The 72,089-nt window shown below is 37.8% G+C and overlaps 1 protein-coding gene across 1 annotated transcript; it reads left to right on the forward strand.

Moving 5' to 3' along the window:
• Positions 1-1,151: 1,151 nt before the first annotated feature.
• Positions 1,152-37,521, forward strand: LOC139709523 (retinoic acid receptor alpha-like). The gene is made up of 10 exons (XM_071621483.1): positions 1,152-1,164; positions 1,761-1,918; positions 6,141-6,282; positions 17,818-18,041; positions 28,101-28,283; positions 31,985-32,234; positions 33,834-33,949; positions 35,469-35,662; positions 36,389-36,429; positions 37,163-37,521. Exons 1-10 carry the CDS (start codon positions 1,152-1,154, stop codon positions 37,420-37,422), a joined length of 1,581 nt encoding a protein of 526 aa, XP_071477584.1. The 3' UTR covers positions 37,423-37,521.
• The last annotated feature ends 34,568 nt before the right edge of the window (positions 37,522-72,089 follow it).

Consider the following 72,089-nt stretch of genomic DNA (forward strand, 5'->3'; position numbering starts at 1 on the left):
TTTGTTGTTGTTGTTGTTGTTGTTTGCTTAATTTTCATTATGTGACAACAGGAAAAGATTCTCCTGAGTTATGTCAATGGGATGAGCCCACAGCAGCTACTTTATGTCTCTTATACCTATTAGAGAGCTGCTAGCTTTAATATATCTTTATCATTAGTAAGCCCTTTGAGCCCTGCTCAAGCCCTTTGTTGTTCATGGAGAGTCATTTCACTTGTAGATTTTTTCAAAAGCCTTTTAATTTCTAAATGTTCTCCTTTTTTTTACCATTTGCAATACGAATAGAAACGTACATCAATCCCTTTTCTCTCATATTTGCAATATTAACAGATTTCTTTCTGATTTCATGCACATTTATTTGGATGGCTTTAAACCAATTCATTGTAGTGTTTTTTGATATGTAATTACACATAGAATGAAAGGTGCCAATTTGAGGGTGAAAACATACTTTCTGTAGCAAAATCTTCCTTCAGTCCATGTGAGAAGTGTATGTGTGCAAATGTATTTGAACTAGTAATCTATCAAAGGCATTTGTTGTTTACTTAATTTCATGTTCTTTGAGTGCATATTGGCACCAAAACCCCTGTACAGTATGTAACCCCCCCCCCCTCAAAAAAATGATTTAATAATAAATAAATATTAAATAAATAAAATTAGAAATAAAAAATAAATAAAATAAAATAAGAATAAATCAATTTTCGCATTGATACCTCCCAATATAATTAAGCAATCTGAATGCATTTCAGGGTCTTAAAATATAACATCTTAGCTATATTTTGCAGAAAACTCATTGGTAGTGTTGCAAATGCTTTTTAACTCTTTACGTGCCATGTTGGAAACCCCCTGTGTGCCACATTATTCTGAGACATCAACGTAGTCATGCTCTGAAAAAAACATTACATTTTTCAAATCTACAATGTTAATTCTGTAGATTTCTGTTAAGCTGGACATGTAATGAGGAAAATTGTAGAGGAAATGCCAAGCTTTACTTTGATGAAAATTGTATGACAAATCTATGATTGTTTTCCTTTGAAATGACCAGTAGCTACATTACTGTAAAGACATGACCTTTGCACACAAAACAGTGAAAGAAACTTAGAATTTACTTGCAAATCTATTAGGGAACACCTCTTGATGGTCAATCACCACATAAAATGCAAGCTACATGTGAGACGAACAGAAGCGCGAGGAAAGCTTTCATTGTACTGCAGCATTTGGCGATTTATCGATCGGTTTTTGCAGGTTTGTGGGTTTGTGAGCAGAATATGCTAAGTTGGCACTGAGTCGGACATGTGAACGTGGCACATAAAGGGTTAAAGGGTGTGTACAGTTCTGGTCGAGGTGAGGATTTTAGCTTTTAACGTTTTGCGAGATATTCAGAAACCACTCTATGAGATGTCAAAGAGCATGCAATTCAAAGGGGTACCAAAAGTTTATTTGATGAAAATTGGTTTTGAAATGGCTGAGATATCCAAAAACAAGGTGAAACAAAGAGATCCTAATAAAAGGCGTGGCCTGTAGTCTTTTATTATTATCATCACTCTTTTGGATATCTCAGCGATTTGAAAACCAATTTTCATCAAATTAATGTTGAATCCTTCTTAAAATTGCATGCTCTTTCATATTTCATATGAGGGTTCTCATTATCTCACTTAGGAATGTAAAAAAGCATGAATCCCCACCTCAACCAGTACTGTGCAGCCCCTTTATACTCCCTGGCACAGAAGGGGTTAATCAGGTGTGACTTTGTACTTTTGATCCAGATGAGGGGTGCATCGACAGCTTCACCAATCCCACTGGCTCCCAGGAAGAGCAGGAGAGCTCTGACAAGGTGGTGGACAACTTGTGCCTGCCCTGTAAGGTGTGTGGGGACAAGTCTTCGGGGTTCCACTATGGCGTCATGGCTTGTGAAGGGTGTAAGGTATTTATCTATGTCTTCAAAAATGCTATATTTACTATGTTTTTGATTTGATATATTTATTCTCTGTATGGCATCATTTACAATTCCTTTTTTAGTAAATATAACCAAACATAATGCTAGTGTATATTTGTGACCCGCGACAACGGTTTCAGGCAAAAGTCGCAAGAGCAAATTCCCTCCTAGGCGGGGTACAAACATTTTGAACACTATTTTTGTCGATTTAGGGTTTTTGCAGAAATCGAATCTGGGGATGTTTTCTACATCTGCACTAAATTTCACAGCATAACACTAAGTTTTTCCTACCGAAAATGGAATTTCAAAACGCCCTATGTTGGATCGCACTCGTCAGTTTCGATCTTCTTTCAAATTTTCAAAATTCTCAACCTGAAACCGTTGTCGCCGGTCACATATGATACTATGTAGCTAGTTTCTCCAATTTCAACAGTTTTCATTACACACACATCTGTGACATAATTACAATACATGTGTTATGAATGTCCATACAGAATGGTTGCCATTAATAAGCTATTTATATGCTTGACCCTTTGGCAGCCAATGGTGCAATACATTCATGCAATGAAAGAAGGGGAGGTCCAACATGATGCTTGTGTAAAACTTGTAAATAATATAAGTTGTATATGTCTTTTGCAAGAAAGGTATAAATACTATTTTTTCCTTCATCTTCCAAGAGAAAATTTGCCTTCTCAGTCCTCAGATTACTGCAAATGCCGTTTACAAGGTTGGCATGCTTGTTATTTTGCCAAACTCTTTCATCAGCATACAGTATTCCCTTCAAATATATAAACGTTGATGTAAAGTTTTATAACAAGCCCACTTTAACCCGTTGAGGACGAGTCCGGAGTATACTCGGGCAGGTGTCTATGGGAAATGTGTTTTGTAGCACAATCAGTCCGTCCTCCATTGGTTAAGTGTAGCAATGTGCCTCAGTCCAATAGGAAGGCCATGGTGACACAAGGGATTATAGGGATCAGTTAATCTAGCTATCTAATTGATAGTAGTCCCTAGATATCAATGCTAATTGGTGAAGAATGCTTTATAGCAGGTATTTCAATTAGTGAACAACACACAAAGAGTTTAATGCCCTTGTCAACATCAAATCCAAGTTGACTTTATAGATGAATGGCTGAAAACTACTGTAGAATACAATCGGTGGCGGATTCAGAAGGGGGCGCAACTCGTGCATGCCCCCCTTTGTTTTTCGCTAAAAACAAAAGAAATTGAAAAATGAAATGAAACCCAGAAGTGGCACCAGAAATATTAGTTATGCCCCCCTTTCCAGAATTCCTGGATCTGCCCCTGACAATATATTCGCGGCATGAAAATTTCGCGAATTGGAGCCGATGGCCTTTCTCGCAGCATGAAAATTTCATGAATTGCCACTTGCATCCAATGTACATTGTATGTTGTGTAGGCAAGAACTTTTGCGTGCATTTTAATTTAGCGAATGTTGCCGCTCGCGAAATTCGTGAAATTAAAATGCACACGAACATTCCTCATTTTACAGTACATGAGAACAGTGCTGGAAATTACCTTGGAATAAAACATCAAATAAAAATACTGTGGAATTGTGTGTGCTGTGAAGTTTCATGTGGTTTCACCAGAAGATTATCTGTTCACAAACTAGTGATAGCAGTGATGCTATTGCCTCACAACTCTTCCATTGGTTTGTACATTAAATATTTAGATGACTGAGTTATTTTTGCTCAAGGATCCAGCAACAGCGGCCCATTTTTCTCTTTAAGTAATCAGTATAAATGATGCACAGGTCTGAGTGCATCTGAAAGAATTGTCTGTATGAGGCAACGATAATGGAAAGTTTAACCACAAGGCGTAGCCAAGTGGGTGTAGACTAGATTCCATAGTTACTGCATGCCCACTTTTATTACTGATGTGCAAAATGGCATGTGCATCGTCTGTTTTATATGATGATGGATCTTTTTTTTTCGGAAATCCATTTGATATGGGAGCATCCAGTATATCGAGCTATTCATCCAGGAATGACTGGGTGCATAATCCTGGATGTGTTTTAGCTAGTCAAAAGTCATCTCTCTATTAAATACTGAGTGTCCGAATGCTTTGCTTAGGGAGCAAACTCTTTCTACATGTGTGTGATAACTTGTTCACAGTTTGCTGTCATCAGTAAGGCAATGTGCAACTAGTAAAAATCAATGCACAATTGACCAATGAGTTTGCAGAATTTCTAGAACCTATTTCAGAATTTTGTTCTGCAATTCTTCAAATGATTAGGAATGAAGGGTTCAACTTGTTCTTTTTTTATTTCAAGTCAAGAAATAAAGTCTAGAAATTTCTGTGAAAGTCATTGGAAGACTTGAGATGATAATATCACCACATCTGCCATTTCCTACGAGTGTAATTATTACAAATGTCACTAATTTTGTGGAGACACATGACACAATTCCATTTTAACTGTCTTTATAATGTCCACACCATGAAAAAACATTTAAAATTTGTCCTGTTTGAATCGACTCTGTTTGCTCTGTCTTGCCTGTGCACTATCCAAAGCCAACTTCAGTAGTGGAGTTTTCCTTTGTAATCACCAAAAGCTATCAGTTTAATCACCTGCAGTCGTCTTCTGAAGATATGACATCACTTTTTGGCACTTGTTGGCACTTGTTTATAATGGGTTAAGATTCAAGGTACTTGCATAGGGTGCATGATTTGCTGTGAGTTAGGTTTTTAAAGGCATAATTTACAAAAACCCAGCATTAGTGCTTCAACATACATTAATGTAGTTCTAAAATGTGAGTTATTTATAGAAACAACCATTGAATGTAAAAAATTTGAACCAGTATAATCGATGTTAAGTATTGTTAAATATACAAAATGTGAACAATAGTTATGATAAAAATGTTTCCAGACTAAATTGTCTACAGTTATGGTTTAATGAGAAAAATAGTATATATCTCCTTATGTTTTAGGCTATATTACAAAAAACTTTATATGGTAGGATGTTTTGTGATACAACTGACCTACTAATTATATGCATCAAAAGTGATATCTTGAATGTTTTTTAAATCGCTGTGCCCAAAGGTAAACATGACCTTTAAGGTGTTCATAATGCAGATCTTTATCTGGTCAGGCACTTGGCTTAAACTTGGCAAGTTTGTTTGTTTTTTGTTTTGTTTTTTCAAAAGTATTCATACCTAATATCCCCCACTTGGCCCTAACAATGTGTCAATCCAACAGAAAAAGCCAGGGCGATGCTTACGGGATGAAATTGATTTGGCAATTTGTGTGTATTGACAGTTTGTGTCTGCACTAGTTGGGGAAGAAAACACACGAGCAGGTGCCACCATTGGTCTGTATTAAAGTCACAGGAGCTGTGAAGCCATAAAGTGATTGGCTGAAACATTACAGAACCACTCGTGTGTACATGGCACGTGATGTATTCATGGTGTGCTTTTTGTGATCGCTGACTTAAAGCCAGAAAAAAGATTGTGCAAAAGATTGTACTGTTTTGTTGTTGTGGAGATTTTTGTTAGTCTGTAAAGACTGCAAAGTTCAGTTTTAATCAGTAAATTGTTAGGATCTGAATTGCAAAAGATTTAGTACACCCCAAAACTTGACTCTCTTGAATATATTGCACTGCAAAGTTTTGCAGCATTTGTTAGATATTCAGTCTTGCAGTGCAGTGTTGCACCTATCAGCAAAACTTACATGGCTTGGTAAAGGTGTAATGTATAGGAGCTGCCCATGAATCCTTACACTCAGGAGACATTGTTTTTTTGCCAAGCAGAAATAATGAATTAATAATTAAATGCAATAGATATGAATGAAGAGATAGAAACAAAATAAAGTTGTATATGATACAATCTATCAAGGGTGTGTGAAGCCTGCCTGATTGTAAAGGAACAATAAAAAGGATGTCCCAAATGTATCTTTAATTTTTTCTACTCTCAAGATTAAATACTATTTAGTTTCACTGCCACTTGAGAACTCCTGTGGTGCAAGTTTTGTTGTTGTTTTTTTCCCTCCCTTGTATCGCATACCTTAGGTAAATCTAAATTTCCCTTGTGGTTGTAGGTTTCAACTAGATATTTGTGGAATTCAATCTCAGTATAAAAGACTGAGATGATTTCTACCCCCTAAAAAGAAAGAAAGAAAAGAATACATCTTTCTCCAAGGAATTCCATATCTTGCATATCTTTCACTATGTTCTTACACTCTCACCTTCCTCCAGGGCTTCTTCAGAAGGAGTATTCAAAAGAAGATGGAATACAAATGCCACTTCACCGGAAATTGTCCGATCGAGAGGGTGAACCGCAATCGGTGCCAGCACTGTCGTTTCAGGAAATGCCTGGCGGTCGGAATGTCCAAGGAATGTGAGTGTCGTTCGTGAACACGACATCGATTCCCTGGGTGCTCATGACCGGGTTTTCACACCCATCCTCATTCCTCATCATTATATCTTTTCGTATCGTGTTATTTGTGATGTACATTGTGTCTATGAGGATAAAATCACTTGGGAGGATGTGTTGTCTTCTACGAATTTGAAATGTATTTCCTTGCAGTACAGGGAGACTTTATTTTGAAATACAAACAGAGTAGCAAAACAATTAAGGTTACATCTTTAATTTCTAATCACAATTTCTAGATATTAGAGTAATCAGAATCAATTAAAATTGATTTCTCAGTGAATGTTAACGTGATTGATACGCTTGATCAATGTAACTAACTTTGGTGCATGGTTTGTACACACAATCTTGCAGTGTTTAAATGATTACCATAAAATAGTAATATTCACTAAGCCATAAGAAATCCTTGCAATGATGGCATACTTGCACATATTGTACCATTGGAAAATATATTCCATTTGATATATTCCCTTTTATATTTCCATAGACATGTGTTCATGCTTTTATTTCTTAGTTGACTTTCTCTTTCTTTCTTTTGTATTTTGACTTTGACTTTAATAAGCAAGGTTGACTGTATATAGATGTTTAAAGCATTGATAGACAGTCAATGTACACAATGTATGACCATTACAGGACCCCTCGCAAAAAAACTGAAACTCCATGTATATAGTGTATCGCCATTGGAAGGACCCCATTCAAGGAAACTGAAACTCAACCGGTATACATTTGGAATGATTGAAAGCAGCAGAATAAGTGGAATACAGGATCAGTAAAAGTTTGAGAAGAATTGGACAGTCAATCATTTGAAAATGTATGAATTTATTTATGGTGCTGTTATTGCTGCACAAGGAGACTACTACACTTCATGATGTTATTATGGAAAAGAAAAAAAAAATATGTAAAGAAATTCAATATGTGACCCTGCACCACAAAACAAACAAAAAATCGCCAATCATGGATTTTTAGTTAATGATAGATTCTAAAAGAGTATATATATGTATAACTCAATTCAAATGGACTCTCCTAACCTATTTAAAATTCTGGAAAGAAAGGACATACTCTGGAAAGTGTGAACTGAGAAAACAGGTTCTGAAGTACAGGGTGTATTCAAGCGCTTAATCTTTACCAAGCTATGCCAGCTGTGGGATGAATTGAACAAAAAACAGGATGTTGACCACTGGAGCAACAACAAAGAAGGGATTATCAGATTACGCTGAAATTGAGCATGCCTCATTAGCACATTCTGTACATGATTAATACCAGTTATAAATGCAGCATCATCATTCTTTATAAAATTATTGGAGTTGAAAGTGAAGTGTATGGACAGGGTATTTGAAAAATGGGAAGAGGGTTCTATGAGAAACAACTGAAGAGTTTGTTCGCAAAGACCGATAAGTCCATATTTGCCAAATGGAGATATTTGCGATTAAAGGTCAGGAAAAATAAAAGAGAAGAAAATATTTGCTTCCTTTGACCATAACTTCAAAAATGTACCTTTATGTGTAGGGACCAATATGTCATTTAAAAGGTATTATTTTGTACTTTATGTAGACCGTACTTCAAAATCTTCAAAAATGGACTTATCGGTTTTTGCGAACAAACTCTTCAACTAATCACACTATTCCACCAAAAAGTATTCAAGAAAAACTGCTGAGAACACAAGTTCCTGTTTGTTTTATGATCCCAAACTTTAATATAGTATAGAAAAAGACCTGCTCTTTCAGGAAATATGAAAAGCTCTAGATTGGTTATGTTGACCCATTTCACCTATTTTTAGTCCCTCACACAAAGTCACTGTGTGTGACTTTTTGTTCGTTTTGTGATGCACGGTCACGTATATTCTCATTTTTCTACCATAGTGAAAGTGCCCTTGACTGATAGCTCTTTCAGAAAGCATGGAGAATTACCCTTCATATGTCAGTAACAGGTTGATGGAATGTGTACTTTCTATGCAAAATTCTCTGATATCTTTTTTTTATATTGTTGTCCATTAGAACATCATGAAGTACATTAGCCTTCATGTTCAGCAACAATGGCACCGAAAACTTAAAAATATCTATCTTCTAAATCTATTGTCAGAGTTTCCTCAAACTTTCACTGATGTGTTCTGCTAATATTGCTGGTTTCGCTCAATCCACATTTGTACATGGGCTTTGGTTTCCTTAGGTGTATCATCTACAAGTATAATTTATTGCTACACTGCAGGGCCGGCGCAGTGTTTTCAAAAGTGTGGGAGCCCACTTCCAGGTTTCATGAGGTAACAAGCAAAAAAAAAAAAAAAAAGGTCCTCAGCTCATCTCTCCCCATCCACTAAAGTCCTCAGCTCATTCTCTCCCCTCCAGTGGCGTATCTAGGGGAAACGGCGCCCGGGGCAAGCGCGAAAATTGCGCCCCTAATTTCTGAAAAAGTGTTCAACCCCAACCCCATCCCGGTAGGGACTTTAAACCAAGTCTACATGATATGCTTTTTTTCAAGCACTTAAAAGGGATCTTTTGAGGGTAATTTAAATGTAGCGAATTTTGATAAATTTTGGCGAGCGAGCGCAGCGACCGAGCCGAAAATTTTTGTATTTCAGCTTACAAAACATGGAATTCTTGCCATTTTTTGCTTATCAAATCTTACAATTCTAATCAAGATATAGTGACGGCCTTATAGATAACGATTTATACCAACAAACTGAGGACTTAAAAAAAAAAATACTCTAAATTAGTGCGCGTGAGTGAGCCGAAATTTGTATATTTCTGCGTCATCATCACGTTTTGTTCTTATCTCTCTTTTTTATATATATTTTTGGCGAGCGAGCGCAGCGAGCGAGCCGAAAATTTTTGTATTTCAGCTTACAAAACATGGAATTTTTGTCATTTTTTGCTTATTAAATCTTACAATTCTAATCAAGATATAGTGACGGCCTTATAGATAACGATTTATACCAACAAACTGAAGCCGAAATTTGTATATTTCCGCGTCATCATTACGTTTTGTTCTTATCTTTTTGATTTTTTTTTTTGCGCCCCCCCCCCCCGTATGTTCGAAACCGTTGGCGTCCTCTCTTGATCCAATCGGCGATCGCCTTCAGAACGAAAGAAATTGTAGCCGCTGCTCAGTGAAACATTTTGCTTGCTAAATATCAAATGACATGTGTGAACACAATAGACATTGTCATTTTGTCCGCATCGTCACGTTTCGTTCTTATCTTCTTCTTCCTTTTTTTGATAAATTTTGGCGAGTGAGCGCAGCGAGCGAGCCGAAAATTTTTATATTTCAGCTTACTAAACATGGAACTCTTGTCATTTTTTGCTTATTAAATCTTACAATTCTAATCAAGATATAGTGACGGCCTTATAGATAACGATTTATACCACCAAACTGAGGACTTGAAAAAATACTCTAAATTAGTACGAGCGAGTGAGCCGAAATTTGTATATTTCCGCGTCATCATTGCGTTTTGTTCTTATCTTGTTTGATTTGGGGTTTTTTGCGCCCCCCCCCCCCCCCCCCCCCGTATGTTCGAAACCGTTGGCGCCTTTTGATCCAATTGGCGATCGCTTCAGAACGAAAGAAATTGCAGCCGCTGCTCAGTGAAACATTTTGCCTGCTAAATATGAAATGACATGTGTGAACACAATAGACATTGTCATTTTGTCCGCGTCATCATCAAGTTTTGTTCTTACCTTCTTTTTTATATATATTTGGCGGGCGAGCGCAGCGAGCGCGCCGAAAATTTTTGTATTTCAGCTTACGGAACATGGAATTCTTGTGTGAACACAATAAACATTGTCATTTTGTCCGCGTCATCATCATGTTTTGTTTTTATCTTGTTTTATTTGGTTTTCTGCCCCCCTACCATTCTCCCTCCCCCCCCCCCCCCCTTTCCGGGCGAGTTTTTTTTTTTTCTTCTTCTTCTTCTTCTTCTTCTTCTTTTTTCTTTTCTTCTTCGTTTTTTTTTTCTTCTTTTCTTCGCTTTTTTTTTCTCGTTTTTTTGCGCCCCCAAGGAGTGGCGCCCGGGGCACGTGCCCCCCTTGCCCCCCCCCCCCTAGATACGCCACTGCTCCCCTCCCATTTAGTGCCACTTACTTACTTCTTGGTTGAAAAAAGTGTGGGGGCCCAAAGTGATGACACCTTTAATATGTATTCCTTTGTTTGGTACACAAAAAGTGGGAGGGCCCGAGCCCCCACGGCCCCCACAGCTGCGCCGCCCCTGCACTGTACACGTCTATTTACCTGTAGGCCAACTCTAAGCCCTGTGCTGTCTCAAACTCGCATTGTTCACATTACATTTAGCACAAATGATAATTGTTGATAGCTATGACCAGAATGTGATGAAGTTAATCCTTTTTTGTGGTTCCAGAAGTGGATTTATATTTTCTATAATGCTTTCCCATTAAAGAGGACTTGTTTTAACAGGGACCTATGTTGTAGCTTATAACCCTCTATGTGACCAGATACTATAAAATTTGCCATGCTTTTTTTGTCAACATTTTGGTAATAAATATCCTCTAAATGTAACAAAATGATTAGTTATCCAGCCCATTCAGTCATAAAAAAAAATTGCCTCAATCCGTCAGGAAAGCCATGGTGACTCAATAGGGATTAAGGGGATTAGCTAATCTCTATTCATTGGTGAGTAGAGTTTTGAGATGTTTGTGCCAATCAGCAAAAAAAAAAAAAAAAAGCACTCCGATGGATGTGCCTCTTTGCCAGTAAAGCACAGCGAGAGGTTAATAATCGGGAGTCATTTAAGTGTTCTGTGCGTCATCATTTCTTTAATGACAGTACTCCTCAGAACAGTAAAATTAAAAACACGACCGCGAACTCAGTGGGAAAGCTGGTGAGATAAGCTCTGAGACGAATTGAACTTGGTGAGACTTTTTCGCAGAGCTCCCTACATTGTTGTGCAAATTGAAGCTCACCTCTTCATAACCTCACATGGTTGGATAAATTAACCCGCTGAGGACGGGCTGATACTGCGACAGCAGTCTACTCTATAGACACCTGCCCGAGTATACTAGGGTCTTGTCTTCAATAGGTTAAAGGGTGTGTACAGTTCTGGTCGAGGTGAGGATTTTGCTTTTAACGTTTTGTGAGATATTCAGAAATCACTCTATGAAATGTCAAAGAGCATGCAATTCTAGGGGGTATCAAAAGTTTATTTGATGAAAATCGGTTTTGAAATCGCTGAGATATCCAAAAACAAAGTGAAACAAATAGATCCTAATAAAAGGTGTCGCCCATCGCCTTTGATTATTATCACTTTTCTGGATGTCTCAGCCATTTGAAAACCAATTTTCATCAAATAAACGTTGAATCCTTCTTAAAATTACATGCTCTTTCATATTTGATAAGAGGTTTCTCACTATCTCACTTAGGAATATTCAAAACATGAATCTCCACCTCAACCAGTACTGTACAGTCTCTTTAATCTGCCTATATCTGCAAATGAAGCACAGTATAAGGGTTCGGTGTTATGAATTATGAAATACTAATCTCTCACTTCTTATATTCATGGCAATGGTGAGAGCACAGCTTGCTTAGTCTTTGTGCAAGATCGTTACAGTTGTCAACATGATGACCAAATGCAAGGAGCTGCCATGCTTCAGTGTATAAGACCATCAAGCACAAGGTCAATGGTTCAAGTCCCCTTGGGATCCATGCATTCTGTGGTTACTGACTTCTGAGCATTACTTAACTCTTTATGTGCCATGACGTAAATCCCTGTGTGCTACATTATTCTGGGACAGCAATGCCGCTTGGAAAAACATTCTGTTTTTGTTTTGTTTTGTTTTTGTTTGTTTGTTTGTTTCTTTTCAAATCAATAAAACATTTAGAGATTGTTGTTACTCTGGACATGCAGTGATCAAATCTGTAGACAAAATACCCTAGCTTTGCTTTGATGTAAATTGTATGAAAGATCTATGATTTTTTTTTTCGTTCTTGGTCAGAAGTAACATTATTGTAGAGCCATGATTTTTCCACATAAACAGTGACGGAAACTGAGAATTTTCTCACAAGTCCATTAGTGAACACTGCTTGATAATCAATCATCACATAAAATGCAGTCTGCATATGACAGGAATGAAATTGCGAGAAATGCTTTCATTGCACATTGGCATTAATTGCTAATTTATCGATCAGTTTAGGCGGGTTTGTGGGTTTGAGCAGATTATATGAGAACTTGACATGTATGAAAACATCAATCTGGTACAAATCAAGGCAAATCAAGGGAATTCAATTTGTATCAGTTCAAATCTAATCAAGGCAGATTATCACAAAGATTTTCCTTCCCTGCCTATAATGACTCTTTACTGATTTGAAAGAGTACTACAAGTTGAAGCCTGGTAATTCTCTCTGCTTAACATTTGTGAGTCTCAACAGTGTTCTGCATTTTATTGGACTGCGAGTTAAGAAAGCATTTGCTGGTAGTCATATCATGCTCTTGACTAGTACTCAAGTTTATTTCAACTCAGGTGATGGTGGTCACCTACGGTGTATGCCTCAGAGATACAAACTGCTCATTTTTAGTAGCATTTTTTACTCTTTTTACCCAGAAAAAAATATTGCTGGGTTAATGGAAAATATTGTTTTTCGCAATGTTTTATTATTCATGGCTGTTGCAAGCAAAGCAAAGATTGTATTTTCGGAATTGCCTTGAAAAAAAAAATACAACTACTGCCTTTTCAGCCCTCAGAATACAGCAGTGCAGTTTAGAAGGATGGTGTCCCTGTTGTGCCTATTGCAGAGACTCCAACCCCAAGCACCTTCTGATCGGGAGATTCTCCCGCCTGAAACCCATAGCAAACGGGAGACTCCAATTTGATGTGCGCAAAGCGCACACTACGAGCGCAAAATGCGAAGTTTCTTGCGGCTGGGGTCCAGGGCCCACTTAAGGGCCCTGGAAGCTCGGTTCTAGATGCTCTCTCATGCTATCTAAGGCTTATTTTTCAACATACAATGATATTAAAGTAAGAAATCATTTCAAACGGGAGACACGGAGCCAGGGCGGGAGAAATTAAATCTCAAGCGAGAGAACGGGAGATTTTGCAAAAATGGGATTTCGGCGGGAGATCTCCCGTCCAAAACGGGAGAGTTGGTGTCTCTGCTATTGATGATTAGTAGGCAACAGACTGATTTTATCATTTCTTCTGCCTTATCCCTATGAGATGAGTAGATGTAGATGGGAGCCCTTATTTGAAAAGGATAATAGCCTTTTCTCCACTCCTAGAAAGTGGTGGAAAATATTTAAAAAAACAATGTTGTTTGGGGGAAAACATTGATGACGCCATATGTCTAAAAACCAGAACCCTATTTGATGCTTTTGGAGGAAATTGTAAGTGCATTGCAAGTCTTATGGATTGAGAGCAACAACCCCCCCTTCCTGGTCAGTGGTCCATTCTAGTAGTCAAGTGTTTGCCATCAGAATGATTATGGCCGTATGTTCTTAGTAATTTGGCAGGAGGCTTGCCTGAAGTTATTTATGTGACCTTGCATCACAAAACGAACAAAAAGTCGCATCCCTTGATTTCAAGTGAGGACTCAAGAAAGGTGAATCGGGTCAACCAAGTCAATTTTGAGTTTTCCATATTTTCTGAAAGAGCGATTCTTCTTCTACATTATTCTTGAGTTTGGGTTCATAAAATGGATGGGAAAGTGCATTTTCAGTAGTTTTTCTACAACCCATTTTTGTAGAGTAGTGAGATCAGGTATGTCTTAGAGTCCTCTTTTCATTTCTTGATAACCCTTTGCAAAATCTTCACTTTCAAGTTTGATAACTTTTGAAAGGATATTACTACTGCTCTGATATGTGGCATTAATCATGGACAGAATATTCTAATTGACTGTGCTAAATTTCAATTTAATCTGATAATCCCTTCATTGTTGTTGCTCCACTGGTTTACGTCCTGTTTTTTGTTACATTCATCGCACAGCTAGCATAGTTTGGTAAAGATTAAACGCTTGAATAGACAGATAGACCCTGTACTTCAGAGTCTCTTTTCTCGGTGCGCACTTTTCCAGAGTGAGCGCTTTCTTTCCAATATTTAGATAGGTTAGGAGTGTCCATTTGGATTAAGTTATACATCATTTTGAAGCTTAGAGTCTGCCCTTTTCGAATCTGTCCTTTACTAAAAATCCATGTGTGGCGACTTTTTGTTTGTTTTGTGGTGCAGGGTCACATATATGTGACCTTGCATCACAAAACGAACAAAAAGTCGCACCCCTTGATTTTACTCGAGGACTCAAAAAAGGTGAAATGGGTCAACTGAGTCAATCTTGAGTTTTTCCTGTTTTCTGAAAGAGCTATCCATTTTCAACATTATTCTTTAGTTTGGGATCATAACATGAATGGAAAAGTGTGTTTTCAACAGTTTTTCTACAACTCTTTTTGGGGGAGAGTATAGAATGATTAGGTATGTCATAAAGACCCCTTTTCGTTTCTTGACATCCTTTACACACTCTACACTTTCAAGTCTAATAACTTCTGAAAGGATGACACTACTGATTTGAAAGTTGGCATTAATCATGGACAGAATGTGTTGATAGACTATGATCAATTTCAGCTTAATCTGATAATCCCATTGTTGTTGTTGCTCCGGTGGTTTACATCCTGTGTTTTGTCCCTTTCATTGCACAGCTAGCACAGTGTGGTAAAGATTAAACACTTGAATATACCTTGTACTTCAGAGCCTCTTTTCTCGGTTCACACTTTTCCAGAGTGTGTGCTTTCTTTGCAGTATTTAAATAGGCTAGGGGAGTCCATTTGAATCGAGTTAAATACATCATTATAAAGCTTAGAGTCTGCTCTTTTAGAATCTGCCCTCAACTGGAAATCCATGTCTGATGACTTTTTGTTGGTTTTGTGATGCAGGGTCACATATGATGACCATGCCTTGGTGATAGTGTGGACCTATATTAGTGTATGATGAAGAAGGATATCAGACAGCTTTCTAAGATTTTAGGATTTTAGGATTTTAGGATTTTAGGATTTAGGGTTAGAGATATCCAGGCATTCAAGACATTGTGACCCAGTGTGTGGCTGAGATATTAGGAGAACACAGAAAGCAATATGTGGGATCAAGCAGTGAGACTGGCATTCAGCCCAGATCTCTCAAAAGTAATTTTCATCCCCTAATCAATGCCAGGGCCTAGAAAGCAGTGCAGGCCTCTGTGATATGGTGCCATGGGATCTTAGCGCAGAAATGTTCACAATACGGAAGTGTCAAATAATGACTCTCCCGACCAAGTGTGCTGCATTTAGTCAGATTGTAGTCATGGTCCTAAATGTGATGTCAGGCATATGTGAGTTATATTCACCCTTTATTGAAAATGGATAAGAAATGAGTCAGGCATCCAAATATCTACAGGGATATTCAACCTTAGATAATAATTATGTACTCCCCCACCCCCCCCCCCCCACCCCATCCCCATCTCTGACACAAACACTAACCAGTGGGGAAGTTTCATCTAGAAATTCTTCAAACTGACGAAGAGATTAGCAAACCCTCTGTGAAGCATGCAGTGTCAGAGGTGTTTTCACGAGTACCCGCCTATGCCAATATATTTAGCGAGTCTAATTTTTCGTGAGTAGTGAAATTTGTGATCGGGAAGTACAGTAATGAACGCAGTATTGTACGAGTGCACATCACATTAAAGTTGTGTCAGGGTCAAAGGTTATAGTACACTGCATTTTCACATGTTTTCAAACACACACATCTCATCAAATTTGCAAAAATAAAAACCTCATGAAATGTATGATGCATACATTGTACCATATTACCGGTAGTTAAAAGGGGATACTTTTTGGTAATTTTCCCATCAGAATTTTGGAGATGCAAAACTTGAGAAAGGAGAGTTGATGCAGGCCTGCATAAGGACCTAACCTCATTTGTTTCAACCAATTCTTGTTGAGTATGTTTTTGCTTGGTTTTATTTCTGCATTTTTTTTTCTCCAAGTACAGTGACAAATCAGTGCGTAATTGATACAAAGTACATAATGTATGCAAAAAGAGTAAAATCTCAGAATCAATACAGAATTGTCAATCTTGTGATTTTGGCATCTTTGAAAGTCAAGTTCTCTCTGAGAGTACAAACCAGTTTCTTCTATTGACCGATTCGGGTTCGTTGAGGGCAGCAGACTATTTGTGGCACGGGGCGCCGCCATGCGGTGTCCCAGCCGACCCCCCTTCCTCTCCCCCACCCCACGGACAACATGTTTATCACGCACTTGTAACAAAGGTTCACGCACTAAGCAAGCATTCGCACACTCAGTACGACACGCCCATTGGCTAAATCAACCATGCATCAGTTTTTCATTCCGTGCGCGAAAGAGGGTGGGGGAGAGGGGGGGGGGGGGGGGGGGGTCGGCTAAGACACCGCGTAATGGCGCTGCCCATGCCAAAAATACACATAGCGCGTCACAGAATCAGTCAATAGAAGACTGTCCTCCTCATAGGTTCCATTTTGTACATCATTCTGATTCAAGGTGCCAGCTCAAGGAATAGATCATTGAATGTTGGTAAGGTACAATTGGCCTTGTACATGTACCAGTCTTATTTCATATCATTCTCTTTTCTAGGTTTATGGGGCTAATAACCATTAAAATGAAATTCTGTGTTAAGCTAAGTAAAATAAACTTCATGATACACAAATATGGCTGTTATAATGACTCCAGGAGCATAATAAAAACTATTTTGCGTGTAAAAGAAGTTAAAGGACAAGTTCACCTTCATAAACATAGAGATTGAGAGAATGCAACAATATTAGTAGAACACATCAGTGAAAGTTTGAGGAAAATTGGACAATCGATGCAAAAGTTATGAATTTTTAAAATTTTTGTGTTGGAACCGCTGGATGAGGAGACTACTACAGCTTGTGAGTCATATGCGTACAACAGTATAAAGAAAATATAAAGAAAATTCAACATATTTTCACTTTTTTCGCATAATAAAAGAGCACTTGACTTGACTCTTTCTAAAGGCAGGGGGAATAATATTACCCATAACATTTGTCGGTAACGAGTCGGGGGAATGTGTACTTTTTTCAAAAGATGAAATTTTGTGAAATTCTCTTTATATTTTCCTTATATTTTTGTACGCATGTGACATCTAAGTTATTCACACACTGCAGTAGTCTTCTCATCCAGCGGTTACTGCACAAAAACTTCAAAAATTCATAACTTTTGAACGGACTGTCCAATTTTCCTCAAACTTTCAATGATGTGTTCTACTAATATTGCTACATTCTCTCAATCCTTATGTTTATGAAGGTGAACTTGTCCTTTAATGGGTCTGCAATTGCTTTTTAATCTCTCTCTCTCTCCCTCTCCCTCTTTTTTTTTTTTCCTCACTGTCTTTTTATCTTTCTCTCTCTCTCCTGCTCTGTCTGTCTAAATTTCTTTCTTTCTCTATTGATGTTTGCTTTTCTTTTCTCTCTTTTTTTTTTTGTCATCTCCTCATCTCTCTTTGTATATCTCTCCCACCCACTTTCCCATTCAACATTTCAACTGGTCAGCCGTCCGCATCGGCCGCTACTCCAAACGGGTCAAGCAGAACAACCTGGACGAGATCCGGAAGCTGACCGCTCGGCCGGAGACCAGCGAGGAGAAGGAGGCAAGGGAGCGGCATGAGATGGAGATGTATACGGTCAGCCAGACCATCCTCCAGGCCAGAGAAGTGACCTGCCTATACAACAAGACCATGGTCAACACCTTGATTAGCAGGAGAAAGGAACTTATGGTGAGTATAGATGAGTGACCCGCAACTCGTCATATTTAATGTGTATGCATGTTCGCATCACATTTCGTCGCTGAAATTCTATGGAATCCCACTCACATGCTGAAAATATTGTGAAGATTGAAACAGAACCACAAGTTCACTGATTGATGCTGGAAATTAGCAGCTATCGTCGTCAAAATAATGGGAACGATGCGGAATAGTTTTGCTCTAAGGAAGGGGCCCGCAACCCATCACCCGCGCTCCCATAGACAAAGCACGTAAAAGATATGTGCGGGTGACCGTAATGCTCCCATAGACAAGCATGTAAAAGATGCATGTGGGCAGTTCCAGCGTTACGGACATTACATTTCAGACAAAATTTGCAACTTCAAAAGGTCATTAAGATAACAAAATGTTTTAATTCTGAACTCATACAATGGAATCACTCACATATGAGGCTAAATCATAAACAGTGAAAATTTCAATTCATTTCACCACATTATATGGCACTTACTGCATAAAATGTTGGCCGTTACGGACATTACATTTTTTGGACATAACTTTTTGCATGCCTATACAATCATTGAAAACTCTGTGAGTTTAAGCACATAATTAGACCAATGTAGGAATAAATTGAAAGGTAAAGAAATGTTTAAAGAAAATAAAATCAAATTTAGTGAAATAGATGGCACATGTACCACCTAGAGCTATAATTGTGGCGTTACGGACATTACATTCTAAGCGTTACGGACATTACAGATTTGTCCACTTTCATTAAGTGGCAGGAGTCACATGCAAGTATTAATATTTTTTATCCTTTTCACTTGGATGGTAATCAATACACATTTGACAATGTTGCCATAGCCCTTTAATGAGATCTTTTATTTCAGGAGTTGCCAATTTGAGGACTATTTGTTCAGTATGGTCCTCTACTTTAACAATTTGTTGACTTTTCTATCATATTGGAATTTAATCAACTTATTTAATGCCTGCAATACAGTTGTGATCTATAAATGACATATAGATCAGCCTTTTGACTTTCTATTATGATATTCAAACTTTTAATTACTCAAAATGTAATTTTAAAGAAATGTTACGGACATTACACTTTTTATTCACATCTACATAGCCATCACTGAGCATAACTCTGCACGAATAAACAACTTTTATTTTAATCAAAACTAATGCATAATCAAAATTAAATAAAATAATGGTTCAACAAATGCTCAGTATGTATTTTTACACTATGAATGTTTAGTTTTACTTTCTTTTATTCCCCTACAGTTTGTTGAAGTACATAATTGTACAACAGTCTTTTCCCGGGTCAGAAAAGTCTGTTTTGGAAAATATTGTTTATTCTGCTTCCAAATCACCTTGGAAGCTAGAAAGGTGTTCTTGACCAATTGTTGGAGAGGGTCTAATACTATGATTCCATCCTGTTCTAAAAATGGCTCTCCTTCACTACACTCAAAGAAATATTCATGGATCCATGGATTTCATAATCGATGGACTATCCTCCTTACAGAAAGTCCAACCTCAGTTTATATCCAGCAATCACTTTTCTGGATTGCTCTATTATTCAGATATGGACTGGCACATGATTTTCTTTGCATAATTCGGTGCAAAATATGACCAAAAGTACGTAACACTTTTTTATTCTTTACAAAGTAATTGTGATTCAGGACAGCGTTAATTGCTATGGTACATTATATTTCTACCAACCAAAATACTGTTGCTAGAAGGAATAATGAGGAAGTGTATTTCATTCACATTCCATTTGATTTCCACATTATTGAATAATAAAACAGGAAACTTTCATGTAAACTATAATAATGAATAGCCAATTAATGATATCCTACACAATTTGCTTACAAGTGTCATGCGTGAGCATATGTCCCTTATCCAGCAATATCATTTTATCCAGTTGGCTACCGTTCACGACATGGTTAGATATTGAGGTTGGACTGTATTTCCTTAACAGACAAGTCAGACCACAACTGACCATATTGTGTAAAAGGCCTTGTCCAGAGATGTTTTTGACTGTTTCTCTTCTTTAACAATGTTTTAACATACATTCTTGCCATCATAGTATAATTACTCAACTTGATATGCTGTTGCTGTAAGATAGCTTGCATCCATGTACCCGTATTTCATGGTAGAAATAAGTAGACACAAGAAATAAGATTGTAGAGGAATGCAGAAGATTAGTCAAAATCTTGCTGAAACACTGCACTTGTTGCTGAGTAAAGTCCCCAATCAATTTTAATGCAAGGGCTAGGGCATTCATTGTGATAGATATCAATATTGTAGGGTAGAATCCAAACTATTCCTAGCAATCATAATTTTATGTAGCTATTAAATACTTTTGCCACAAATGTGTAATGTCCGTAACGCACTGGTTATGTAATGCCGTAACGCTTTTTAAAAGGAATTATGCAGGTTCCTGAAAAACTGTGTAGATATATTGTGTGATATCACATTTTAGCTTTGTGTTTGAATTTAGAACAAAATTAGACAAACACACAGTGTGTTACAAGAACTTTTACATCTAAAACGTTACGGACATTACACTTTGTAAGAGGTGGAAATTCAAAAAATTGAAATGCTCATCTTTTAAGAAAGAATTTTTCTTTTTCAATACCAAGAAGGATGATGTAAAAATGAGTCATCAGCTTTATCATAGCATAAAAACATTTGCCTGAAAGTCATTTTATAGGGAAAATTTCTACATCAGAAGAATTACATGCAAATTATACTGAATTTTTCAGCGATGTCTTAGAAAAAACACACGATTTCAATACCTAAAAAATTATATTTTTTCCAAATTGTGCCAAATTTTTTCATCATATCAGTTTGATATGACCCTTCCTGAATACTTTCCAGGGTAAAACAAAGTTGTTTCTTGATTTTCATTTTTCCACCCTCGGGTAACATTTTTCACGGAATTGCCCATACATATAATACTTATAACACATATTCCTAACACTGCGAAAATGTCCACTTTTACAGCACCTCTTGCCGATCCATTGCAATACATTAATTATATATTTTTTTAATTATTTGTGAGTGTGCCTGTCTGTGTGTGTGTGTGTGTGTGTGTGTGTGTGTATTTGTGCATGTGAACGGGACTGCGATATGACTTCTGGAAAAAGAAAAGATTACTTAGTCGCTTTTCTCAAAGGTTCCGACAAATAATGAAAACTTTTGTGATTTGATTTCCTGGTGCCGCCGTAGGCAATGGGTATGTGCAGCCACAAAGTCGTTGTAACTGTATCATCGAAAGTCTTGTAATAAATGCAGTACAACAATTTGTTTTTATATTCAGTGTGAAATCACTCAGCTTTCATCTTGTGTATGATTCTGTTCCAAAACTGAACAGATCTGTCTTTAGTTAGCAAATGTTGTTCTACAGAATTTCTTTCATTCCAAAACGCTGGCAAATTCAAGTACCGAGGAGCAGAACGTAATCATAAATTCGATCCAAAGGTTCATGCATACGCACTCCACCAAAATGAGTTCAAGCCATGTCATTCCTTTCTTTGATAACGAGTAATCAATATTGGGAAGGGAGAATCTTCCATTTCCAAACTGTTCCGAAAACTGCATGTGCATATATAGATATATATACAAAAATGTTTACGCTACCCACAAACACATTTGTGTTTTAGGTAAGAACAAGATATAAAATCCACCAAAGTCTGCCTTTTTAGACGTATTATAACTTTGTTTTCTCCTGCTTCATTTCATGATGCATTACAGGATGCTACATAACTTTTTGTTACTACTTGCCCGGTCGGGCAAGCAGATTTTCAAACTGTTGCAGAACACTTGCCCGAGCATGAATTTTACTTGCCCGATAAGAAAGTCCAAAAATGAAATTAATAAAAAAATCATTTGAAAAGCCAAGGGCTTGATAAAACCCAATCATTTGAATAAACAGCACACATGTGGGGAGTAACAAACTTGGTTCGATAGAGTGTTGGTGTTGGATTGGTGGGACCTTTTTCATGTAAGTGTTGGGAACTAAAGATGGCTTCAAACTTTTTGCTTGCCCAATTTGGGCAAGCATTTTTTTTCATTGTTCCAAAACACTTGCCCAACTTTGATTTTTACATGCCCTGGGCAATCGGGCAAGTGCTTATGTAGCACCCTGCATTGCACAGAATTTCTCATCTTCATTTCTCTCTCATGTCTCCATAATTTTCCCAACCTTTATCCTCCCCCTCTCCTCTCTCCTTTCCATTTTTCTTTCCAATATCTCGTGACACTTGAGAACTTTGAGAGCCAAAAGTAGCATATCTTTGTGGGAATGTGCTGGTAGATTGAATGGATTCTGATAAGAAGTTGATGTAAATAACATAAATGGGCAAAACAGGCATAGTGGCAATTATGTGTTTGCACTTTTGAAAGCAACAAGACCTCAGAAACATTTAGTGCCTCTGCACAATGTGTGTTTATTCTGTAAAAAAAAAAAAGATAATAATGGTAATGATAATAATAATGTGATTATAATAACTCACCAGTTGAGTGCAGTAGACTTTCACACAAATTATTAAACCTTTAAAGCTGAACATTAACAACAACAAAATAACCAAAAACTGTAACATTCTTAAAAAGCTTTGTTTTTCTCGATCTACAGCAGATTAAATGAATCATTGAAGTTTTAACCAAATTTGACAACAAAAAAATATGAACAAATGTTTAAGTTTGAAATTTTGCCTGATTTTTCATTATCAGGCGCACATCCCCCCCCCCTTTACTTTACCTTAAATACAAAAGAAATTTAAAAAGATGAAATTAAACCCAGAAGTGGCACCAGAAACATTAGTTGCGCCCCCTCTTTACAGAATTCCTGGATCCGGCCCTGTAGTTGTCCTACCAAATATGACCTGGTTTTGAAGTTTAAAGGTCCTTTTCACCTTTTGGAGCAGTGATTTTAAAAATGTTCAAGATATTACATTTGATGCATATGTGCAGGTCAGTTGTATCACAAAACATCTTACCATATAACATTTTTGCAATAAAGCATAAAGTCTAAAGAGATATCACTATTTTTCTTGTTAAACCATAGCTGTAGACGGTTTAGTCTAAAAACATTTTTTTTTCAACTATTGTTCACATATTTTGTATTTAACAATACTTAACATTGATTACAGTGATTAAATATTTTACATTGGTTGTTTCTATCCTTTATCTATCCCTATCCCTCACAATAGAACTATTTTGAACCACTAATTGCTGGGTTTTTGTTTTATCTGCAAATGGCAAATTATGCCTTTAAAGGAAACCTGCACATTAGTAGCAATGCGCCTCGGTCCAACAAGTAGGCCTAGGTGACACAATAGGAATTATGTAGGTATATTAGACATCTCTATTTTACTTAAAATTAGATTCCAGACAATCAGTAAAGAAGGCTCAGTAGGGTTGTAGAGGGCTTTTTTTTTTTCTTCTTCTTCTTCTTCTTCTTCTTCTTTTATGGCTGCAGGGTGATGGATGTCGGGCTTTTTACTCGAGTTCAGCAATTTGTATGTTGTAGGGAAAATCCCTATAAATGCTGAGCAGATCAGCTCGGTCTGGTGTGTGTATGAAGGCAGAGGTTATGGGAAGATTGGTCTATGTGGTAGTGAGTATGAGTGTGTGTGTTGAGTTTTCTGATCAGTTTGTATGCATGTTTTGTCTATGTAGTGTACCACAGCATCTCACCCCCCCCCCCCCCCAAACTACCCCTTCCTCTCCCCCTCAACGCTCTTCTTCATACGTGGCCTTGGGGAGAACTCCCCTCGCATCTTTGTAATGCCTATCTGTGTATCTGCCTCACCGTATCGTTGCCATGGTTACTGTGAATCAATTGTTTTTATGTGCATGCCCTTGACAAGTTGCCCAACTGGGCTTCCATTGTTGTTGTGGAGGGTAAAGAGATCTGATCTACACCCCAGGTCCTGTTTGGCCCCCGCCAGGGTAGCCCCCTGATGGGACTTCACCTCAGAGAAAGTGTGTCTTGAATGAATGTAGGGCACAGAGACAGCACCCACACAAAGATCTGTAAAAACTTCAATCAAAATTCTAAAGCCATGTTCAAGTTTACTTTTAACACATAGTGATGATGATGGAATCAACCAGCAAAAAGTGAATGGTCAATAAGGTGCAGCCCCATATAATGCATTCAAAGTTGCCTTTGAGAATAAATGGAGAGTGGATGAAATCAGACAACTAGAATGGTAGTCATTTTGTCATTTTGAACCTTGTGAGGATAGTTACAGCAATTTAAACTTTTGCATGTTTTCCTCAAACAAGATGATAAATATTATACTATCGATGGGGGGGGGGGGGGGGGGGCGGGGAGGAAGAATGTACAATTGTATATCACAGTATCATTGGCAGAGGTGATAATACACATACCTCCACCTTTACAATCAGCCAGATTAAAAGAACAGACAAACAAACAAAGAAGAAAATCACATTATGTCTCTTTTTTTATGTGGTATCCATGATCATGATATTAATCCTGTACATGCAATTGTTGTGAATTTGAAATGATCTAAAAGTGAAGGAATGGGAAGAGAAAAGACTGCAAGGTTACAATCTGTATTCTCTTCGAGCACGATGCCTATTCAAGAGCTTATTCCTTGAATTCATCAGCATCCAGATGACATAATTTGTGGGAAAACAATGTTTGCTACAGTGCCTTGAGCAGACATGAAGAAAAACGCTTCTTAGAAAAAGAAGACATAGAATTTTATAAACACGTCTGAAGGAAATGTAAATGTTGTGAAGAGGAGGAATTTTAAATAACATGTACAGCTTATAATATTGTCATGTTTTATAACATTTCATGCACATTTTTTTTTCTAGATTTAGAGAGTTCCCAAAGTGCTAGCAATAATCTTATTATCCCACAGCCATAAGTGTGAGTTCTCTGTATTAAGTGTGAGTTCTTGTATGAATCATTGCCTTTGTCTCGCTCCATGTTTCCTTTTGGAAGTCAGTATTTGTGACCAAATAGCTCCAAAGCCACAAACAAGTTACTGATTTGGATTCCCTGTAGAGGACTCAAGTATGTCATTTGGGTTGACTGACTCAAATTCATGATATCGTGTGCAAATTTAATGCAAATTGTGTTTTTTGGTTAAATTGATATAAATAAGATTATTTCAACTTTTAACCATTGAAATTAATCAATTCTAGTGTAGATAAGCTTCAAAGAGTGCCTGCAACAAATTTTGGCTAAAAAACAAGAGAAAACAAAAGGTCAAAAAAACAGTAAATTAAATAAAAGAAATTAACAAAACAATAGACAACAAAAGAAATTGATTTTGATTGTGAATTTTTTTTACACGAAAATTGTTTGATGTGTCTTGAGGAATTCTGACACAAAAATTTAGCAATCCTCCAGTCTTTTTAATGGAGTTATAGGGAAAAATATGATTTCATGCACAAATTTGCATAATAGATTAATTAAAAATAGAAAGGCAATATTTTTCTATTGTATGACCATGTAATCTTGTAGTTGACATCCAGCTCTATCTTCAGGCAAAATTTTGCGGCGATCGTGTGATCGGCGTCCAAGATCCGGTCCACCCCCCCCCCCCCCCCCCACTTTGTGTTGGTTTCTATTAAAACTGGAAAATCATATTTGTTGTTCCCTCACTGCAAATTGGCAATGTTAGGATGTGGAGAGGAAGAGAGCAAACTCTTGTTTGGTTATCGTGTTGCTGCCTTCACCTGCCCTCTTTCCCTTTCCCACATAGTGTTGTAGATAATGTCTGGAATGACTTTGGCACAACTTTTCCTTCCTGTTGTGTTAGTGGATGACAAATCAGATGTACCGAATTCCCCGAAGCAACTACAGCAAATCTCTTCTGATAACTGACAGTCCTTTCAAATCATTGTCACTTGTGTTAGGTTCTTTGTTCTAAAATTCTAGAATTCCAAGTGGGTGTGGTTTTGTAGAATTGTGATGGATTAGGATGGAAATTGTGAGTGACAAAGCTTGCAAGGGTTTCTCAAATGCCATTACGTACAGAAACAAAAAGGTTTAGCATCATAGACTAGCTTCTTTTGGGTCATATTATCTTCTGTGACTGAGCAGAAAATTCGAAAATTCATAACTTTTGAATGGGATTGTCTGATTTCCTTTAAACTTTCACTGATGTGTTCTACCCATACTACGAGTGTAGTGCCCTTTAAACCTTTATTGATTTCTTGTTTGGATATGAAATCCATGCAAAAAATTTTGAAGCTTTGCATTCGTGTTTTTTGTTCTTATTGTCTTACTCCGTCTTTATCACAGTTAGGGAGAAAATGTTTACTGTAAAACGAGGAACGTTCGCATGCATTTTAATTTTGCGAGAGCCAAGATTCGCAAAACTAAAATGCACAGGAATGTTCCTGTCTACACTATATGCATTGAATGCTCGAGGCAACTCGTGAAAATTTCATGCCGTGACAAAGGCCATTGGCTCCAATTCGCTAAAAAATTTCATGCCACGATTATATATCATGTTTTACAGTATTTGCAAAATAATTGACTGGGAACCGTGGGCTGATTATTATGACATATTTTGCATAAACCATTCACTGGTAGGATTGTAAGTTGGTAAATGTAGTAACCATAGCTGATTTGCAGATGTGACTACAGCCAATGTTGCTGTAGGTGAAAATAAAAATGCATTTTGCTAATATTCATAGAAAACTTGACCTGTTGAGGATGAGTCCCGATAATCGGGCAAATGTCTATGGGAAATGCATGCTGTAGCAGAATCAGTCGGTCCTCAACAGATTACTCAGTCCTAACAGAAAGCAAACTTAATACATGGTTATGATATGGATTTGTCTTTTCAAAGACTTGTGCAAATACCAGTAGTTTTTAAAGTTAGCAACTGTGAAATGTCAATTGTCTGAAGTAGTCTCTCTTTATATGGAAACCAAATGCTACCTATGTCTTCTTTTTCACCCTCTCAGTGTTTTTGGAAGTTTTATTTCTATATTTTTTTCCTGACTCCAAGCTTTCTTTAACCTATTGAGGATGGGCTTATTTTGTTGCAACACACGTTTCCCATAGGCACTTGTCCGAGTATAATCAGGACTTTCAGTGAGGTAAAGTGTGTCTCTTTTTTTTCTTCTTCTTCTTCTTTCCATTTTGATGGCAACCATAGAACATTTCCTTTGTACCAGCATTTTTTACCCTCATCATGATAAAACCCCAGTGTCTGGCTGGAAATGGACTGCAACAGCTGTTGGTAAATGTTTGCACAACAATCATCCTGTCTTTCTGATGTTGTTGTTGTTGTTTTCTTTTTTCTATGTACCCCTACAGTTTGATTAGAATTCAGCTTTTGTGAGTGTAATTTGATTCTTGCATTTTGGCCAGGATTCAGAATATTTTGTTTGTTTATTTTTTACTAATTCTCCTTCTGTGTGTTTTGTGTGGGTGGGTGTTTATCAACCCATTGACAGAGACTCCAACTCTCCCGCTTTCGACGGGAGATCTCCCGCCGAAAGCCCATTTTTGCACAATCCTCCGTTCTCCCGCTTGAGATTTGATTTCTCCCACCCTGGCTCTGTGTCTCCCGTTGGAAAGGATTTCCTACTTATTGCCATATCATATGTTGAAAAACAAGCCTTAGATAGCACAAGAGAGCATCTAGAACCCTAGACTGGACCCCGGCCGCAAGGAATTTCGCGCTTCGCGCACATCAACTTGGAGTCTCCCGTTTGCGAGGGGTTTCAGGCGGGAGAATCTCCAGATCAGAAGGTGCTGGGGGTTGGAGTCTCTGCATTGAGTATGGACTGGTTTTGCTACAATAGGCGTTTCCCATTGATACTCGCCCGAGTGTACTTGGGACTCATCCTCAACGGGTTAAGTGTGTTGATTTGGACCGGTGTTATAATGCTTGTGTTAGATGTTCATGTTTATTTGATGTCCTCACATGTGGAGACAATTTCACAATCTTTTATTTGAGCTCCCTTGTGAAAACTTTTTTTTTCTTACTCTCTTCTTTTTTTGAGCTCCTCCATGGAGGCAGTTATTTTTATGAGTTCCTTCTTTAAATGGCGTGATTATCTTTTCGCTACTCCCAGGAGAGGCTTAAAAGTGGTGGTAAGCCAATCATCCCTGCCTCCTACACATCAGACTTGACGGAGGAGCAGCGAAGAGATCCCAAGGTCTACGCATGGAAGGCGTTTCTAGAGGCCATATCACCGTGTGTCCGAAGAATCGTGGAATTTGCAAAATGCCTCCCCGGATTCATGAAACTACCTCAGGTTAGAAAAATGATTTGATTTGGTTTGTTTTCCTCTTTTAGTTCACAAAAGCAAAGAAACAAACATATTAAACTGAGTTACAATGATATTCATTATACAACATTTTTGTCGCGTTTTTTACGACAAACAAAATAATTGAAATGTATATTCTAATAACGTATTGCAACAAATGGTAAATGAGTGTAGTCATAAGAATGACAAAAAATGAATGGCATAACAAGCTATGGATTTCCGATCAAAGGATTTATATGAACATACAGCAGCAAGTGAATACAAATTTTTTTTTCCCTTTACTGCTTCTCCTGGTACATATACCGGAGGATACTTAGGATTAACCCTAACTTACCTGGGGGGCATAATGCCCCCCCCCCCCCCCCCGACACTTCGCGCAACATGCATCCACATGGCGATTCATGACAATTTACCTTGAAGCCTTGGGCAACTTTTAAGACCAAATTTGCGACGTCCGAGTACACGGTTTCGACGTTACGCAGCATTATGTAAGTGCATGTCAGACTGAAAATTGCTCAAAAATGTGATTTTGTGTACAAACTTTTTTTTATTACTTTAGTATGCAGATCCATCTTGGATATACCTTTATAATCCCTAAACTAGTTGAGGACAGACTGATTTTGCTTCTACATCCATTTTCCACAAACACCTGCCAGAGTATACTTGGGAATAGTCTTCAACAGGTGAAGGTTTAATGAACCAGAGGAGACATGAACCCTGTTTTATGGCAGCAGATATTTCTAGTTTTGTTTTGTTTTTAATTTTAATAGTAGAACCATATTTCCCTTGGAAAATGGTGTAGAGATGAAAATACCAAAGACGTCTGACAGAGAACATATATCATGTCTGTAGTGAGAGTAATTTTCACCTTACCACATCATCTCCCCAGACCCACCATCCCATACCTTCACCCCCTCCCACTCAGACAAGTACTAAACCACACACTCCATCACTTCAAGAGGTGTAGGTGATGAGAAAAAAAACATACATACATGCATACATACATGCATGCATAGGAACATAGACATAGAGATATACGTGTAGAAAGGTAGGTAGGTAGATCTACATGTATGATAGATAGATGAATAGATAAATAGATGGAGAGATAGATAGATACATACATACATACATACATTTAAGTAAATAGATATAAAGATATGTAGATGGGTAGGTAGATAAAAAGGTAAATAGATTTACAGATAGACAGAGAAAGATAGAAATAGATATACAGATAAATAGATAAGACATAGATAGATAGGTATACGGGGGGGGGGGGGGGGGGGGGGTGTTTCATAAAGCTGTTTGTAAAGTTACGAACAACTTAAGAGCGACTGGTGATCAGTTCTGATGTGCTATACCGGTACTTATTAGAATTTCCATAATTCAGCACAAGAACTTATCACCAGTTGCTCTTAAGTTGTTCATAACTGTACGAACAGCTTTATGAAACACCCCCCGGTCATGTAGGTAGACAGACAACAGACAAATTGTTGGACAAAGAGAAAGACAGATTGATACATTTGGAAATAAATTAAGTTAAATGACTAACAGACAGAAAGACAGACAATGGACAGAAGGAAAATAAGGGACAGACTCAAATAGGAACATGACTGTACTCTCATTTGATTTATAGCATGGAATTTTATTTCATTGAATGGCACTGACATTACTCTCCAAGCACAGAGCATTGAAATGTTGTCAATTTTACAGATTAACCTTAGGTTTATTGAAATGAAGTTAGTTGTATTCATTCAGCATGTTTTCATGATAGTACAGATTTAATCATATTTGATTTAGATCTATTTCTGTAAGTAATGTAAATTTCCCAAGAGCGATTTTCCTTTAAGCAATAAAGGAAGTCAATTTCCACCCTTTTGGCATAGTTACAACTTGACAAATGTTTTTAATTTTGAAACACCACCATGATTCACTTTTAACCCGTTGAGAGCGAGCTGATTTGGCCTTGATGCACATTTCCCTTATCTTAGACACCTGCCAGACTCGGAACTAGTCTTCAAAAGGGTGAAAGATATAATTAAAATTGAAGGTTTGCGTATTAGAAGGGGCCTCTTTGTGCAAGATGGGATAGGATATCCTGGGGATAAAGTTGTATGTATCATTCATCGTGTTATTCACAGTTCTTGAGGAAGGAATTGTGAGCTGTATTATGCTGCCAGTGCTTCTGGATAAAATGATGTCTCGTTCTCCCCAGTCACATTATTTTCATCGCTCCACTATCATAAATATCTCTCCCTCGATCTCTCTCATTCTTCCCTATCTCTCCCCCCACTCTCCATTATTCCCTCTCTTTATCTATCTCTTCTCCTTCCTTTTTATTTCTCTCTCTCTCTCTCTCTCTCTCTCTGTCTCTGTATCTGTCTGTCTCTAGCTCTATCTATCACTGTCTATTTTTCTTTATCTCTGTCTCTATCTTTGTCTAAGTCTTTAATTCTCTTCTCCCTCATTCTGTCTGCCTTTATTTATATCTTTCTCTATCCTTCTTACTTCGTCTCTGGCTTTCTATCTTATTTTCTATAATCTTTTCTCCCCCTCATTCCTGTCTTTCTGAAAGACATTCTCTCCCCCCTCTCTCTTCCCTCCTCTGTTTTCTCTCTCTTTCAGATGTATGAATAAATATATGTGACCCGCTACAACAAAATGATCCTAAAGTCGGGTGAGATCGATTATTTGAAAATGGCATGTATAATCCCCTAATCTTTCTGCTTTAAATTGATATATAACACATTTTTTTAAAATAATCGGCTGCGGAGATATCGATGTTCAAAAGAGAGCATGTCGAGACGTGTGGAAAATCACTGTTTTGAGAAAAGCGCCCTAAAAGTCTTCCTTTCGATGCAATCACAATCAAGGGACACGCAAGTCAGTTTTCACCTCTGGACAATAGAAGGTAAGCCCTAGCAACCCCCGAAGAGTTTATTCAAGCACATCAGCATCGGCGGTCTCCTCACCAACCAATCAGTGACCAGGATGTGAGACGGCTGAGCATAGCGCACCCCGCCCGCACGCACCAGTCGACTGGGCAGTGTGCGAGCTTCACGCTTCGGTTAGCAGCAAGCTGCAGCAAACTGACCAATGAGATCACTCTGGTCGTTGTTAGGGGCGGAACCTATCTGTGGCGCTCAATCCAAATTTTCGAACCAGTTTCTGCTTCATTGAAACGCCAAAAATCATGGCTCAGAAAAACGCTATTTTTTAATCTTTCCTTTCATCATTTTGCTTCAAAATTTCGACAGATGATAGAAGACATGTTAGACTCCAATAATATATCAAAATCAGAAAATCATAAGTTTTGACCAATTTTAATGCTCTGACTTCAAACTCGATTTTCACGGCTTCGACCGTGAGCGACTTTAGGACCTTTTTGATGTAGCGGGTCACATATGTTTATTTTCCATTTTCTCTACAACAACTATTTTCCCTTTCTCTCCCCATCTCTCCCTTTATCTTCCTCTTCTGTTAAATACTCATTTTCCCTTTCTCTCTTTGTTTGTACATATCTCCATTTTTCTCAATTTCATAACCCTCTTCAACAATCTTTCTTGTCTTTATCTCTTGTTTCTCTCTCTTCCTTCTCTTTTCAATGATCTGTTCATATTTGTCTCTAATTCCACACTTTCTCTCTTTGTATATTTTTCTTTTTCCTCTCCAATGACCCCATTCTAACCCAGTGTGACCAGATGCAGCTGCTGAAGCAGACATATTTTGAGGTGTGGCTCATCCAAGTCAACCCGCTGGCATCCGCCATCGACGGCAGCATCATCCTCGGCGAGCAGGTGCTCTTCGACGCCGGCCTCATCGCTGACATGGCCGAGGAGAACCTCTGGAGGCACATACTCGAGTTCGCGACGGCCATAGCCCAGCTCAACCTTACCGATATGGAGACTGCCCTCTTCATGGCCTCAACCATAATGAACTCGGGTAGGTCCAGGGCAAGTTTTTCCCAGTGTGAGTATCGTTGCAGTGACTAAGCTGTTTGTGTGTGTGTGTGTGTGTGTGTGTGTGTGTGTGAGCGAGAAGTTGTGTCCTTCTTTCATGAATATCTGGAAATTCAGTCATGTGCCACGGTCACACTAAGTGATAAAGATAATTGCCTAAAGACTGACGTGATATGAAACCAGACCATGAGTATGTGTAGATGAATCGTGGCAAAGAGATGTTTACAAGCCATTTTCCCTGGTGTTAGTGTTAATAATCTTATATGACTTCCTGTTTGTTACATATCAAAGGTTCCTGACATCAAGTGATTAATGTGGGTTATTCTGGAATAAGATACTGCCTCATCATTTGACCTTTCACTTTAAAGGGGTGATGTAGCATTGGTGAAGATGAGGATTGGGCTTTTAACTTTTTGCGAGATACCAAGAAACCACTTATGAAATAGTATAGGGCATTGCCATTGTAAGAAGAATTCAAAGTTTATTTGATGAAAATCAGTTTTTGGAATGACTGAGACATCCAAAAAATATGACCCCGTTTACAGTGCGAGGCTTGGCCACGCTGAGCCCGCCTTCCTTTCAATGTAAACGTGAAAAGGGCCAAATGCGGGGCCAAAATTGGCCACGCATTTGGCCACGCTCTGGAAGTGGTCTCGGCCATGGCCGAGCCGCGGCCGAGCTGCGGCCAAGCCCATCCTTTTCTCAGTTTAAATGCAATCCGGGCCAAATGCGCGGCCAATTTTAGTCTGGCTTCCAAACCCTCTGCCCATACTATTTCGTTATTCAGGATATTAACCCCCTCATCGTCAAAAACGAGTATAGTTTATTGTAAAGGTGGTTTTGTCCTGCAAAGTATTTTTCCTTCAGCACAGGCCTTTGCCCGAACGGTATCTTCGTCACCACGGAATCCTGTTGGTAAAGGGTCTGAAAACCAGACTATACCAAATTGCATTTGTTTACAAGCAGAGCGCCACTACGAAAAAATATTGAAAGGTTTGAATTAAAAGCGCGGCCAGGCCCAGCAGTGTAAACGGACAAATTTGAGGCTAACGGATGCAATTGAGGCTGGGCTCGGCCACGGCTCGGCCCAGCCCCGCACTGTAAACGGGGTCAAAGTGAAACAAAGCAATCACGATAAAAGGTGGGTCTATTAGGATCGCTCTGTTTTAGATATATCAGCCATTTCCAAACCAATTTGCATCAAATTACATTGAATCAAATTACATTACATTGAATTACTTGTGGAATTACACGTACATGCTCTTTCACACTTCGTCAGAGGTTTCTCATTATCTTACCAAAACACATTAAAAACATGAAGTTCTGTCTCAACCAAAACTATGCAATCCCTTCACCGCTGCTATGACAGAATATTTGATCAAGATTTGTTAAAGCCCCCCCCCCCCCCTGCCCAGAACTTAGCCATGGCGGGAGTGATACAAAACGCTTTATGAATGTCATAGTTATGTAATATTGACAGGGGGATTTACTTAATCCCTGTTCATGAACAGATTAGTGGTACTGATCAGTAAGTAGGGCTTGCCCGTGTAAGGTTAAAGAAATGAAATGTTGTTGTTTCTAGATCGTGCTGGGCTTCATCAGCGAGAAGAGCTTGGGAAACAGTCGGAGCTCTTCCTCGAATGTCTGCGACGAGAACTGGCCAGGAAGGATCCACAAGACAGCAAACGCTTCTTTAAGGTCAGTTTTTCTTGTGACAATCAAGAGGGATAAGAGGTTGCATATGTGACCCGCTACAACAAAAGGATCCTAAAGTCGCTGACGGGTGAGCCGAGAAAATCGAGTTTGAAGTCAGCTCACCAAAGTCTGTCAAAACGTTCGGAGTTATGTTTTTAAAGGGGCATAGTCGCGGTAGTGTAGAGGGCGCTGTTGATGATACTGCCGATCACCGTTAGCATTGATACGAAGATTACCGAAGTTGAGCTGTCATCAAGAGTAAAGTGCGTGGCTGTTACTAAGTAACGTTGCCTTCGTTGTCTTCTCTGCGCATCGTGCAGTCTGTAGTAATGCCAGGGTGCGTGCATATGTGCTTGTTATTATGACATCACAAAAGAAGTTTGCTAAAGCTGTCATCCCCCTCAGCCGAATCATGAGCCGAACTGTGATCTGACCACTGACTACAGTGAATCGGACTTCTTCGGACTCGGGAAAGTGGGCCAAAGCGTAAGCGCTAAAGAGGAGTCGATAGCGTAGGTCTCTATAGGAAACTTCCGCCGTGCGCCCGCGTACGCATTGACTAAAACACGGGGACCATGCACCTTTAACATAAATTGTAGTCTAATGTATCTTCTATCATCTGCCAAAATTTTGAAGCTAAATGATCAAAGGAAAGGCCTGAAAATAGTATTTTTCTGGGCCATGCTCGGCTCACCCGTCAGCGACTTTAGGATCCTTTTGTTGTAGCGGGTCACATATTAAAAATACTGGTATAGATATTTTAGAAAGAAAAGTAACACTCAAGTATCAGACATTCACATGAGAATATTAATTAAATTTCATCCAAATTGTGTCACAATTACCTAAAAATGTTTGATATTTACAATGTACCAAGGACTTTCAAGAATTTGATTTTGATTTTCTCTTTCGTTACTGAACACCAAGATTTTCTTAATTTTTGTTTGTTTGTTTGTTTGTTTGTTTGTTTGTTTTTTGCCATGAAGGTTAAGTCGATTTGAGACAGTAAAAAGAAAATATAACTCTCTCCAAAGTGCTGCCGCTATGTGGTGTGTGCACCAGGGGTAGAGGTGTGCTCTGGGCGTGTGGGTTTGATTTCATTTCGTAGAGTGATGATAAGCTGTAATGAAAGTGTTTTGAGCTAAGTGTTAAAAGTGTTTGAAGAGTTGTATACACAGAAAACAGCCATTATTTTATTATCGTCATTATTTCATTTTTTTATCAGGTCTATTATTTGTACCAACTCATTATTTCAGCATTATGGTCAAAGTGAAAGTAAAGTATATCATAATGAAGATGGAAGAGAAAGGGTAGAAAAGGAAGAAGGAGATGATAATTAACCCATTGAGGACGAGTCCCAAGTATTCTCGGGCAGGTGTCTATGGGAAATGAGTGTTGTAGCAAAATCAGTCTGTCCTCAGCGGGTTAAGATGAAGAAGAAGAAGAGCATCACAGTATCATTTAGATAAAAATCTAATGTTATGTAACCGATCCCCCTTCCCCCTTTCCCCCATCCCCTCCTCAGCTGGTGATGAAGATGCAGTTGCTCCGATCAGTCTCCGTCCTCCAGATGGAATCCCTCCTGAGGTTCTTTATGGAGCACCCCACCGTCCCTGTACCTCCCCTTCTCCAGGAACTCAATGACAATGTCATGGAGACACCCAAGGTAGACATTTACAGTGCCTGCACGGGTATATTCAACCAGTCAAACACCGATGGGTAAGACGCTCTGGCATTTTCGTTGTGTTTGTGTGTGTTTTGTTTTGTTTTTTGTTTTCTGCTTTCGTCTTTCAGTCTCTCTGTTTTAGAACCTGCTCATGTGCTGTAATTAATCCCATGACCAGAGAAAACCCTAAAATTCAACCAAATTTCTTAGTAAAGGCAACAAATTTCTAGTAAGGTTGTAGGCTTCATGTTTTGCTTTTTGGGGTTTTTTCACATGTATGTTTAATATTTGATGGTAATGGCAGTGATAAAGATAGTTGAGACTGTGATAGTGATTATGATGATGATGAGTATGTTAAAGGGATCGTATAGTTTTGGCTGAGACCTAATTTCAGGTTTCTAACATTTTTTGGTGAGGTAATGAGAAACCTCTTATAAAATATGAAAGAGCATGTAATTCTATGAGGAATTCAACGTTTCTTTGATGAAAATTGGTTTTGAAATGGCTGAGATATCCAAAAAAGAGCAATTCTAATAAAGTGTGGGACCCACACTTTATTACGATCGCTTTGTTTTACTTTGTTTTTGGATGTTTCAGTCATTCCAAACCCCATTTTCATCAAATAAACTTTGAATTCCTCTTAAAATGGTATGCCCTGTACTATATCATAAGTGTTTTCTTGGTATCTCGCAAACATTTAAAAGCCCAATTTTCATCTCCACCAAAACTGTACCATCCCTTTAACCATTTTTATTAAATCCCTTTCCTCCATGCTGGAGGGAGCTGTTGTACATGCAGCAGCCCTCCAGCATGGAGGAAAGTGAGGAGGAGATCAACAAGCACAATGAGTAACTCTGAGCTACAATTGAAGAGTTTGTTTGCAAAAACCGATAAGTTCATATTTGCCAAATGGAGATATTTGCGATTAAAGTTCAAGAAAAATAAAGAGAATAATAAGAAATTTTTTTCTTCTTTTGACCATAACTTCAAAGATGTACCTTTATATGTAGTGACCAATATATCATTTAAAAGGTATTATTTTGTACTTTATGACAGAGACCGTACTTCAAAATCTTCAAAAATGGACTTATCGGTTTTTGCAAACAAACTCTTTAATTGTAGGAGACATTTACCATGGCCCATGCACCACAACCCGAACGAACTGTGAGAACAAAATCACTGCATGCGAGCATGGCGAGCATACAAAATTATTTTTTATATGAAAATTACTGATTTGAGTTTTTAAACATAACCTTTCCACCTGTGTGTACAAATTTATTGTGCTACTTTGCAAAATATTTTGTATTATGTGGATATGGAATCAGATAAATGAAATGAAATAAAAACAAGTAAGTTCCAACTGTATTCCAAAAACATGTTCATACATTATTCGATGTCACATCGATGTTATTTTACAAAAAATGTTGCAAGAAGACAAAAAAAAAGAAAAAAACCTCTTGAGAATTCATGATTTTGAGATAGAGCTCTTGTCACCCCAGGGACGATATATTACTATGATTTCTTTTACTCATGAAGGAGGAGTATTGATTAAGTTGATTTTGTTGCCATGGTTACCATACTTATCACTTGTCATGTGATCTTCCCTTGTGGACTGGGCCACAGCGGCAAACGGTCGAGGGACATCTGGGATCAGCTACCACTCACCAAGCTGACGAAAGGAAATGGCATATTCCAGCCCCCGAAGTCAGTCTGCGGCGTTCCTACCAACCTCTCTCACGCCACTCCAAAGGAGGAAAAAGCAGACCCCCTCAGCTGCGCCTCAGCCAACAGTCTACCGGTACAACCACGGTGACATCGCCTCAGCGCCCCGCCCCACTTCCCCATGTACATTGAAATATATCTTATAAATACTTTTCAACTCTATTTTTGTCAGTGACGGTGTTCAATTCTCTCTATATTTTTTCATTTTGCAATTGTTTATCATAATTATGTGTATGTTATTGCTCAACTCAGTTTCGATTGTTTAAAGAAATAAGGCTTAATGGTGTATTCTGATCATGAATGGAAATATGTAAATGTACAGATTGTAAAAGAAAAATTACAGCCTCCACGGATAAAGCTGTGATACGAAATTTTGTTGTGTATGTATTTCCTTGTGTGAATGTAGAAACAGAACTACCAGTTCAATGTAAAAAAAAAAAGAAATACATTGCCTTTCCTATACTCCATGTATGTCCAAGTGAGTTACACAAACTATATACCTCTGTACTCATGATGTGCTCATATTTGTCATGAGAACTTTTTGAATGCAACCAGCAAAACCCTTGCCAGAAATGTTAGGGACTTTTTACTGTCTTGCATCATTTATATTACTACCTTAATGTGTTTTTAATCATGCAGAACAGATAGAGTGATGGACCTGTTCTGTATATTATATGCATCAAGAGAGTCTGGGTCATAAAGTGTGTCTCACAATTACAAGAAGGTACATTTCATATTTCAAGGGCTCTTTTTTTTTCAGTATTGAATGATTTTTGGACAGAGGTATAATTGTTTTATGGATATCTGGAAATATTTTTGGAAGGCTTACTGTTTTTATCAGTTTGTACTCCTTTGCAAATCATCTGTCCATTCATAAAGAATACAGCACTATGAAGTTCGTACTACATTGTATTTGTTTGTCAGTTGGATTGTATTTTTGACATTATTCAGGGTGCATGATTTTATTTGTGTCTTTGTTTCTATTCTCTTTTGTTTAGTTGATTGTCTTGCTTTGTTCTTCTGGATGTTTCTTCAGGTTGCAGTTTTTTGTCTGTTGATTTCTTTCAATCACTACAAAATGTATTTTACTGTAATGTGCCTTTCTTGGTTGTTGTTGTTTTTGTATTCTTATTTTGTTTGTTTGTTGGGATGTATTGTTTGTTTATTTGTTGTTGCTTTTTTTTGGGGGGGGGGGGGGGGTGGGCGGAGGGGCATTGCCAGCACCATATCAACTTATGTTTTATTCTGCTGGGAACGAAAATCTCTTTGTGATTACCCAATTGAGCCAAACCTGCCCATAATTCGACCATACCTTGTAATGCCGTCCAATACTTTGACTGCCATTTACATGTAGAAACCTATGCTTTTACGCACAATCAAATTTTGGCAGAGAAGATGGACTTCTGGAAATGTGTAATTGTTTTCAAATGTAGAGTGTTTGATGTAATTGATTCTCTGTGTGAGGACACTCTCTCAACCACTTAAAAGATAAGCTCCTTTGATATCTGCTCACCAGGCATATAGTGATATGCAATTATGCCATTTCCAAGACATATAGGACCAAACATGTAAATACCCATTTGATGAACAAGTCACTTTATCAATACTCTCTGTGGGAAATGCAGAAAAATGCAATCGCTTACGTATTTTCTTACTTTGAAAGCATTCTGCATTTATTTCAAACCTTTTTTTTTTTTTCAATTATTATTTACAGATCAAATTGGACAAATTGTTAAAGGATGCCGTTAAATCGACAGCTTTATCTTGTGTTTGTGTACCAATGAACCCAGTGACTATCAGCTATATGGTAGAGCATTTCAAGAAATATTTCCTTTACCTGCTAAAAGTTGTAAGGTACTGTGAAGAACACAAATTAACCCTGTGTGAGCTTTGAGTGCTTATTGGCAAAGGAGACCCCATTCCATTGAACACACTGTCCAAAGTCCCTGAGATAGAGAGTGTAAACCCCTTTCAACAGTAGTCCCAAGTATTCTGGTGCAGGTGTCTATGGGAAATGTATCTTATATAAAGGGACATTTGGAGAACTGAAAGTACTGAGGTACACATTTCTAGACTGTGTAGTGACTGAGCTTTAGTCGTGTGCAATAAGGCTGTGTATATGGCAATGCCATCTGCAGTTTTAGACAGGCGATGAATGAAAAGATGTTTTTTGCTAACAAAATTATTATTTTCCTTTTTTGTGTATTATTCATCTGAGATTTACACTTTATGAATTGCAAAGAATCTACATGTTACAAAAGCGATTTGTTACATATCAAAGTTTTTATGATTCTCTTCAAGATTAGTGAAACATCACAATCTCTTCGTGATTGACCCCAGGATTGCAACTCCTTGTCCTGTTATTTGTCATTGAATCATCAAACATTCAATGTCGTGTTGGTAATAAAATATGAACTTGACCGTCCATCGAAGGACTTTTGGTGATATGTGGCCCATATGAGGCATTTCGAGGATGAGCATTTGTCCTAGAAAAATAGCTAGCTAGCTCATTCCACTTTCTAATCAGTGCAGTTTTATCATCATCACGACTTTGCCAGTTGTGGCAAAGTTGACTTTGTGTTCCAGATGTGCCATGATTTGATGGTTGGGAAGGCCCTGTTATGTGACAATACCTCGTTTTTTCAGCCACAACTTTGCTAAAACATGGCACTTGTGGCAGGCAAGAGAGAAGCTACACTAAAACACTGATCAATTATGTGCTTATTTACGTCGAAGTAGGGCAATTTGTCAATCAGTTGCAATGAAAACATCTCAATGGAAGAATTTCATGAATTTGAAGAGAGAAGCTGTGTTGTGGCTCTGTGGTTAGGATGATAGACTCTCAGTCATGAGGTCCCTTGGTTCAAATCCCCTGGCAGCTTTTGCCCCATTGGTAAGGTACTCTTTCCCTGTTGCTGAGTTCTTTTGAAGGGACATGAAGCTGTAGGCCGTGTGGTAGCTTGCATTTAATAGTACAAACATTCACTGTTTTCTTTGTTAGCAGCCTTATAAAACAAATCACAATTTAAGGTCCAACTCAAATTTCCGGAGCTTAAGCAGTCCTACTTGCAAACTTGTAGAGAGCACATGCTCCATCACGGGCCTGGAAAAAGTTAGTATTGCATTTGATTACCAACTGCACCAAACAAGGCTGACTGCGCTAAACGGCCTCATGGCTCTGGCTTATAGTACGCTGAGCTCCTCTTGGTCTGCTCTGACACCTGTTGCTATTTCATGATATGTGTGATTTTTTTTTCTCTTTTTTTTTTCAGGAAAGAATTGGGTACATTTGACCTTATATTGCTGTTCTTGTAAACACATGTTTTTAATCGTGATGTACAGGAGATCTTCATGTTTTGGCAAGTTTTTCTTCCTCATTTGTTCGTATATGTGAAGCTTCGGGTATGCGTTTCATTGGGGTGTATTTTTAAAGTGTTAGTCTCTTTCCAGACTTTGTCATGTGACAATACCTCATCTTTTCAGCCACATCTCACCTTCTCACCTCAGCCACATGTGACTTTCTGTTCCTGACGTGCCATGATTGGATGGTTGGGAAGGCCCTGCTGTCGGTACAATGTGAGCACATGACCTGATCGTGGCATATGTGGAAACTTACAAACCATTTGTCAGTTCCGATGTACACTGCGGTATATTTACATTGTAGATATTGAATTGAACCAGAGAATACAGAAATCACCAAAATCACCTGATATCATTTCTAAATGGAAATGAGTGTGTATGCTGTGCTTTGATTTGTATGCAATTATGTAAAGGGGGGGGGGGAGAGAAGACTGCAGTTTACAAGGCAGTCATTTCTAATTCTCAGGACAGAATTTTTTGAATTAAACAACACCCAATTTTGCATTTTTATATCATTTGCTCTGAACATTTTACAGTTAAATCTTTTTATTTCAGTCAGCAATGCATCAGCCGTGTAATCAGATGGCTAGAATTTGGTTCCCATCGAGTCTAGCTGGGCAATGTTGTGTGTAATCATGTTGTCCCCTCTAGTAGGAGTCATAAACAGCGTCGCATGGATAGGACATTATTAGAATGACGTTCCCATGTGTGAGAGAGTCACAACTCTTTCACATAGAATATCCAACTTCCTACGAGAGCAGGATGCTAATGCGGTGAGTTGATCACACTCATGATCATGTGGCATGTGTAATTCATGCAAAGTTTGAAATACCACCGTAAGTTCCTTGGTATTTTGCGAGGTGTTTGTATTCACCTACCAAGGTACCGTGCAGACTACCATGGTATTTCACCATAAAGTGAGATTGGCCCTTTGTTGCACTGCCTATCAGTTTTGTACAGTACTAGTGTTTTTAGGCATAATCTTGTATTAGCTGGTGCATTGGGGAACTTCGTGCATGATGTGTTTACACAATAAGGCTAGTGTTTAAAAATTCACCATATTTCGTGTACATCTGGCTTAAAGAGCATCAACGTGCACACACATTATAATGAACACGGTTTTAATGAAATTTTCATTGTAACAAAGTAACAATTCAGGTCCCCAAATTGTCATCTATATGTATTTATATACTTTACGGTTTGGCTGTAACAAAATTTTAATATAACACAAGAAAAACAAATAGCAATCATTACTTGCCTTGTTCTATATTCATATAACAAGACAGGGAGGGAGAAGTCATTGATGCCTAATCCTCCCCCCCCCCCCCTCAACACACACACACACAAAATATCATCAATCACAGATTGTAGAAATAGAAGTACAGGGGAGCCTCATACTGAAAAGCTGCATTTGTAGGACCTCTGAAATGTCCTTCTCACATTGGGTATCTTGTTATATTTGTATCATTGATTAAGACAAAAGAATACATGAAAAGGAATGACACATACTACAAAATTACCCCATTATTTCGGGTATCCCCCTATATTCCACCTCTTTATTGTGAGGTGTCACTATAGCTCTCAGAGTGGTATGTCCAACACTCAGGAATGTCTCACTGTTATAACACATATATTTCCGAAGTAATAATATCAGGATATTCATGTTGTGTTGTACATGAATTGTGAATGTTTCTCATGTATTCATCTTAAAGGATACAAGTTAATTCATTCATGTTCAGGAATTCGTGTATTTCATGACTTTCCTCCACAAAATGAGCGGGTATTTATCGATTGTTTATCATGAAGGGAAATTGCCTATAGACCTTGTTGTCTAGTCCTGCACATTGTACCCATAAGCATTTTTATCATATGAATAATGAAATGAAAAACACTTTGCAGTATGCGCACAATAGGCTTCTCAGGCCATTTTGAAATCTTAGATTAAAGTACAGCATCTTCAAGATACGATGCATTGAATATTAAAAACAAATGATAGATGCACAACAACTGGAGGTTATTCTCTTTCATGCAAGTATATATCTGCACTGTGTATGAGGACATGTTTGACAGAAATAAGTGGCAAGTTTATGACACGGAGAACGAAACGAAGGGTGAAGGGTTTGATCACAATTGCAATTTTGTGAATGCAATGCAGTTGAGTTATAGAAGCAGTGGCTCACAAGTTTTAACCCGTTGAGGATGAGTCCCGAGTATATTCAGACAGGAGTCGAGGGGAAATGCGTTTTGTAGCAAAATCAGTTTGTCCTCAATTGATGAAACAAACACATACTTCAACAAATGTATATCAGACACTCAGGAACACAATCTTAGAAGTGATTAAGACTTTTTTTTTTCTTTTAACAGAACGGGTTGCACAGTTTAATGTATAAGAGGCTGCACTACGTCCGTCAAGACAACCAGTAAAAAAATATGATCAAAACCAACCACCCCAGGAGAATGAAGTAGTTAATGCTGTATCGCACAATGTACAGTGCCGACCGCGGGAAACGTCACGAAAACCCCTAGGGCAAATGCGGGAAGCCCTTTCGTCCGGGCGTACTAGGTAATACGCGGGCGTTTGGACGCGTACAGACGAGGGAAGTCGCCCGCACTTTCACGCTCGTCTAAACACCCGCATTTGCCCGAGCGCTCCAGCGCGGAATTAATGATATGAAAATCAAACTCTCCCGTCAACCATCGGCTACATGAAGGAAATTAGCTGAAATCGATCCGCGAAAATCTTTTGAAAAGTATCAGTAATTTGCCGGATGTTTGTTTTTACGTTCGAAAGTAAAATAATAACCATAACATTCAGCTCCCGAATATGCTAAAGCAAATGTCGAATGATCCCTTTGACGTTTGGAAATGAATAACAATAATACTCCGTACGATGATTAAATAAATGTCGGATGTTTGCTTTTACTTTCGGAAGTAAATAGCAATAACATTCATCTCCGGAAGATGCTAAAATAAATGTCGGATCTTTGCTTTGACGTTCGGAAATGAATAACAATAATATTCAACTCTGTACGATGATAAAAATAAATGCCGGATGTTTGCTTTTACGTTCAAAAGTAAATAACAATAACATTCAGCTCCGGAAGATGCTAAAATAAATGTCGGATCTTTGCTTTGACGTTCGGAAATGAATAACAATAATATTCAACTCTGTACGATGATAAAAATAAATGCCGGATGTTTGCTTTTACGTTCAAAAGTAAATAACAATAACATTCAGCTCCGGAAGATGCTAAAATAAATGTCGGATCTTTGCTTTGACGTTCGGAAATGAATAACAATAATATTCAACTCTGTACGATGATAAAAATAAATGCCGGATGTTTGCTTTTACGTTCAAAAGTAAATAACAATAACATTCAGCTCCGGAAGATGCTAAAATAAATGTCGAATGATCCCTTTGATGTTCGGAAATTAATAACACTAATATTCAACTCCGTATGATGATTAAACAGATGTCGGGTGTTTGCTTTTACTTTCGAAAGTAAATAGCAATAACATTTGGCTCCGGAAGATGCCCAGAAAATGGCAGATGATTGCTTTTTACGTTTGGAGGTGAATAGCAGTAACAGTCTGCTCCATATAATAAAATAAATGTCGGATATTTGCTATTACATTTCGAAATGAAGAACAGTAACATTCAGCTGCGTTTGATGGTAAAGTAAATGTCTGATGTCTGCCTTGACGTTCAAAATGAAAAAACAGTAACATTCGGCTCCGTACGATGCTAAAATGATTGTCGGATGTTTGCTTTTAAATTTGGAAATGAATAACGGTAATGTTCTGCTCCGAACGATGCTAAAATAAATAACAGATTGTTGCTTTTACATTTGGAACTGATTAACGGTATCAATCGGCTCAGTTAGATGCTAAAATAAATAGCGGATGTTTGCTTTCACGTTTGGAAATGAAAAAGGATAACATTCAGCTCCGTAAGATGCTAAAATGAATGTCGGTTGTTTGCTTTAACATTTGAAAATGATTAACGGTAACATTCGGCTCCGTAAGGTGTCAAAATACTAGTAAATGTTGGATGATTGCTTTTGCGATCAGAAATGAATAACGGTAACTTTAGCCTCTTTACAATGCTAAAACAAATGTCGGATAAATCAGATAATTTTGCTTAACATTCGACGTCGTGCGATACCAAGTTGATTGCATAAACCTTCGACACTTCGTTGCTGCTCAATTTTATTTGATCTCGACATTATGGACGCTATACCTATTTGATTTAATTGTCCTTATTTTATCAACTTTCGACATCAGCCGCTACTTTATAGTTTTCTCGATCACTAACGTCGGACGGTATGACCTAATCAACTTTGGACATTGGTCGCTATTTAATAATTTCATCAACCTTACACATCGGTAGCTATTATTCCGATGTTCGTTATTCCGAAGGCTCTCTAGTCCGAAGATTCGTTATTCAGAAGGTATATTGTTCCGTTAATTTCATTTTCGGATTCATGAATCTTCAGAATAACGAACCTTCGGAATAACGCCACAAACGTTCGAATTAACGAACCTGTAGGTTTAGGGAATTTGTGTGTTTCGAATTTAACGACCCTTCGGAATTACGAACCTTCGGAATATTACGAACAGCACCCATCCGATTATCAACCTTCGACATCGATCGCTGCTTACTGATTTTATCAACCTTCGACGTCGACCGTAAATAACGTATTTGATTGACACTTTCGACGTCGATCGCTGCACATTAGATTGGCAAACCGTCGAAGTGTCGATCGCTGCCTATTTATTTACTGGTTCCCCAATTTCTGACTTAGTTACTGATTTAATCTACCTTCAACATCGGTCGGTCATTATATTGTAAGTGGCCACTTATTGTCTCGAGCTTGATATTTCCCAATGGCGTCCACGTCTACACACACACACATAAAAAGAAAGAAAAAGATCTGAGTCTTAAAGGTCTAACGAGGCGTGAAAGTCCTTGTGTGATGCTTTTAATTGTGTCATTCACAATAGTGTCACGGTCCCTAAGATGGATGAAAGAGGCGCAGATCTTAAGAAGCCACTTGAGTTGAAGTTTAACACCGTCTGTCTATTCTTAAAGTACACGATTTGTAGGGGAAAAAAAAGACAAAGAGAGGGAGAAAACAAAGAAAACGTAGGAGAGAGAGAAGGGTATGGCGAAACCACCAGAGTGGCATTATGTAATCAACAAAGCTGCGTTTAACTTCACTCGAGTCCCCGAGAAGTGGTACTACACGTGCATGCATAATGTTTATCTTGGATACATGTACTGTAGGTACCCTTCTCTCCTTTCATGATAAATTGTTTATACGTATCACATAACTATGTCAATGCATGTTTACGTCGCAATTTGTCCAATCGGGGTTTTCCCTCTTTAAGGAGTGCTTGCTTTCCAAGAAAAAAAAAGAAGGATGAAATTAATGATTATGAGCAAAACTGAATGCATTTAAGCAGCGGAATCGCGCTACATCAATAGCACTCCAAAATCTTCGAGTGATCCCGGAGGTCACTCCGAGTGAAAATGAACATTTTCACTCAAAATTCACTCCAATTTCACTCTAAATTGACTCCGTTTTAAATGTATCCACCCCTTCAAGTGTGAATGTTTTCATTTTTTTTTTTTTTTAGAGAAAGAGAAGAGAGAGAGAGAGAGAGAGTAGGCCTACTGTGCATTGGAATACGAATCTCTGCTGTGCAGCGATATTATGATCGCTATAAAAACGATCAGTTCGATGAGCAAAGCACGTGCTTGCCCTGCCAGCAGTGAGTGCGCCATGTGGTTCCAACATACTCATCTTGTGTGCCCAGCGTGTTTTTATCACAGAACTCTTGTGTGTAGAGTTCTGTCGTTTTTACGTTATGGTCAATTCATGACGTGTGAGTGCTTCGACTTGACGCCTGTGAGATTGACAGGTGCCGTTTACGAGAATAAAAACTGTCAGTAGTGACTATCAATCCCAAAATCAGTTGCTATATAATAATCAGACTAATTACTTAAATGTAGAGTTACATGTAGTTACATGTATTTCGAATGACAATGCGCACATCCCCTTTATCATCACACTTTTGATACGGCGGACAGAAGGCCGTTAAATTTCATTTCAATGATTCGATACAATCATAGCTTTTAAAAGGTCCAATTAAACAAATTGGATATGAAATCACGGTTACAGCTCGTTATTCCGAAGGTTCGTTAGTAAGGTTCTTTAGTCCGAAGGTTTGTTAATCCGAAAATGAAATAAGGTTCGTTATTCCGAAGGTTCGTTAATCCGAAAATGAAACAAAGCTCGACTTACTTCGAAGGTTCGTTACGGACCCTATATCATTTCGGATCCTATATCATTTCGGATCAACGAACCTTCGAGATAACGAACCCTATTTCATTTTCGGATTAACGAACCTTCGGAATGACGAACCCTATGTCATTTTTGGATTAACGAACCTTCGAAATAACGCCGCAAATGTTCGAATTAACGAACCTTTTTTCGTTTTCGGATTAACGAACCTCTATGGTTTAGGGAATTTATGTGTTTCGGATAAACGAACCTTCGGAATAACGAACCTTCGGAATAACGAACAGCACCCGAAATCACAACGTCTTTATCTTGTTAAGATATAAGACAAAAAAAAAAAAGGTCCCTCAGTTCATGAACTTGCAATGTTTCTTTATTGCGTGTGTTTCTAGCTTGTATTTGGCACTCACGGAATGAATGCGCGTACAGTATATGGTAGGCTACATACTCGTGCTCTTGTTGTTGCTGAACATTTCCCCTTCACAGTGATTGTGTGGCATGATCGTTCAGTATGTTCAGATGGTGTTAGTGCGTTGATTAAAATGTTACCACAATAGATGCACGTGTGCTATAACAACGATCTGAGGTCTTTGCTACGCGCTGCTTTCTTGTTTACAAACATTGAATCTTGGTGAACTTAATTCACTATCGTCCCCATGCTAACATGCAAAAGAAGAAAACGCTTTTGTTCTTGTTTATGTGTACCATGCAGTGAACAGAAGGTAGACCTGTAAACTGTGCCGCTAGGCCCTAGCTGTAGTTTGCACTTTGACGGATTGTCACTGCTCGTCTACTATTCGAAGCGAAATGAAAATCAAACTAGAGATCTCGTGCTGTATACTTTCTCGTACTGTGTACTATATACCATATTTAAAATGCAATTTGTGGTAGTACTTGTCAACGCTGTGTTTTTGGCTCAAACTTTTCTCTCTCAAACTTACTTGGTTACGCAGGGGCGGATCCAGGGAGGACCGCAACCGGCGCCCGCCCCCCCCCCCCTTTATTTTTTTTTTTTTGTTGTTGTTGAAACAAAAGAAATGTAAAAAAAAAAAAAAAATGGGGGAGGGGTGCGTGCGCCCCCCTTTAATTTTGTAAACGCGCCCCCACTTTACGGAATTCCTGGATCCGCCCCTGTTACGGGATAATACCTATCAGAATTGTGATTTTGGTGCAAGCTGCATGGCAGTATTGATTTTGAGACACTTCTATGGTCCGTCAGCACCTGATTCTCTTTATGTGACGATGTGCACGTGAAAAGCATTCAAACTTTCCCATGTTTTTGCTCTTGCGTTAAAGGCGTATTAATTCACCACGTACATGAAACAAAACCCCCATAGTTCTGAAATGTGAGTTATAGGGATAGAAACAACCGCTGGAAAAAAAAAAATTGAATCCGTATGATCGAAAATACAGTACACTATGTGAACGGTTACAGTTTGCTATTCCGAAGGTTCGTTAATCCGAAAATATGAGGTTTGTAACTTGTTATTCCAAAGGTTCATTTATCAAAAAATGAAATAAGGTTCGTTATGCCGAAGGTTCGTTAATCCGAAAATGAAACAAAGGTCCTAATTCCGAAGGTTCTTTACAATCTATAAGAGAAATACTGATATCTCCTTATATTCTAGGCTTTATTACAAAAAATTATGTAGGATGCTTTGCACAACGGACCTATTATGCATCACATGTGATATCTAAAACATCTTTTAAATCACTGCTCCCAAAGGTAAACATATGACCTTTGTGTATCTACTCGTTTGTGTGTATGTGTGTGCGTGTGTGTGTGTGTGTGGGGGGGGGGAATAGTTTCCTCCTTCTTCTTCTTTTTTGTTAGAGTTTATCTTAGTTGATCTTGATACAGTGTACCTCTTTCGGTGCGCCCTTTCTCTTGTTATGTCACTTCATCTGTTTCTACATTTTGAAGCAAAGTAATTTGTTCAAGCATTGTGTATGTCCTCGTAACCGTAATGTGTCATTTTGCTGCGATGAGTTGGTTCTAGTAGGCCCTATTATCGCTGTGAGATGTAATTTTTGTAATAACGTGTTGAGAATAACAGATTTTTGTTTCTGAACGAAAGGAAAATGACGGAATTGTTTTGATAACCAATGTGGATGACGTGTTGAGAATTCTGATTCCTGTTTCTGAACGAAAGGAAAATGACGGAATTATTATTTTGATAACCAATGTGGATGACTACCTTCTATAAGTGATTTTGGTGTGAAAAGAGAGTTTGCTCAAAGAAACGCTTCTCATGAATGGTCAACGAAACAAAATACATCATACAATGCAACGTGACTCGCGTGCATTTAGCAAACGAAATGTCTAGACCTTTAAGTTCAAGTAAAATGCATAAAACACAGAATAAGAAAGCAGACAAACTAACAAATATGGAATTAATGACCGCAGACGTAACGTAGGAAAACCTGACACCTATGCTTGAAGAAATTCCCACAAAAGCAGAGCGCAAGATAAAAGAATACATGTGCGTAGTCCATACAGGTCGTGATGCGCTCGGTCGAAATGCGTATGTCGCAGTAAACGAAATTTTAGGCATGTCTACACATGTATATATAAATACTTGAATTCTACATACATTGTATAGTTTTATCTTTACAATAATATATAAAACAACCCCTTTCCGCATCCCTAGAAGTCATAAAAGAAAAAAAAAAAAAGAAAATCGCCCTTAAAGTTCAGGTTATGTTCAAGCTCACAACCCGTTCCCCCCCCCCCCCCCCCCCCCCCCATGATGCAACAGTCCTGCTTAGCGACGGCGTTAACGCTTCATCGCACACACATAAATGGCGACAGCTTGGGTGTGTGAGAAAATTCATTCTTAAATGGATGCACCCCCATGGCACTCAGGATTATCACTGACCCTCCTATGCCTTTTGTCTATCCACCCTCCTGCTTTAATCCCCCTCCCTTCACCTGTTGGCCTCCTTGCCCATGACCTCCCATCCTCTCCTTTTGTTTTCTTTGTTCCGTGTCCCTAGCCTGTCCCTGACTGTTCGTGTTGTGTGAACTTCTTTATAATGTGATTGCTTTCCCTGCCTGATTATCATTTTGCCTCTGACGAAGATTCTTCTGGAATCAAAAGCTCAGGCCCCTTTAGAGTATAGACTCCATTTTACTCCTTTGGCACGCCACTGATATTCGATAAGCAGTTTTCAGCATTTTTGTGTTTGTTTGTTTTGTTTTTGTTTTGTTTTGTTTTGTTTTGTTTTTGCTACAGATAATTAGCCAATCACAAGACAGATATAATTCGATTCTAACCAATACCAAAATACGGTTGCCTGAATGTAAACTTTGGTGTGTTTGTGTTGTGTGTCGGCTGCAGTGTAGTTTGAAACAACAGAAACAGAAAAAAAGAAAGAGGCACGCAATGTGTGCTATATACGAAAAGCCTCATTTACCGAGAAAGTTGATCGCTTCCATTCTCCTCCCATGGCATGTTGTTGTCAATGGAAGCTAAAGAGAATGCTTTTAGCAAGTATACCAGTACCTAAAGAGGACCTGAGGAACCCGTTGTTTTGAATGCTGTGCTCGGTACGAGTTCAAAACGCAGTCGAAGTTATCAGAATGCCATTATAATAGAACTGATAGCTCTATAGAAAACTTGTTTAGGTCAGTAAAGGTTGCTGTAATGCAATCTTTGTGGAATTGACTCATTACATCTGAGCATTTTGAAAAACGTGTAGAGTACTTTCGTTTTGCATATAAATGTTAAGAAATAGTTTGAACTATGAAAATAAAAAAGTATGGTTACTTCAACGATGTTGAATAGTTCGATTAGCCGTGATGCATAAAGTGAATTCATGAATTCATCTGACTAATCCTTACCGATTGATGATCACTTCTATAAGCCAACAGTTAAGCTGAACTGCTTTGGAGTGATAAGACAGGTAAACGATGAAAACTTGGTACATGTTGTATGCTATTATAATTATTATAAAATCCTGTAGCCAGAACTGATTTTACGATCATCTTTAACCTTTCAGAAAGTTCCAGTTTTCAACTTAAATAGTAGCGATAGCTTGTAAGAGTAAATTAGCATCCCTCTGACTATTTTTGGTCAATATGCATACTCTTAACCCTATTCTAACTGGGTGGGGGGGGGGGGGGGGGTCAAATGGGTCAAATTGACCCCCCCCCCCACGTTTCGCGTCACGATTCTGCAACGCGCAAAGATTTTGCCGCGTCGTTTCACAACTTTTTTCATTGAAGTCTTCCGCATATTTTGAGACCAAATTTGCGACGTCTGAGTACACCGTTCTGAAGTTACGTAATGTTATGCAAATGCATGTCAACCGGAAAACAGCTCAAATTCATGATATCGTGTGCAAATTGAATGTAAATTGTGTTTTTGGGGTTAAATTGATATAAATTATAGTATTTCATCTTTGAACCATTGAAATTAATCAATTCTATATAGTGTAGATAAGCCTGAAAAAGTGCCTGCAACAAATTTTGAAAAACAACAGAAAACACAAGGTCGAACAATCAATAAAATACATAAGAAATTAACAAAACAATAAAAAACAAAAGAAATTGGTTTTGACTGTGCTTTATTTTTAAATGAAAATTGGTTTATATGTCTTGAGGAATTTTGACACAAAAATTTAGCAATACTTCAGTCTTTTTTATGGAGTTATAGGTGAAAATATGATTTCATGCACAACTTTGCATAATCAATTTATTAAAAATAGAAAGGCAATATTTTTCTATTGTATGACCATGTAATCTTGTAGTTGACATCCAGCTCTATCTTCAGGAAAAATTTCGCAGCGATCGCGCGATCGGTGGCCGAGATCTGAAGGGGGGGGGGGGGGGGGGGTCACCCCCAGTAAAAACTCCTCCCAGTTAGAATAGGGTTAAGCCAGCTGGACAGAGCGATCAATGGGCGCGATTATCACCACGCGTGGTTAACCTAAACAATGCTCGGCCGGCTTGTTCGGTTTCAGTGTTGTTTATTTCCCCCTTTTAAAAACGAAGGTTCCTTAGTCCAGCCATTGTTTTCGCTTCCTGCTCAAGACATTGAACAGTTCAGCAAAGCTGAAGTTTAGATCACTAAACGGCGACATGAACTCATGATGATAATAGGACTTAGATCACAGCCGAAAGTGCGCTCCTTCATTACTCTAGAATGAGAAAGAATACCCTGTCTGTGTTCAAAGTTGGGTTACGGACGATGAAAAAAAAAAAGGTTTGAATCATGAATTGTCGGATGACGTCGGCAGATTGATGATATAAATATTAGCGTATCATGGGAAAGATTAAGTAATGATGAGCCCAATGATATCGCAGGGCTCCAAACTAATTTTTATTTTTGACCACCAAAATCATTGATTTCTTTTTTTTTTTTTGGTGGCCAAAAAAATCAAGAAAAACATAGGAAAAACTAAATCGGTCCTACTAAAAACAATTATTAAGCATTACTGACGTGACAGGTACCCATGTCTAAAATAAATGAATACAAAAGTAGATCATCTCAATCACCATTATTCTGAATTCTAAGATTTAGCAAATAGGCTTATAGATAATTATAAAAGTTGATGCCTATGCTATTAGGTGGTCATAGCTTACTTTTGGGATGAGAAAGTGGGAGCATTTCCAGATTGTTTGTTTTAGCATTGTAAAGAGCCGAAAGTTACCGCTATTCATTTCTGATTGTAAAAGCAATCATCCAACATTTACTATAGTATGTTAGAACCTTACGGAGCCGAATATTACCGTTAATCATTTTCAAATACACTGTATAAAAGCAAACAACCGACATTCATTTTAGCATCTTATGGAGCTGAATGTTACCCTTATTGATTTCCGAATGTGAAGCAAACATCCTCTATTTATTTAAGCATCATACTGAGCCTATGTATACCATTAATCATTTTCAAATGTGAAAGCAATAATCTGTTATTTATGTTAGCATTGTACCAGAGCTGCCAACCGTTCCGAAAAATTCGTATACGAAAAATCGAAGGGAATACGACAATATGAAAACGTCCTTAGAAAGTACGAATTCACAGTGGGGCAAAATAATGGGTAAAAATATAGCAAACGCACGTCGCATGTGCCATGTTATCTGTATTCAGCTGGGATATCGATGCAACGCGTACGCACCGTATGTGGAAAGCGCTGAATAGAAAAATGTGCGCACACGCATATCGCTGCTTGCGTACTGTGTACACCGAACAGAACTTCGCGCGCGTGAATCCCTGTCGCCTACGGACCCTGGATGTTTACATGGATCGCCGTGGTATCCCAATTAGCCAGCTGCCACTACAGTACCGTATGAGGCGGGGTGAAAGCGTCCCGTTGTGCAATGTCTGCTTCTTTTTCTCTTCTTTTCATCCTCTTGTCCCTTGCCTCCCAAGTACGAAATGATTTTTAGAGTGTTGTCTGTTTTTTTTTATAACGCTATTGCATCATTTTCTGCGAGGAAGTTGTAGAGGTGAGTTTCTGTTCGTGTATTGATGACTGATGTGCACTGCCCTCTGCAGTATATGTGCAGGTGAAAAGCGTTCGAACTTTCTTTCCAGAGTATCGTGGAAACTCGATTATTTCTAGGCCTATTAAAGGAGATCTCATATAACAGAATACTTATAACAAACTATTTTCCCGTCAAAATGAATCAATTTCCTTTGTTTTGTATCGTTTATTGACTTGATCCCATAGGATCTCGTCGCAATACCGAGTTTTATATGTGTGTTTATTTTCGCGTAGCTTTCGGTGCTGCAAAACTTTTGCTAGGGCCTAAGCTTACTACTAAACTTCGTTTTATTTCCGTCGTTTCTCACACCTCGTTTAGTACGATTTCTTACATTTTATATCACTTTATCTGTTCCCTTTATACTTTGAAGTATTTAAACGTAATTCTCTTAGTGTCTCGCACTGTTATTTTCGTAACGGCGATTTCTCCGCTTCGCTGCAATCGAAGCGACGGAGTTTGATCCCAGTCGCTTCGATGTGCTATTTGCTGTCTTTTCTAAATGTTTGTGTTGTTGGGAGGTGTTGATACTTTGTATTTATTATTGAGTTTCCTAGGTATTTATCTCGAGGGATTATGCGTGTTTCTTAATGTTGATCATAGGAAAAGGCTAAAATGATCTTGAGTGATGTCTGATAGTGATGATAACTATGCTGGTGACTGGTGTAAAAAGACGGCTTCCTGTGAATGCTCAGCGTACGTGACGTTTGTTTTATTTCCCTTTCCCTCTAGTCTTCTTTCCCCCTTACTCTTCTTTCCCCTCTCAAGAATGATAAAAAAAAAAGAAATTACGTACACCTCACAACAAAACGAACCATGTGCTATAGCAACTTTCGTAAAGTTAAATCTAAATGTTCAATATCAGCAAAGAATAAGGCGAAAACACGAATGACAATAAATAAAAGCGAAGAGATTGTGTATGCAGTCTCTTCGGCTCGAAGAAACTTGACACCCCACCCCTCTCCCTTGTGGAAATTTCCACAAAAGCAGGTGCCACACCCAGGTGCGTGCCAGACGAAAGAATGCGCGCATTGGAATAAACAGCGTGTAAGTATCCTGGAAATATCGATCGAAGAACCAGCTCATTAGTTGAATTAAAGGAAAAATTCCAAAGATATCATGGTTCTATGTCTATAGCCTTTCTTTTGGCGCATAGTAGGGAACATCGAAGAGTCGATTATAGTGTACTTGATCGAATATCTAATGTTCCCTGAACAATAACAAAAGGATTGATTATTTAGTCAATTAAAAATGCAATCACAGAAATACATGAAAGGTCTCGTATGCCCAGACAAATTCACTACGAGAAGGTCCAATGAGATGCAGTCATCACCTGGTTAGACAGCAAAATACAACGTGTAATGACAATTAATTTCAGTTCACGCGCATCAAAACTGCTTATTACTTTTCAAAGTTTTGGCTATCAACATTCGTTCGTGGGTGTATTTTGTTTGTTTGTTTGTTTGTTTGTTTTGTGTGTTTTTCCCTCGTGAAAGACGTAATGATTTCTTCATATCGAACGTAAATTGCATGTTTACCGTAAACAAGTCATTCAGCTCAGCTCAGCTATGGCGCATTCGATCCATCGAACTTGCAGTAACCTCTTATAGGCAGGAGCACATGGCGCATTCATTTAAACTTGAAAATGAAGCCACGTGTTTGCACCACATCGGCGCTTCCACACACAGCGCGGCATTTTGCGATCATCGTTATAGCAGACTTTCCGATTCCAGTCAGGGGAAAAGGAATTGGAATACTTCGAAAAATACTGATGTTTAAAATCCAATAAAATGAAAAAAGCCTGAAAACAACGCATGATTATGTTTTGATAGTACATAATTGGAAACACAGAACAGAGTTTTGCATCCGCTCACACAGAAGCTCTCTTGAGAAGATCAAGCATTCCCCGTCCCCTGCTAGAAAATGGAAGCTTCCATAATCAGCCCAGAAAGATTTTGGAGGTACAAACTTGCACTTGTACACATTGCGAGAAAGCAATCAATCAACGCTGAACATTGCGTAGTTTAGAATCTTTATCGTGCTGGTGACCAGCTGGATGCTTCGGCATGTGTCATAACGTTATGTTTAGAGCCTGTAGGCCTCATAGCAAAAAGAGGGAGATTGAAAAAAATACGAATTCTGGTGGAAAATACGAATTTTGGAGCTGCTGAGTACTAATTTGTGCTTCGAAAGGTTGGCAGCTCTGTCGTATACGGAGCAGAATTTAACAGTTAGTCATTTCCAAATATAAAAGCAAACATCCGACATCTATTTTATCATCGTACGGAGCCGAATGTCACTGTTGTCCACTTGCGAAAGTGAAATGAGTCATCTGACAATTATTTCATCATATCGTACGGGGCCGAATTTTGAACGTCAAGGCAGACATCAGACAGTTTTGTGTGTGTGTGTGTGTTTTGTTTTGTTTTTGTTTTGTTTTTTACCATCAAACGCAGCCAAATGTTACTATTCATTTCGAAATGTAATACACATGTAGCAAATATCCGACATTTATTTTAGCATAGTACGGAACAGAATGTAACTGCTATTCACTTCCAAACGTAAAAGCAATCATGTGACATTAATCATTTTGGCATCTTCCGGAGCCGAATGTTATTGCTATTTATTTGCGAAAGTACATAGCAATATAAATTATAAGCAAGCATCCGACATTTATTTAAACATCGTACGGAGTTGAATATTATTATCATTCATTTCCGAAAGTCGAAGGGAGCTGATTGTTATTGTTATATTTCGAACGTAAAACCGAATATCAGACATTTATTTTATCATCGTATATACGGAGTTATTTTGGTTATTCATTTCCGAACGTCACAACAAACATGCGTTATTTATTTTAGCATCTTCCGGAGCTGAATGTTATTGCTATTTACTCTTGAACATAAAAGCAAACATCAGACATTTATGTTATCATATACACGGAGTTGAATATCATTGTGTTCATTTCCGAACCATCGAACGCAGCTGAATGTATACTGTTATTCATTTCGAAATTTAAAAGCGAACATCCGACAGTTATTTTAGCATCGTATGGAGCAGAACATTACTGCTATTCACTTCCGAACGCAAAATCGTATATACGGAGTTGAATATTTTTGTTATTAATTTCCGAACGTCACAGCAAACATTCGACATTTATTTTAGCATCTTCCGGAGCTGAATGTTATTGCCATTTACTCTTGAACATAAAGGCAAACATCAGACATTTATGTTATCATCGTATACACGGAGTTGAATATTATTGTGTTCATTTCCGAACCATCGAACGCAGGTGAATGTTACTGTTATTCATTTCGAAATTTAAAAGCGAACATCCGACAGTTATTTTAGCATCGTATGGAGCAGAATATTACTGCTATTCACTTCCGAACGTAAAAGCAATCATCTGACATCTATTTTGTCATCTTCCGGAGCCGAATGCTATTGCTATTTACTTTCGAAAGTACAGGCAATCATCCGTCATTCATTTTATTATCGTAAGAAGTTGAATATTTTTGTTATTTATTTCCGAACGTCAAAGGGATCATTCGACATTTACTTTAGCATCTTCGGGAGCTGAATGTTATTGCTATTTACTTCCGAACGTAAAAGCAAACATCAGATATACATTGTATATTTTATAAACGTATATACGGAGTTGAATGTCATTGTTATTCATTTCCGAACATCAAAGCAATCATTGAACATTAATTTTACCACCGAACGCACCTGAATGTTACTGTTATTCATTTCGAAATCTAAAAGCAAACATCCAACAGTTATTTTAGCATCGTATGGAGCAGAATGTTACTGCTATTCACTTCCGAACGTAAAAGCAATCATCTGACATTTATGTTAGCATTTTCCGAAGCCGAATGTTATTGCTATTTATTTTCGAAAGTAAAAGCAAATATCCGTCTTTTATTTTATCATCGTACGGAGTTGAATATTTTTGTTATTCATTTCCGAACGTCAAAGGGATCATTCGACATATAGCCTACTCAAGCATCTTCCGGAGCTGAATGTTATTGCTATTTACTTTCGAACGTAAGAGCAAACATCCGGCATTTATCTTATCGTCTTACGGAGTTGAATATTATCATTCACTTCCGAACGCCAAAGCAAACATTCGGTATTTATTCCAGTATCATACGGAGTCAAATGTCACCGTGATTCATTTCTAAAATCAAAAGTAAACATGCGACATTCATTTTTGCGTCTTACGGAGCCGACTGTTACCGCTGTTCATTTTCAAAAGTAAAGGCAAACATCCGACTTTTTTTGTAGCCCGATTGGGCCACCGAATTTTCAGCAATGAAATTTTGGTGGCGCAGGTCGTTAAAAGTCGTGAATAGCGAGATGATCGTAACCGATGTCGATATGTTCTAATAATTATTGATACTTGAGTGATGAACGCATGTGCACAACTTCCGCAGGTGTACTTCTTTAGAAAGTAGCGAACAATCAAGGCAGTGGACATCAGAGTGTGATTAAATCGAAAAGAAGCCCCTGAAATCGGAATTTGATGAAAATGGGCAAAGTCGGAACTCCATGAAATGTATTTTGATTGAGCGGTCAAAATAAAGCTTAACGGGAATGTGCCCTTGAATACCCTCGTCCACCCTCGTCCACCCTCGTCCAACCCGCGTCAATCGAGACGCAAATTCCCGAGGATGGATTATCCGTGCGGGCGGATGGACTCGTCCACTGAACGCGTATACCCGCGGGTACCCGCGGGGATACGCGTCAGTGGCCTCGTCCAGATCTCGGAAAAGCGTGACGTTTCCCGCGGTCGGCACTGTAGAATGCAGTGTACATTTTAATTCAGGTTTCAATAGGCATCTCAAGGTTTGCGTTACATGATTTTGACATTGAAGAGAGCATAAAGAAAAGCTTGGAATTAGATTGAATGACTGAAATTGGTAGGAGACCGGAAGTAGAAAATTGAAATGAATAATTTGAGTATTTACTATGAGATAAAACAAAAGGAAGTATATTCAGCCACAGGTAACATTGGACACAGGGAAAAGTGTAAGGGAATGCTGAAGGGTATTTTTTAGAGGGGTAGTTTAGTAGTTTGTTTACTTTCTGAGAAGTACATGCATTTGTGTTAGTGAGCTAGAATCACAATCAGATGAAAAATGCCAGACTCTGAAGAGCCGCCTGTTTGGGCACACTTCCCTTTCCGTTCTGTTGGAAACAAAATTCCAATTTCTATAACATGTTTAAAACTGTGGTCCCGAGTATACAGGGGCAAGTGTTTGCTATAAATGTATGTTTTTAATAGCAAAATTAGCTCGTCCTCAATTGGTTGCTATAGGGCGAAGAGGATGTTCTGAAATGCAGTGTGAATTCCTCCATGTAAGAATGGTCAAACATAATATCATGAATAGATGAGTTATGATAATCAGTCACACATTTCAATAATACCTATTGTTATCACCTGGTTATTAGATATTTTCATCTTATCCACATTTGTCAGTCAGCTGCAATAAAAACAAGTTGACACAAGAATTTCATTAATTTGTGTAATCAATATACTTTGTTAGGGAATATAGAGAGGAGAGTAAAATAGTTCATGAGTCTTGGAAGTATACTGTAGCCAGATTGTTTTGAGTTCTTTTTTTTTTTCTTTTTTTTTTCTTTTTTTTTTCTTTTTTTTTATGAGAGAGTAAATCAGTTCTTCCGATTATTGATATCATTGGAATCACGTTTCTTGGTATTCCATAAACAGTTCAGTGTTTCTCACTTGAGAAAGCAAATCATACTTACGTTAATGCCCTTCAGTGAATATAGCTAGTATAATGAATTTCTCTAAATCTCTTATATAGTTTTGTCACTAATTCCTTATATTCCATGATGTGAAAAAATGTTCTCCCCTTCTTAACCCTTGTCTAGCCATATACAATGTACCATTTTGACAAGAGTAGCAGCAGAATCAATGAAGAGCTGCATCCAAAAGTTGTGGGCAGCCTCTGAATTGTCGACACATTTTGGATTATTACAGTTATGTATTTGTTCCTGATTCCATACAGATTTACTGAATGTGTTGTTGCATCACATCTTTCTCCAGTGCAGAAAATGCAGCAAATGGCATTGTTGCCAATTTGAGGAGGAGGACAATATCTTTTTTGCTGTGCTGTAGACTGATGAAAAATGTGAAAGTACATCCTTCCATAAACACTAAGTAGTTGTGAAAGACAGCTAGATCCAGATATCTTCAGTAGATAGAAACATGTAATGCAATAGACTACTGTCTATTATGAAATTTACAAATTACTGTATCTCTCAGCGTGCTTTGCACTGTGCATTAAATCTGTTGAAGACTTGTCCCGAGTGTTCTTGGGCTAGGGTGGATGGGAAATGCGTGTTGTAGGAAAAATCAGTTCTCTGTCTTTATCAGGTTATATCAGGGGATAGTATGAATATAGGGAACAGGTGGCAAATTATGATTAAAAGTTGAATTCCAATTTCAGAGGATTTTGTGGATAATGTCAGACTGTATGTGTTTACATGGAGTTCTGGTCTTCGTGAGAGATTGGGTTGATTCAGTTTGAAACACAACTACGGGGGTAGAACCTTTTAGCATTTATTAATGTTTATGCACGTCATTACCCATAAGCCAAGGGGGAATTTTTTGTGTGATTGATAAATTCTCATTAAAGTCCGAGAGAATAGGGCATTTTTGCGCCATTTTGACACCTCCATGTTTCAAGAGATGTTCATTATTCCAAAGGTTTGTTAATCCAAACATAAAAAAGGTTCATTATTACTAAAGTGAAATACAATTGTTTATTCTGAAGGTTCATTGATCTAAATATGAAGGAAGGTGCAAACTATAATCATCGTTGGATTTACAAATCTCATTTCATTTTGGGTTTAACAAACTTGTGGAATGATAAACCCCATTTCAATTTCCAATTGACAAACCTAATTTAATTTTTGGAATAAAAAACTGTAACTAGTGTTTTTACAGCATGGAATACTTGAATCACTGTCACTGACCGTGATAGAGTTGAAATAAGTTTTTGATTTTATTTAGCATTATATTTCTTCCATGAAATATATGTGTGTGTATCACTGTTGTTAAATTTCAGGAGGGGCCTGTTGATGATTTCCACATTGTGAATTTTCTCCATCTTGGATTTTTGTCAGAAATCAAATGTGGCATTCCCTTTGAGGGGGAATTTGAGAACTTATTTGCTTTATTTTATCATTGTACTACCATCAGTGGTGCAGACATTTTACTTCAATCAGTAACAATGACCGATCATATTTGTCTTGACAGCATGTACATGTGCATGGCAAGCTTCTAACATGACTTTTTCATTTGTCTTTGTAAAGCATTTGTTTTTTGTACATTTCATGTTTTATCATAGCACAATCATGTTGGACCTCAGCAAGGGAAGTGAAAAAAAGAGTCTGTCGTTGCCAGAAAGTTAAATTTCGGTGTATTTCTTTGTGATGTTTGTCAGGAACACCAATCCCTGGATCCTTCCGTTGTAATTGGGGTCGTTTTTGTTTTTGTTTTTTCGTTTCTTTTCTTCTTTTTTTTGTTCATTTTGTGTGCCTTGTCCAGCCAAAGTGCAAATTTCTGACCATTTTGTCAACATCAGGGATTGAAACGGTGTGTGGTAGTGAACGAAACAGACTAGACTACGAGCAGCATGGGAGAATTGTTGTGTCTTCAAAAGATATAGAATAGTTTATTGGAAAGAGTACAACTCTCAGAGCCATCTTTTATGTGTATTTCCTTAGATAGTATTGCCTCAAATTTACCTCTTTCTTCTCTTTTTTCCTCCTTTTCCTTCCATTATCTTCATCTTATCTCTTCTGCTTTCCACTAAAAAAAAAGAAAATCTTTTTATGCATCCCTTTCTCTACCTCTCCCCATCCTGCTCAATCTCATAAATGCAAATCAAGAATGTGATGCCGTCCAGGAGAATTTACTCCCGAGCATCTTTCTTTGAGTGAAAGTTTATAGATCTGGAAATATATTATCTACAGACATCAGAGTCAAAGTAGCAAACTTTTCGCTCAAAAAGAAATGTTCTGTATTAAAAGTCAGTAGCATTTAAATTGTCGTTTATGACTGCCATGTTGTGAAATTTAATTAACTTTACTTTAGGATTATTTCCTTAGGATTATTTCCTTTCAGATGTAATATGATTCTACCATGTTGTGCATGCAGATGACTGGTAAGGTATATGTATACCGATTGACCATCATAGGGACTTGATTGACGAATTTCCTGTTGCCATGGTAACTTCAGATGAATTTCACACTGTTGGCTCGACTTCATCGATCGCTGATGTTTGCTGACCCAAGTTATTTTATGTGTTGATGTTCCATACAAGAAGTTTTGAGAATCATACTGCCCCTACGAAGTGACCTGTTAATATTTACCACAAAACTATTGGACTGATTACAGAGTAGTTAATTGTAATGCTTCACTCTATTGGAAATATTGAGTATGGTAAATCTTTTCACCCGTTATGGATAGTCTCCATTTTGAAGTACACTTTGTTTAACATTTATTTTCAACCTCATGTTTATATGGCTTCATAATTCCACAGTGTCAGTGATTCCAATAGTCTATAATAGGACCATGTTTTCAGCTTTGTTTTCCCCAAACATAAGAAGCAGTGCCTCTGAAGAAATTTTGGGTGAACTCTACACGAATAATCAATAGGTGTCATCATGGTAAGGTGTTATCTAGTTTTGGGGGACATTTGTTATGGAAAAATAAGTCTGTGAAGGTCAGATTTTGTGATTTTCTTTGTTATATACTCATTTGGAAAATTTGGGATGACACTTATTTGAGTGCAATTTTGACTTGTAACATAGCCATAGACTGAAAAGGGAGATTGCTTTTGTTGACTACCTACTAATTTGTAATCACTGAAATGTTTCATATTTTTTCTTGTCATTGCAGTGAATTAGATATTATTTCACAAAACTTTGATAATCAAACCTTGTGTAGGTGTTTACACAAGACAGATGTTATATTTGGTGCAATCTTAAGAATGATGTTCCTGAAATTAATGTTTAAGTTTCAGTATTAAGATTGTTTCTATCTCCTTTATGATTCCACAATTATTTCAAGAAATTGATCACAGGAAATACATTGTATCATAACAGAGTCAGACAAAATGTGTAGGTACTACTAATATTGCCCAGATTTATTATTGTTTAACAATGATTTCTTTTCTGCTCTGGGTCAAATTATTATTTTGAGCTGACTAAAGGTATTGAAACTTGATGACCTTTGACCCTTTATGAATGTAAGATTGGGGAGGACTGTATGGAGATAGCTTAACATCAAATTTCATGTGGTGGACAAATGAAAATGGATTATGATGAGGAAAAATGTTCAGCCGAATCCATGAATTAGCAGAGACGGGAAAAACATCCAAATCTGACAATGTAATGCTTAATCCATTATGCGGTACATTGTGTTGTTGTTGTTGTTGTTTTTCCTTGGGGGAGGGGGATAGGGGGTAGTGGTACTTTTGCCTCACAATTCTCAATCAATGAATAACAAAATGAATTAGTGCAACACCTTTCTGACTTTTACCTTATCTTAGCTTGAAAGAAACAAAGTGTGCACGAATCACAAAATTTGTAATTCAGGCATGATGACACTTGTGTGTTTTCAAAGCAGGTGAAACTCAGTCGAACTAAAGATCTGACATTGTATTGAGCCACTAGGTATCTTTCATCTTGTATTGGAAATTTGCGGGTTTTGTAAATCTAAAAATGCTTTATTACTTTTTTAAAAAAAAGCACACTCCACCAAGATCACATCTGACCTTCAAATCTTTGAAACACATTTTTTCTCATCTATTTTCTTTCATTTGGTCACATACTGGTAAGAATGTCACAATACTGTCCATATAGAGAATCTGTTTCTCAGTTCAGACTGAGAGCTACTTGTCTACATTTGTCCACTGTTATGTACCATATAAAAAGTTATCCTACCACAGAGTATTTTGCAAGTACAATACATGTAGTTTTATGTCATTCGATGGGTTTTAACACATAGCGTTTGCTTCATTTCGGGTTCGTTTGTTTGTTTCTTGTTACAGGCACAAAATTTGGGTATTCCGGGTAGGAAACTATCAGTGAGGTATGAGCACAGATGAAGAATGACAATTTTATATGCTTCTGTGGTTGAAAGCTGACAGTTTTTGTTATGATTATGTGTATCCTACTTCCTGACATGCATGCCCACCTCATGCAGCCAGAGTCAACTTCACAGAAGTCAAAAAATTTGCCAAGTTGAACAAAAAGATCTACTCTGTATGAATATAAACATGTGTAAACTCTATTATGAGAGTCAAATTTATGCAGGTCGAAGGAATTTTTTGCCATCCCTTTGGATACGACTTTTTAAAGGTTGACTGTACTTTCCATTATCATGTTGATAACGAACTTGGCAAGCATGGTGAAACCACTCTACTGAGAGGTAGATATATCTGACATGTGGAGGTGTCATCGGTCATGAACGCCTCACCCGATTTTATTTAATCCTCAGCAGTCCCAGTCATTGACTTGTACTCCGTCCAACTTGTGTATGAAGAGGTGTGCATTAAGCCAGATTTGATCGGTTTGTGCCCCTAATCAAGAGTTTCCATTTTCTAATAGTTTAAAGGGATGGTATGGTTTTGGTTGAGATGGGAATTGGAGTTTTAAATGTTTGCGAGCTAATTAGATGACATGTCGAAGCAAAATTTAAAGCAAAATAAAAAGTTTGGTTGATGGAAATTGGTTTTTGAATGGCCGGGATATCCAAAAACAAAGTGAAGCTAATAAAAGATGGGACACACCTTTTATTATGACACTGTTTTGTTTGTTTTTGGATTTCTCAGCCATTTCTAAGCTGATTTTCATCAAATAAACATTGAATTCGTCATATGATTGTATGCTCTTTGATATCACATGTAAGTGGTTTCAAATTAATTCGCAAAAAGATTTAAATCTCCCATCTCAACCAAAACTATACCATCCATTTAACATGATTCAATGTAATATTGCATTATGACATGTTATATGTGACCGTGCACCTCAAAACGAACATAAAGTCGCACACACTGATTTTGCGTGAGGACTGAAAATAAGTGAAATGGGTCAACCTAGCCGAACTTGACTTTTCCATATTTTCTGAAAGAGCGGGTCTTCTTTTACATTATGCTAAAATTTGGTTTCATAAAACGGGCAGGAAAGTGTGTTTTTTTAGCAGTTTATCTCGAACATTTTTGGTAGAATAGTGCGATTAGGTGTGTCTTTAGAATCCCTTTTTCATTTCTGAAAAACCTTGTCCACACTCTTCACTTTCAACTCTAATAACTTTTGAAAGGATAGTGCTACTGCTTTGAAAGTTGGCATTAATTATGGACAGAATGTGTTAATGAGGCATGCTTAATTTCAGTTTAATCTGATAATCCCTTCATTGTTGTTACTCTGGTGGTTTACTTCCTGTTTTTTGTCCCATTCATCGCACAGCCAGCACGGTTTGGTAAAGATTAAGCGCTTGAATAGGCACTGTACTTCAGAGCCTCTTTTCTCAGTTCACACTTTTCCTGAGTTTGTGCTTTCTTTCCAATATTTAGATAGGTTAGGAGAGTCCATTTGATTTGAGTTATACATCATTTTAAAGCTTAAAGTCTGCTCTTTCAGAATATGGTCTTAACTAAATATTCATGTCTGGCGACTTTTTGTTTGTTTTGAGGTGCAGGGTCACATATTATCATATTACAGTTTCAATGATCATATACTGATATGACCTGATATGATGTTAAATGTAAATGTCTTATTCCAATGGATATCCCTTAGTGTAGCATTAAAAGGATATAAATGTCTGCCTGATTTGCAAAAGTAGTTTTTATACTTTGACATGCATTTAATGCACAAAATATCTCGTAAGTTATTATTCCTGTGGAAAGGCTGTGAACTTGATTTTTAGATAATTGTGGCAGCCATGTCCATGATTTACATTTAAATCTGACAATGTGATTGTTAAAATTCAGTTTCTTGAGGGGATGGGGGTTCCTTGACATAATACTCTGTCAGTTGACCGTTGAGGGAAAAAAAAAAGGTAGCCAGAAATATGTACGGAGCAAGAGGGACAGATTAATTTTTATATGTGAGAGGCACTGCAGTATGTGATGAAATTTACGAAGATAGAATAAAGAAATATTGAAAAGACCTTTAAGAAGAATCATCACTAATCTGAAATATTACATGGATCTGATTTGTGTGGGAGTGACATTCTGCTATTTCAAAGTCGCATTTTTATGCCTCTCCGCCACGAAGTGGTGGCGGAGGCATTATGTTTTCGGGTTGTCTGTCCGTCCGTACGTACGTACGTCCGCTTTCATTTACGAGATAACTTGAGTAATACTGACTGGAATTTTACCAAACTTGGTCCAAGTATGATGGGGCAATTACTTGATTAAATTTTGGGTGAAATCGGCCAAAGGTCAAGGTCAAATCATGAAATTGTATCCGTTTACACGATAACTCAAGACTGGATCAAGCAAATTTCACCAAACTGTGTTGGAGGATAATGTATGATGGGACAATTACTTGATTGATTTTTTAGTGAAATTGGACAGAGATCAAAGGTCAAAGATCCAGGTCAAATCCTAAAATTTATCTGTTTACGTGATAACTCAAAACTGGATGAAGCAGCTTTCACCCAACTTTGTCCAAGGATGATGTGTGATAGAACAATTAGTTGAGTAGATTTTAGTGACATTGACAAGAGGTAAAAGGTCAAGGTCAAATGCTAAAAATGTTGCTATTTTCCCCATATCTATGCAATGTGCAAAGGTATTTTCTTGAAACTTAGTGTAGACATGTACTACTGAGTAAAGATTCTCCAGAGAGAGTTTCATGTCATAAGGTCAAAAGGTCAAAGGTTAGGTGAAAATGTTGCAATATTACTTTTCTCGCAAATGGTTCAATGTATCTTCATGGAACTTTGTACATACGCATGTAGTGACTGGCAGGGATTATCTAGGGAATGTAGGGGCCATGGGTCAATAGTCAGGGGGTCAGAGGTCAACGTCAACGTCAACTACTCAGAATTTTACTATTTCCCTCCTATACTAGTATATGCAATGCTTGCATTATTAGTTTTAAAACTTGATATATGCATGCATTATCTAATGGAGATTCTCTGGGAAATTTCCAGCCAGAAGGTCAAAGGTCAAAGGTTAAGGGTCAAAGGCCCAGTTTCAATGTTCCCCCACCCCCCCCCCCAAAAAAAAATCTGTTTTGTACTGCAATTGAACACTCTTCATACCTTGGAAATTACTCAATGCATAAACTCATAAAAGGGTCGGTCAGAAGTCAAGTAGAAATTCTCAATTTCCCCCAAATATGTGTACCTGCACTCTTGGTAGACAATTATAACCCAGTTCAAGGATAGTGAATATTCAAGATATTTCTGACAAACCTGTCATTTCAATATTTTGCCAGTTATGTGAAACTGTCATCACACATTGTGAAGACATTGTACTATACACCTATTGGGAGAATCATGCATTATGGCGGAGGCATCAGTCGCCATAGCGACATTTCTAGTTTTTTAATACTCCTTAATTGTAATGTGTACAATGTATAGAGTATCATGTATTTTGTAATGTATTCTTGTATTGATGTGTTTAGAATATGTATATGTGTGTGTGTGCATGTGTGTTATGCCAAGAGGTGTTTAATGTACTGGGCTTTGGAAATCAAGACCTAGCATCTTATTTTTCTCTATTAATTGCAGAAGAACATCATGTAGATACGATTTCTGTAAATTTCAGGGGATGATGGTATGCATCCATCTGTAATGCTGTAAAAACTCCTTCTTTCTAGCTGGTGCTACTAACAACGAACATTTTTACTATGATCACACTTTCGAACCTGGATTGTGCTTATGTAGTATTCATTGTATGCATAACTTGATGTTTGCCATCGTGGCAACAGCCAGTGATGAGTTTTTCATGGTCCCACATACTCTTTTATATGTAGCCTATGTGCACAATCAGTAACCAGTTAAATGTATAGTGCTTTGCATTGAATGAAACTGCAATTGATACTGCTATTCAAGAAAATGGATACATTTTTGGAATGAGACACTGACCCCCTTTGTATGGCAGTTCACTTGAAAGGTCAAATATCGGGCCTCTCAATGACCATTCAGAACAATGCTTGTAAAACTAGGCAAGAGATGTATTTTCAAGCTAATATTGTAGTTAGAAAGAAGAAGAAATAAAAACAGATATAAATGAACAAGGAAACCTTTTTGCAATGGACAGTTAATTTGAAGATCAAAGGTCACGATGGATTAACTTCAACAATATGTATTGAAGTTGACTATTAAAAAGCAGCATTCCTAACTCAGATTATTCCTTGTTATCTAATGTGCCAGAAATTATCAAGTTCTTTAGTGAATATGTTGCCCTGATGTTTGTAATTTCTTTTTAGTAAAGAAATGGAGGATTCATGGCTTTTTCCCTTTTATTGCCCAAAACATACAAATTTGTGTCACATTGAAATCTTGAGTGCAACACTGACTCCTGTACGTGTCAAAACACACCACAACGAATGTTGGGAGTGCCATGTTTAAGTTTCGAATCCACAGCACACGTACATAGGGCCTATACAGAGCACGGTTTTTGTCGTAAGAGTTGGTATTTCTATGTGTGAGATACTAGCTTGGCGGGATTCCATGTATTATTGTACCTATATAGTTAAGGTTTTTGTTGACCTACAGGTGTCATGTTAAAAGATAAGCTTGTATCTAGCCTTTTGTCAAGGTGGCTAGCAATGGACTGCACACGGCGAGCAGTGGACTCGCTCGCACACAGCGATCGGATGGCGTGTGTGCGAGTCCATTGCTCTCTGTGTGCGTGTGCTGAAAATAATAGCGAGCTGCCTTTGCAAAAGGCTAGCTTGTCTCATGCTTTTGTTTGATTTCCTATACTAGTACCAGCTCAGAACCTGAACTAGCTAATACTTTGTTGTATTGACCCATGTTTTTTGAAGGTAATCTTTGATGCATTTATGTCAGAAGTATACATGGTTTATTATGACAGTCTTTGAGGCAAATTGTGTTCGTTGTTTGTGATGTTATTACGCTTGCTCTGCTGACCATACTGAAAGTTTGGAAGCTGGGATTGGGCCATGCCCAAGGAAATGCTTTTCAGGTATAGAAAATTAGATATACTTGTTGAAGTTCATGTGTTTTTATCAAATTCTGTCAATTTTACACAAAATGAAGCACTCCCACCTGAAAAATATATATAATTGTATGCCAGGTTGACATGTAATCTGTACTTGTTAGGAGTATGCTTCTGTGTCGTTGTTTTATTAACCTGAGAATCAAAAGACCTCAGAGAAGAGAAAAATATTTGCCTTTTATTTTTGAAATGTAAATGTCATCCATCAGTGTTTCCAGGTATACTATCATGTACAGCCGACAAGAAATATATGAATAAAGAATATTCAGCATTATAGTAAACGTTAAACACTCTTTTCTTTTCTTTTTTTTTTGTCTTGGTATTTTTCCTCTCACAGAGGATGAAGAGGTCTTGTGTCACCAAGATTAATATCACAAATGGTGGTGTTGAAGATGATGGTGATGATGATCGTGATCAAGATGGGATCATGATGTCGATGATGGTGATGATGATGGTGCATGGTGACTATGATGATAGTAGTGATGATATTTTGTTGATAATGATGATGGTTGATATGGTAACAGCAATGATGATGGTGATAGTGAAGGTGGTGATGATAATGATGGTGGTGTTGGTATGATGGTATGACGATGGTAATAGTCATATGATGGCAATAATGATGGTTATGATGTTAATGGTGTTGATGGTGATAGGATCATATAGGAAAGGTTGATGGTGATCTTGATGTCTGATGATGATTATAATGGTGCATGGTGACTATGATGCTGCAGGTGCTGCAAACAAAAATAACTCCCAGAACACACATCATAAGCTCAAAACACGGGACTTATTCATGTGTATTCATATATTATAACTCCCAGAATACACATCATAATGTCATAAACTCATAACACAGAAAATATATGGAGAGGGAGACTTGTAGTGATTATGAGTTTATGAATGTGAATTTTAGATATAGTTCACACATTATGCTCAATGGAGTCAAGCCATACACATGCTTACAAAAATTATGCCTTCGAAGGTTTTTATTGATACATTTTGTGTGTTCATTTAGTAGCCTTTCTTCCATTGACTACATGTAATCTATACACCTATCAACATTTAGGCCCGAATTTACGAGGGAGATACAAATTAAACCGTGGTTCAAATCAAAACCATGGAGCACCAAATGTCGCACGGAATATTTCGTCACGAAGTTGGTCATTTCGTCGACAAAATGACCGTTTCGTTACCGAAATTATTATTTCGCGGACGAAATGTTCATTTAGTTACAAAAGGATGTCATTTCGTTACAAAATAATCATTTCATTGACGAAATGACTGATTTCGTAACGAAATATTCTATGCGACACTTGGTACTCCATGGTTTTTGTCCATGGTTTAAACCATGGTTTCATTTGTACCACCTTCGTGAATTCGGACCTTATTGTTTATACATGGGAACAAATATAAAGTATGCGTAGTGTGCATGATACATATATTTCTGAACTCTCCATGTCTCTGATTTTACAGATACTGACAAGAATACCAAATTATCTACAGGTATTTCTAGAATTATTACTGATGCGACTAAGAGCTCTTAACTTCAGAAGTCATTCGAGGGAATATTAAAGTGATGTCGCGCCAGCTGCAAGACATAGTATTACCCAATAGTTCGTTGTTAACCTACATTGTAACTGTTGGGAGGCTGAGGCGTGGTCGATCCGGGGAAAGTTTCTCTACATCGTGGATTTTTAGCGTGAATGGACTGAAAATTACTAGTGAATTACTTCTTGAAAGTTTCAGCAAAGTTAAACAATACATTCGAGAGTTTAATACTTAAGTTTTGGTAATTCCATTATGTTGCTCTCTCTCTCTCTCTCTCTCTCTCTCTCTCTCTCTCTCTCTGGTGAGAACTTTACAATGTCTATCAAAGGTCACTACAGCAGTATTATAGAGCCTGTTATAATACCTTTCAAATTTCCAGCGTATGTTTTGCCAATCCCTCTGCAATTTCCTTGGCATTTTGCACTTTTCGTATTCAGAGGTACTTCCTATATCCAGGGGATATCCTCCATATAAACTCATATCATGTGTTAATAGTCCGCTTCACAACCAATAATCCTTAATAAGCATTGACGAAACGATTCATAGCTCCAAATCAAAAAAAAAAAAAACTTGAATAGCACATTATGTATATGACACTGATTCCTTTACGTACGAAAGAGTGGGTGAACAATAAGTACATTATTGAAAGCATAATCGTGCAACCACAAAAGTGTTTTTATTTACGTGCATTATTTACATTTCTATGCCGTAGAAATGAAGAGAGTCCTGCAAGCATTGCGCCCAGTGATGGCCAATGTGTCTGGTTTTACCAGACGAACAAATCAAGATATGCCTAATGCTATATTCACCACTGAATATCATACATCAAGGTTGCAACTGATTGACAAATTGCTCTACATCGACATGAATAAGTTCATGAATTTCAATACAGCAAGGTTGTATTACTCCAGTTCTTATCATATCATGCTATTACACACTAATGTAAAATATTCATGAATAATATCGAAACACAATAGCATTGTTATCGTTATTATAAAGCTGCAGCCTATAGATCAAGGCCAGTTCCGGTCTTTGTTACGTAACAAAGTCTTTCCCCTATTCATTATGTTTCCAACTCTACCATGAGAATTCATATCCTCGCACATCAACCTCCTTTTACAGATCCATGGTCTCACCTAGTGCTGCCTATAACAATATTCTCCTACTGCTCCTCTGCTGTATATCAAAATTTCGGTTTCAATATTCAATTTCAATTATAATTTTTTTTTTCTCAATGAAAAAGTACATCAAATGTAACAAAATTAAATGATACATGATATCCAAGTACGAGACATACATAGAATATTGCACACATGATAAATCATAGTGGTCAATCTATGAAAGTTGGAATCTGAGAATGAATGCTAAAGAAAGCAAGCTTGTCGAGCGTGATTGAGATGAGGAGCACGGGTATAGGCCGTACAACAAATGACCGAAACATAAAGAGAAAAAACGAACATAACAAAAAATAATTATACAAATATACAGGGATATCTTTATTCCTCTCTAATGCAGGTTTTGGGAGTCGTATAAGCCACATCCTGCAAGCGGGTGAGCCATTGGCCATTGTCATTCTGGCAATAATAACAATATCAGTCTATGTATACTGACAAAAATACGGTTGAGACGGTTTTATGAAATTATACATTTCGTGTCTTCAGAAGAGACGGGGAAGTATTGAGAAGAGAACACATGCACCTGCAAATCAGGTAAAAGGAAACATGGCCGCTGGGGGGGGGGGAGGGTCTATCCCCCCCCCCCCCCCCCTCCACACACACACACACACACACACGCACTTTTTTAGACCCCGGAAACGGG

Source organism: Diadema antillarum, unplaced genomic scaffold (assembly GCF_040938485.1).
Source record: "Diadema antillarum isolate AM-2024a unplaced genomic scaffold, OU_Dant_1.0 seq00001441_RagTag, whole genome shotgun sequence".
Taxonomy (NCBI): Eukaryota; Metazoa; Echinodermata; class Echinoidea; order Diadematoida; family Diadematidae; genus Diadema; species Diadema antillarum.

Coding starts and splice junctions, on each gene's coding strand:
- LOC139709523 (XM_071621483.1), top strand. Junction 6,283..17,817: donor GGTCGGAATGTCCAAGGAAT/GTGAGTGTCGTT, acceptor TCAACTGGTCAG/CCGTCCGCATCGGCCGCTAC. Junction 33,950..35,468: donor ACAGCAAACGCTTCTTTAAG/GTCAGTTTTTCT, acceptor TCCCCTCCTCAG/CTGGTGATGAAGATGCAGTT.